The sequence below is a fragment of the Zootermopsis nevadensis genome, unplaced genomic scaffold, assembly GCF_977971745.1.
Source record: "Zootermopsis nevadensis isolate Lab colony 2312 unplaced genomic scaffold, Znev_1.0 Znev_ptg000001l, whole genome shotgun sequence".
In the NCBI taxonomy this organism is placed as follows: domain Eukaryota; kingdom Metazoa; phylum Arthropoda; class Insecta; order Blattodea; family Termopsidae; genus Zootermopsis; species Zootermopsis nevadensis.
Window position 1 is genome coordinate 16,249,682 of NW_028259133.1, and position 65,181 is coordinate 16,314,862.

The 65,181-nt window shown below is 39.0% G+C and overlaps 3 protein-coding genes and 1 long non-coding RNA gene across 7 annotated transcripts in view; 2 read left to right on the forward strand and 2 right to left on the reverse strand.

Moving 5' to 3' along the window:
• Positions 1-2,833: 2,833 nt before the first annotated feature.
• Positions 2,834-4,934, reverse strand: croc (forkhead box protein crocodile). The gene has a single exon (XM_087344428.1). It carries the CDS (start codon positions 4,472-4,474, stop codon positions 3,203-3,205), a length of 1,272 nt encoding a protein of 423 aa, XP_087200554.1. The 5' UTR covers positions 4,475-4,934; the 3' UTR covers positions 2,834-3,202.
• Positions 4,935-5,528: 594 nt separating this feature from the next.
• Spg7 (SPG7 matrix AAA peptidase subunit, paraplegin) lies at positions 5,529-60,390 on the forward strand. Of its 3 annotated transcripts, none has more exons than XM_022070817.2 (12): positions 5,529-5,639; positions 21,323-21,414; positions 45,933-46,035; positions 50,498-50,797; positions 53,095-53,232; positions 53,668-53,901; positions 54,775-54,939; positions 56,461-56,835; positions 56,966-57,128; positions 58,358-58,668; positions 59,208-59,519; positions 60,138-60,390. In XM_022070817.2, the coding sequence occupies exons 2-12, from the start codon at positions 21,404-21,406 to the stop codon at positions 60,303-60,305; spliced, it is 2,280 nt and encodes a 759-aa protein (XP_021926509.1). In that variant the 5' UTR covers positions 5,529-5,639; positions 21,323-21,403; the 3' UTR covers positions 60,306-60,390. The 3 variants fall into 3 exon arrangements, with proteins under 3 accessions (XP_021926509.1, XP_021926510.1, XP_021926508.1); XM_022070818.2 differs by having other exon boundaries at positions 45,936-46,035; XM_022070816.2 differs by lacking the exons at positions 5,529-5,639; positions 21,323-21,414; positions 45,933-46,035 and adding an exon at positions 49,161-49,589.
• On the reverse strand, positions 45,581-48,856 carry LOC110833137 (uncharacterized). The gene is made up of 2 exons (XR_002544138.2): positions 47,578-48,856; positions 45,581-46,033 (listed from the first exon to the last, which is right to left on the reverse strand). It is a non-coding gene; the product is annotated as an uncharacterized LOC110833137 (long non-coding RNA).
• A 4,194-nt stretch (positions 60,391-64,584) lies between the features above and the next one.
• LOC110833148 (protein twisted gastrulation) overlaps positions 64,585-65,181 on the forward strand; it is a 6,109-nt gene continuing 5,512 nt past the window's right edge. Inside the window, exon 1 of one of the 2 annotated variants that reach the window (XM_022070849.2) lies at positions 64,585-64,698. The gene's annotated coding sequence lies outside the window, so the exon portion shown is untranslated. Of the gene's footprint in view, positions 64,947-65,181 lie in introns of both variants that reach the window. The other variant, XM_022070848.2, reaches the window with a different exon arrangement.

Sequence of the window (65,181 nt, forward strand, 5' to 3'; positions counted from 1 at the left end):
GCTACTTCTCAGTCCAAAATATTTTGTCTTCCCGTCTGATTTCTAAGAACCTGAAAATTAAAGTATACAAAACAATAATATTGCCTGTTGTTTTGTATGGGTGCGAAACATGGTCTCTCACTCAGAGGGAGGAACACAGATTGCAGGTGTTTGAGAATCGGGTGTTGAGGAGGATATTTGGGCCTAAGAGGGAAGACGATGGGGCGTGGAGAAAACTGCACAATGACGAGCTTAAAAATCTGTACTGCTCCCCCAGTATTGTGAGGGTGATTAAGTCGAGAAGAGTGAGATGGGCGGGACATGTAGCGCGCATGGATGGGACAAGAGGTGTGCACCGGGTACTGGTTGGGAAACCTGAAGGGAAGAGACCGCTGGGGAGACCTAGACGTAGATGGGAGGATAATCTCAGGCGGGATCTATGGGAGATAGGAGTTGAAGGAAACTGGATTTTGTTGGCCCAGGACAGGGTCCGGTGGAGGGCTTTGGTTAATTCGGTGATGAACCTTCGGGTTCGGTAAGCCATCTAGTTAGTTAGTTAGTTATATATATATATATATATATATATATATATATATATATACACACACACACACACAGAATATTCCAAAAATATGATTTATACACGTAATATGGACTATTAACATTGTTATCAGTTGTTCACCGCTGTCAACTGTGCCACGAAGCTAGCTGTGTGCATTTTGAATATACCTACATTAGAATCGCTAATTCACTACGTGCCAGTGCTGATGTATGTGATGATTTAGTTTATTAAAATGTCTATTTCATCCACTGAATGTGTGTATATATCTTTTTGGAACTTCCTGTACATATATGAGCCTATGGACTCTTCATCGAGTTCCATCTAATCCTTTTTAATTGTAACACTAATCACTCATCGTGTGATATGGAGAGTAACTGTATGTTCTGTTCTTAATTTGAATTCTATATTTATGGCTGATGATAGGACCTACCAAAGTAATTCTGCTTCATATAAATGGCCTATGCTTATCGGTAAAATCGTTTTCAATCATGGCCATAAATCAAGGCGCTTTGTCATTTGTAGAAAATAGCAAATAATTCTGAAAAGTTAGTAGCACACTGCAATCACTGGTCTGAATTTTTTGACGAAAGAGAAAATCCACATGCAAATAATGGTTCCTGCTTTCAGTTTGCATTGGCGTAATTATAAATAAATTTTCCTCCCAAACCGAGCGTTTCCGCGGTGATGAAATGTTACTAAACAACTTGGAAACAGGTTCTCGTGGTTTCCCTCCAGACAAATACCGGTATGACATCTTCAATTAGGTCCTATCAATCAATGCTACAGATGTAAGCTTATTGTCTGAATTACTGACAGCTCGTTAAATACACTAAAAATAATTAAATAGACTATTACTTATTTATAATAGCTTATCATAATCATCAGTGGCAGTGTAGGGTTGGATACTCGAAGATAGGCCTATAGCCAGCCTCTTTCCACAGAGAGAAACCCGATTATGTTGCAAATAGAAATCGCTGGAAAATATTTACACTGAAGCAAGTTTAAAAACCGTAATTTATCTGCGTTTGTTACGCATATTTATTTCCAGTATTCTTGTCAGCCTAGTTTCAAAAGCATTTTGGCATCCATCGACTTCATTAAGCCTAGATGAAATGAAGAATAAATAAAAATGGATATTTTCAAATAGGCTGCTTTGGAATAAATATAATTTTTCGCCAGCATTCTGAATAAACGCGTGTCTTTTAACGCAGATTTTATTCGTGTGTCAAGCCACGTGGTTTTAAAATAAACACTTCCGAGCCATTCAGTGACTCTGTGAGAATGCAGACCTAATAGCAAAAATTTCTAAAATTAATTAGGCCTAATTAATTTAGTTGCTTATTTTAGTTTATAAACTATAGCTTATTATTTGCATTGAATAATTGATAAACATTAATTTATGCATTACGTATAAAAGGAGTTAAATGGAACACTATTATACAATATTTTAGGCAAAATGAAATTATGCTTTGAAAAGTAAATGGGTTGGCCACACCACCTCGTTAGTAAGTCAGTTTGAATTGTAAATCATTTTACTTTTCTGACATTTAAATACCACAGACAAGACCACATAATCCACATAATTAATCTTGGGTATTATCTAGGGGAAGAGAAAATGCATGTATCTGCCCTGCATATACAAACGCCTTGAGGCGTAAGAAATTGAAATGTGGGATACTAAAAAAAATAATAGACTACTTCCGTACAAAAATAATTTAATTGAAATTCTTAGTTGTTTCAATCTTCTAATGAAAAGGATAGGCATGTATTAGAACACTGATTTGCGAAGCAAGAGAACTTGAAAGGTTCTGGGATGGGCTGCAAGGGGTGTAGTTAGTCTGTCAGTCCACAGCCGCTGTCAGGTACGAACAACGAGTGAACTGGACCGTTTACACAAGGATTGTCGGGCCTATAAGACGCTACTGAAATAAAAGAACAAATAAATTACAATGCACCAGTACTCAGAGTAAGTGTAGAATTAATGTGCTGTGTACAGGTCAGGAATTTCACCTCACTGAATGCTATTTCTCGGAGCTCTACAGTTAAGTTTATGACAGGAAATTGAGGTTTTTCGCAAGAAACGACCAAGGCTAATAATAATAGGCTATTACATTCAGGCTAAGTAGTGTTGTTAATGTGGACAATTAAACTTTAAAGTGAACACTATATTATCGTTTCTGTGCAGACCTGTGTCGTGCTGCAGAGAATCGCCATACTTTAGACATTTTCAGTGTTACTGACACTGGATTATCAACATTGGTCGCTCTTCTGTTTCAGTATTATACAAAGGAGTAAAGTGTCTGTAATTTAGTGTTTATTTTTTATTAATAGTAAGCCTAAGTTGGCCGCAAAGCATAAGAACTGAAATTGGAGCTTTTGTTGCAAGACGAAACGTTACTTCTAGTGACATATAAAATTACCACGGCAGTGCCAGAGTCAAGACGAATAATGCAGATGCACTTTCTTTATATATAAAATCTCTTGTCAGTATTTACATACAATATTTCCACAGATTTACTATACAATTATGCACATAGCTGAAGTTCGACACAGTCCCTAGAAATCCGCATGACACCTAAACACCTACAAGGAACAGCACATAGTGGTTCAGTGTCTCGGCTCACTGTTTTGGAATAAGTTAGAGGAACATGCTGGACTCACTCAGTACTTGGGAGGGCCGCTGCAGTCTTGCTGCTGGTAGTACGAAGAAGCGGACCGGTAGACCGCGGCGCTCGCAGGCGGGGAAGCCGTCACAGCGGAACTCCGGAACCCGAGCTGACAGCTGGGGTTGGGTACTGCTTCGAACAAGTCCCTGAAGCCGGAAGTGGGCTCACTAACCTCTGCGTTGCCGTACCAGGCAGCACTCGCGGCCCCCGGGTGCCGCCCCCCGCTGAACTGCTGTGTCGCCCCTAGCTGGTGATGAGTCGTCGTCCCAGGGGTGGATGCAGTGGACGTGGTCGGGACGAGCAACTCGTCCTGGTGCATGATCCCCTGGTGGTACTGCCCCGTGCAGTGATACGAATACAAGGCCCCCCGCGACCCCGTGTAGCTGAGATGATGCTGCTGCGGCGGCGGCGGCGGCGGAGGCGGGCTGCTGCCCCTGCTGCCCCCCGTCATCAGACTGTCCACACTGAACGTACCCACAACCCCCGACGTGTCCATGCTTACGTCCGTCATGTGATGGTCCACGACAACTCCCGGCTTCACGTCCTGCTGCTGGTACTTGCTGTTCATGCAGTTGCTCAGTTCTACAACTGGCTCGCGTTTCGGCTTGCACTCCGCGGGACTCGACTTAATGACTTTCGTGTCCGCGGTGCTGCTGCTCAGCAGGACTTTCTCCTCGGCTCGTTTGTGCCCCTCCTGCTGCTGCTGCTGTCTCTTGAGCGCCTCTTCCTTCTCCTTGATGGCGTCCTTCTTCTTGAAGCGTCGTCGACGTCGCAGGTACGAGCCGTTGTCGAACATGTTGTATGAGTCCGGGTCCAGGGTCCAGTAACTGCCTTTGCCAGGCTTCTTGTCATCACGCGGGACCTTGACGAAGCACTCGTTCAGGCTGAGGTTGTGCCTGATGGAGTTCTGCCAGCCTTGCTTGTTCTCTCGATAGTACGGGAACCTCTCCATTATGAACTGGTAGATGCCGTTTAGTGTTATCCTCTTGTCTGGTGCGTTCTGGATTGCCATGGCGATGAGTGCGATATACGAGTACGGCGGTTTTACCATGTCCTTGGCTGGACCATGATGCAGCTGTTGCTGGTGAGGGTTTAGTGGATATGGGGTCGCGGCGTAGGGGTAACGGGAATACTGGTCATAAGTGTAGGCGGCTGTGCTGGCGCTCATATGATGAGCCGCCCCCGACATGGCGCCCGGGTAACCGGCGGCGGCAGCGGCGGCGGGGTGTCGATAGTAGGCATTCTGGTCCCCGAACAGCGTGTGCATGCTGATCGTGGTATTCCCGGAGTATGTGCCGTGCTCCAGGGTGACGACCAACGGCACCGCGGTGCCGCCTCACACGGCCTCCATAGCACCTATCGGGCGTCGCAAATTACTTGTTGCTTTGTTGGCCGATCAGCAAACATCAACACGATTAACAACACATGTGAGAGAGGAGTGTGGTGGGGGCAGGATCTCTAGCAATGACTCCCCCTGACCAAGTTCCTCAGCATAAACATTTTGACTGCCCTGCTGTACCGATAAAAGTTCTGGTAGAATGCAATCACTCGCAAAGCAACTTCTTATTATGACACACAACACAGCCCGGTTTACACAGAGATTAAGTGAAAACAGTCTGCTTGTTTCCTTTCACCACAAGGCTCACAATGTAGAGAAAACAGTGGCTTGCGCCCGGTCGAATTAGCGAGCTAACGCAAGATCAACAAGCAGCGCCGGACTGAGGAGAGAGCTGGGGGCTCGCTCGCCGAGGCTGACAGGAGCGCGGGATGGGACGCGCGCATTGGGTAGACGGCGCGACGCTGCCCGCCCATCTCTCCCCTCCGCCACCAACGGCATCGCTCGAACCGCCGCAACCACGCCCCACTCCTGCACCCGTAATTGAATTCCAAACGCAAAGGAGGCGTTTATTCAATTTGGATCGTTCGCACCCTGGCGTACTCCCCCCACCCCAACCCCCAGATATCCCCCCCCGGGTGGTTTCTTTTAATGAAACCCCATCGCAACAATTCAATACCAAGAACACGTTCTCACTCCCCGATACTTGCGTGAGAAAGAGATGAAACCAGAGGGAAAAAATCCGCCCGGGGGAGGGGGGGGGGCTTTAAATTGAATTGTCCCCGTCGGTTCTTCTAAACAGATTACTATCACCCTAATAGAAACACCGGAGGTAACTAACACTATATCTTATGATGCACCTTCTCATATGTGGACCTTGGTTTGGCGGTTGGCGGGAGGTGGGGGGGGGGGGGCAGCTCAGGAAAAGGCTTCGGAGCCAGAGAAAACAATGTAGCATTACACATATAAACTGGGACGGTCGCTAGAACCGTAAAGCCACAGTGGTGGAGGAGTCGTTAACATCGGGCTGACGTCCTTATCAGCGGTCGTGTTTACTGTGCAGTGTCTCGGTGTCGACCAGCGATATTAGCCACAGGTACCGCCATCATGTTTATTGACTTCATTACAATGTTTAATTGATATTCGGTGAGCTTTGATCATTCACTTCGCTAGTGTGGTGCCCAAAGGAGGTGTTTGAAAAAAATCGGTAAACGAACGTTGCATTTATTACATACATTTACACACGAACTACCGTGTTTTATTTATTTATTTATTTTTACGAAGATATAGCCTGTTTAACGGCATTTATTTTTTTGTTTTTAACTACATTTTGTGAGGAATAATTCCTTTACGTCTTCCCAGAAATGTGAGGATAATGGAAAGGCACTGAGCACGAAATTCGCTCTTAATGTAGCTCTGCATCATTTATACCAAGTTTAAATTTACGGAAGTATAAAACAGTACAATTACATTCTGCACACACCAGTTCTTACATTACTTTACTCTCGTTTATGTGGTTTCAATATAAGCATGAGGGGTAGGCTTTAATCCTACTGGTTTAAGTCCAGGAATATTTAAATCCAGCAAATAAAAAAGTCAAATCGTGATGTCGCATTGGAGATTTGAATTTATGACAAACAGTATTGATATAATCAGGAATTGTTAAGCCTAAAACACGTCGTTTTATTTGGCTCTAATCAAAAACCAGAAGCCAGTTTTTCATTCGTAAGAATTACGGGTTCAAACTACAATCGCATCGTGTTGCTGGGTTCTGCATTGTAACCTAAATCTATTTTCCAACGTAGTCTTGTAATCCTGTTCAGTTAATCTTTACTATGTCAGGAAGGACTTATCGTAAATATTGATAACCACTTACCAGACCACACGTCGTCACAAACTAGAAGACCGACATCGCTTCTTCACCGCGACGGTAACCTCAGATCTCACATATTTTTCCAGTTTGTTAGTGTATATGCCTGGACCTAAATTGCTATTGAAGTAGTCAATTTCTGCTTAGCAGCTCTCCGAAAAATTTCATATTTCGAACATTTTTTTATGTCTTTGATACGGTTACTGTAGATGTAAGTAATTGCTGTTTGACAGTAATCATGACGGAGTAAAAAATGCCGGGTCCTTTTATGTTGTATTTTGAGAGAGAACCACTAACACGCCCTGTCTCCATTGACACCAGGAATTTCAAAGACAAATCTGACTCCTTCAGTGTTGAGCTGCCTCATCCGGCAGTCGGACAGGGACATAAACAACTAATTAATCTATCCGTCCAACCCTCGAACAGTCGTGTTCCGTTTCAGCGATAAGAAAATAAGCAATACGAAAATATTCAGCATCCACGTATTGAAAGTCAAACTGATGGAACTCAGCACCATTGTTTCGTTACGAGAGTGTCGCAAACCTATGCGAAGCCGCTTCTACACAGCGCCAATGGAACACTTTAGCCTAATTCTACTCGTATTTTAGACTGTGGAACGGCTGCATCATTTTCAGTCTTAACACCTAACATCATGATTCAGTGAGTAGCATTCCGTTGTCTTCGGGAGACCTAGGTTCTATTTCGGCCTGGTGAATAACATTCATGATAGTTGTAACAAAATATTTTTAGGAAAAATGACAAATCCGCAACTCTACACTTTGCCCATCAAATGTAGTTAGGCCAATGAATTATTTGTATGATCCGCAGAATAAACAAAAGATTGTCTCCTAAACAGCATCAGTAATTTGATCTTTGGAAGAGTGTTGAGTTTTCTTTGAAGTAGGAAGTGAATCATTAAATATTCGGCTTTAAAGAGTAAAATATGTTTAGCTGAATAAACGTAGGCCTGTGGTGTTGTGGATCTCAGAGACAGGAAACAACAGGAGGTAGAAAGATTGCGTGATGAAGAGATAAGGAGTTTCACAAGCTACGCCCTCCGCTTCAATAAATAGGCTATTATTACGATAATTGAACCAATGAAGGTAAAATGTGCAGGCGCCCTGATAACGGAGACTGTAAGCACCTCTGAAACGTCTGTCAACGTCTACGAGACTACATGGCGAAATATTCCAAAAGGCTGCCGGATTCAATTCCAAGTTATCTTCTACCACCTTAAATTAATTATTCGGTTATTCGATGTGGAACATAAAATGATATTTTAATTATCTTATATGTAAATTTTAAATATAATTGTGATTAGACGGACAAAACCGAATAATTAATTTAATATTTGATTCACAATATGACGCAATTATACTATCTTCTACCATCTTTCTTTATCTGATCTACGCTTACATTATTTGTGGGATTGCGCTAATAGGACCAAGTGTCTTTTCATCTCACCATATAGGTTCTACGCCAACTATCTTCCTTAAGTTCCTCTATCTTATCAGTAGACCTAGTCCAGTTTCGTTTCCATCTAGCCTCGCTTTTCCAGTTATGGGTCCTGTTTGTTATCTTTGTCACCCGTTTATTTATTCATGTGTTACTACTGTAATTTACCGCTGGTTTAGCCAGTATTATGTAATTAAAAAGCTTTTACGGCGATTTCAATACGATGACTTTCGGGCTGTCAGTCGTGTTGGTTGAGTTGGTGAAGAAAAAGCCAACATTTCGAGAACTACGCTGTTCTCATCCTCAGGGCACTCACTAATCCAGTGCCCCGAGGACAACCCGAAAGTAGTCACACAGTATTCTGTAACTTTATGACCTACCTTTAAGTAAGATTCTTCTGCGTTCCTTTTACTGAAGTATCTGTAAATAATACAGCTTATACTGCCATTCGTAGAGTTTCTCAGCAACTCCTGGAATTATTATAGAATGTTTAAATTCTATTGGTTTCTACACTCAGTAATCATATTTCCTACGCCTTGCTATTGTTCCTCTTTCAACGGCTACAGTCTCCTTTTTTTTCAGAAACAAAATATGACATAAGCAGGAATAATCTAGTTAGCATCTCGGTAGTGGAGTGAAATAACCCTAGTGTTGGTTGAGATCTTGCATCAGTTTAACCGACCGTACCCTCCGCCATGTTCCCGAGGGGCAAAAGCAGCCAACATAAGCGACACGTGACCCATTAAGCTTCTAAATACACATATATCGTCTCTTTCTGTGTAGTTTCAATTTCTCATCATCGAGCCAGCAGCCTCTTAATAGGACAGTCGTATGTAAACAGCGAAGTTCAGCCAGAACCACCACGACGCCCTCTACTTTTGGTACAACCTCAGTACAGGAGAGATGCAGCCTAGGAACAAACGGATCTGAGTAAGATATCTGCAATGTTACAGCACTTAGTCTCCATCCCTCGCCTTAGCACAACTTCAGATGTCCTCAGAATTGGATCAAGAGAATTTCTAAGGCCTTAACCCCCTCTGTTTGGGCTTAGCGTTATGTTGGATTTTAAAGTCTGAATGCTGTTTATGAATTCAGTTCGAACCTCGACATTCCAAAGATCAGTTCCATGCATCTGTTTAAAGAAATGATCCTTGCTTATACTGAGAATTATACGAATCTTGTAAATACAAAATGCAGCGTTACTTATTGTTGACCGAAGCTTAATGCCATATATGACCTTGGCGGCGTAGCGATTGTTGGCATCGCGACGCTGCTCTTCTGTTCCCAGAGTAGTTTCCGACGGCATTCCACGATTATTTGTGCCAATAGACGGCTTTAACTGCAGCGTAGCGACGAACGGCGTCGATCTTCCAACATCATGCTCGGAGGCTTCCCGAAGGCAACAAATAATAAATATGATCTCCTTGGTGGCGGCTCGTCGATTGGCATCGCGACATTCGGCGTCTTTCCCAGAGTCGTTTCCGACTATTCCAGGTTTCATTTTTGCCAATTAAAATGTTTCTTGGAGTCGCGACTAATGGCGTCGGTTCTGAGGTTGTAAGGAGTGACCCTGAACATATTCTGGAATGGTAAACGGGGCCTGAAAATGTGCTGAAATGGTCCAGGAAAAATGTTGGAATTGTCTTCCAAATGTCCTGGATTAGCCATAAATTCCTCGAGTAGTCTCGGAGAAGTATTGAAATGGCCTGGAGAGGTCCTGGAGTGGTGATCGAGTGGTTCAGGATAGGTCCTAGAAATGTCCTGGAATGAACCTGTAGAAGTCCTGGAGAGATAATGGTGATGTCCTGGAGAAGCCATAGAGTCCTGTTATGACCCATCCTTCATTCGACAATATCGTGTCCGGAGGCTTCTATATTCCTTTTCCTAGACCACTCTTCCGGCCTAATTACCACAAGGGATTAGGTATACTACTTTGTTTGGACGTAGTGGATGCTGTTGATTCTGTTGTCTATAAAAGTCCTATAGTCTGATGAATCTGTTTAAATAGCTTTCAATTGTTTCGAAAGACGAGTGTGAAATGAGCAGAATCGTTTGTAGAACACCCTAGAGGATTATTCCAGAAACCGAAAGCTAGAATTTACATAAGAAACAAATATGTCGACAGTGTGAAACATAGGCGGAAGACATCAAAGGAAGTGCTACTTTGTAATGGAGTAGAGTAGAAAGCGAGACTCCTCGTGTTCAAGGAATAGTAAAAGAGAAAATGTGGATCCCATGTTCCAGTTTATTACACGTGTTTACCGAGTCTTCTATGCGATATTGCGTGTTTTATTGGTTTAATGATCATTTGCAGTAAACACTAACCTGGAAATGGGAGTATTGTCTCTGTCGTTTTATGACTTTTAATATACGTTTAAGTACAGAACGGCGCTCCTGTGATTCTAGTTTCCTTAGCAGTACAGAAGACTGGAAGGTGTCAACACGAAGACGCAGGAACAGGACCTCGCTAACAAGCAGCTGTTGACGGCGGTAGTAGATTTCGACCGTTTCGCATAGTAGATATCGCAGCGAAATCACGGATCAAGTAACGTGTGTAAAATTTTGTTTAGTCTGATCTTATGGATACTTCGTGACAAGAAGAAGAAAAAATACGGACATTTGTTTCACATAGCCTAAATAATGTAGCCTTAAAATACGGTCAATTTAATTTCATTCGAAAAATTGATACTAGTCTTGTCAGTCATTCTAAATGTCGGTGGTTACGTTTAATGACGAGTTCTTATGGACTTTCTTTTAAAATTGAATCCTCCTGGGCCCATACAGGCTCTGCCGGGTGTTCTGTACCAGCCAACTTCTCTTGGTTTATTTGGACTCTGTCATCCCGTTGACGGAGCAGAGAACGTAAAAAGCAACATCACGAGTTCTGAGAAGTTTTTCCCTTCCCAGTTTGTTTAGAGCTTCGAAGCATTTTTACAATGTTACACATACAGCGGTCTGGTTCTCACAAAATTTGGTCAGTTAACAAATGCTTCTCTTTTATTATAAGCAACTATGCTTCTACACAAACGAAGGAATATAGCTATCACAGGGGTCTTAGGCATAGATGGGAAGATAATATTAAAATGGTTCATAATGAAGGTGTGACATGGAGCAGACTGCCTTGTATTCTGTACCGGAATGCACGTAATACCCTCATACGTCCTTTGCAAATTACATTTGGAAGTATTAAATAGGCCGTGTTCGACAGTTCGATCGTAACATCACAATGTCTACGTCACGATTTTCCTCATCCGTCATTTTGTTATCGCCCCCAGCAGGATATTCAAAGGTACGACTCTGAGGCCGTGTGGAATAGCGCAACCTCCACATTAAATTTCATCCAAATCTGTCCAGTGGTTCTCAAGTTGAAGTGACTGGACTGAAGGACGGAAGTACGGACAGATATGACCAGCCCAAAATGCGTTTCCGCTAAGCAATTATTGCAAAGAACGCATTAAATATGGGCAAAATTCATGAAACACAAATTGCTACCGAACCCGATCGTTAAAATTCAACCCCCAATTGCCTATTCTGTACTCAATATTACTACAAGTAATTATTATTGTCATTATGTGGAGGTTAGTAACTACAGATGTAAGTGATTTACAACACAACTTGTTACAAAAACTTTTAGCAGGTTAGTGACGTAAGTGTGAATAGCAATGTAACAGATGATCAATGATAACACAGGATTCCAGGAGTGCCGCTCAGTTCCAGAGTCTACGTCAGTGGACTTTCACCGTATACACTATCGGGCCTGACAGAACCCACATGTTCTCTGACTGAACCACTTATTTGCCAATTAACAAAAAATAAAAGCAATTTGTGGCTAACCACTACAAAAAGTTTCAAACCGTGTTTTAAGTAGTCCAAGGGCCATAAGTGTACTTTGTGTCTTTTTGCGAGTCATTCTAAGGATTTTAGTTTAGTCTGAGATAAAGATGAGTCGTGAAAAGGGGTGAAAAATCCGGACGCAATTTAATATAAAATCGAAAAGCATTGGATGTCAATAAACTCGTTCATTTCCATCAACTCACCCTATAACCTGCTGAGTAATGAAGACTAGCATAACAACGGCCCTATACTAACTAATGTGACAAAACCACTACCGATGCATGAACAAATTACTGAAAAAAATATTATTTTTCGCGAATACAGCCACGTGAAACAGCCCATACAGTCATGGCCAATAGACCAGATTCTTTGTTAGTTTACACGCTTTTGTTGTGGTATTTGTGTTATTTGGAGTGATAGCGATTAGCATTATGTTCAGTATGGGGTTTACGAAAATTGAAATTTTACAAAATATATTAATGCACGCACGCACAAGGACATGACGTCATGGTCTACTTTTCCTTTTTTTCCAAAACAGTTTTAAAATATTTATAGTACAGGACCACATACCAACTTACAATAGCGTGATGGTAATATGCCCCTGTATGGGTTCATCCGCTTGTGCAGTCGCCCCTAGCCACAATGACGATGGGAATTTCCGTTGCTTTGAAGCTAATTAATCATCCACTTTGACACATGTTCAGTGGCTTAAGCAGGTAGTCCCATAATTGTGGACATATAATGATATTAACTTTCATTTGTAGGTGCATTGTCCAGATCTCGAGTGTAGTACAAGTTATTCTGGATTACGTATTTCACTGTTTCTCTGGTGTTTCGACAGGAATAGAAGATCTTAAAGTACAGTCCTGATTACTAGACCTTCGGTTATCCTACATTTCGTTTTAACATACACGCCGTGTTGGAACGTTCCATTTTGTTAGCAGTTAACTCAGCATGTAGCGAAATAAATCAGACTCTCCACATCTTCTCCATTTCTTGGAAATTTAACGGTATCGTGATTTGAATTACAAATTGAGTTGTTATTTACCTTTCAGTATTATTCGACATTTCAATATTCGATTATCCTTCGTTCCTGTTACATTTGGATAATCGGGATTCTGTATAATGTACTTACTTCACTTGACAGTGAAACGGCTTCATATAAAAATATCTGTTAATAAAACTACACAAACAATATTTAACATTTAATGAAAAAATCAGTAATGCTTTTAAGGCTGTATTAGATAATAAACCAACCGAATGAGTATATGTGAAGTGAAATATTTAAGAAACCCATTAAGCCCAGACGGTTGGAAGGATTTGGAAAATAAAAGGCAAACATTTATACAGATACGTGACATAATTTGTATGTGCTTGACAAACTATGGTTTGAACCGTCGATAAAATACGATACTGCGAAATAGATACTGAGTGAAATAAAATTAATACGACAGAAATTATAACTTGAGTCCCTTACCTGGATATACACTGTTTTAGGCAACGAAAGGATACTGGAATAATTGAGAATTTTTATCAAATGGCCGGGGAGATTGCAACAAATGTATAGAAAAAGATATGTAAATGTAGTGTTCAGAATGGGAGGAGGCAAGTGGCAGAACTTGACGTAGAGTTTTAAAATTACAGAGAAAAAGTTAAGAGCAGGCCTATAAGGCGCCAGAAGAAGGATTTTGTAACCGGTACAGGCGTTAAGTTGCCTAATCCGTGAAAAGGAGAAGAAACAGTATTTCGGGAAGTGTGGTGGATGTTTAAAGAAATAAAATTACAAGAATTCTGTCACAAAGAAATGGGCGAAGAGCCGAAGCCCCCACGTCAACGCGGCGCTGCGTGTGTACGTTACTTCGAGGGGCATAGCTCCAGGCAAAGGGGAGGCGATTCCCAGAAAACTTCACTGTGAACTTTGTGGCACAGGACGTTTCAAAATACGAATTAAGGTCGTTGAACCGTGTTACAGATTCATAAACTTGCTTATTTCATCTTGTGGGAATCGTGAGGTTTCATAATACTTCCTTAAATGAAAAATAAAATGCTTAAATGGGTGAGAATTTGACATTCATAACTCTGAAATTCGATTTCACCTGAAGATTAAATATGTACGAATACAGCGTGCCCAAAAGTTGAAATAACGTTTTGTGTCATTATTTTATTATTTATTTTTTACTGGGTAGAACTGAGTGGTTACAAATTATGTACACATTTCGGCCGAAATTTATTTGAATATTTAATAAACTAATTTCAGAATCAAATAAAAGATATCAACACTTGGGTCTACATTTATTCGGTCTCTAGACCAATACGTTGTATAGTTTCTGTTTGATACATATGTTAGCAGGAGTCTGGCTTACGGATTGTAAAAAAGAGACTTAAAATGTTTAATCAGTAACCGACAATTCTGTTAAATGTTCAAGTAAACTGGATCTTGACTCCTGATATCGCCATTTCTGTTTCTCTTTTATCGTTTCACATAATTCATCTGGCAGATAGTATTTGCTGTACCTCTATCAGATGATAGAAATATCATGCATATTTAGAGTTAACTAACTACAACTATAATTTGTAATTTTTGCCAAATATTATTCGGTTGATAAAATGGAGGAATATAAGAGGCATACAGTAGTCGTGAAAGATGTAAGACGTGTCTACAAAATTTTAGTTAAAAACGTGAAGAAAAGAGATCACTTTGGAGGCCTGGGCATTGATGAGAAAACAATATTTAAATAAATCTTAAAGGCATGCTGTTAAATTCATTTGGCTCAGGAAAATTGCCACTGTTTGATTCCTGTAAATACGATAATGAAACTTTTTGTAACATTATAAGCTGGAAATCTCTTATGATTAGCTGAGCGACTATATTAGCTTCTAGAGGACACTGCTCCCTGTCAGTTCATCAGTACAATTTATTTTAAGAAAAACCCCGGCCAAGAACTGGCGATTTTGTTAGATAACAACAGTGTGTTTTCTCCAACAACAAAGAAAATAAGTGAATGTCAGCAGTCCATTTCACTAGGTTACAAATGCATGATTGTAGTTGTAAAGCTATCCAAACTGCATGCAGCCAGAGAATGGTCGTGCCTCCATTGCATTTCATTACACCTTGTATTCACTACTGAAAGGTGTTTCAAATAAAAGTTACACCAAAAATCTATCGCTATCTGTACTTAGTCATGTGAAAATTTTTAGTAGAACTGAGTTTTAACTGTTAATTATCATTTTAGCGTCTTATAAATTAAGAGGTTTCAAGGATTAGTTTAAGAACCAAAATTAAAATTTTCCATGTTAAAATGTAGATCTGAAAAACATTATCTTGTGAAACCACGATCGATATTTCGAGAGATGAAACCTGACAACAGACAAAAAAACCTCTGCATTATGCGTTTGTTTTATTCACTTTGTGTAAAAAGAAAGTCATTGTGGATCTATTTAATTTAATTGTTACATAACATAGCAAATAAGTTTCCATCGTCTGCTGAGTTGACGTGTCGTTTTACATTATCTGTATTACAATTATCTCTACTGATCGTGACCAATTTCACCACATTTACTGAAGAGCGTTGTAGTCTCTTCTTCCTCAGATGTTCGCGTATTATTTATGATACGAAATGGAAAATAAAACGGTGGGTGTACTCCCTAGATATTATGTAAGTATCAGATTTTTAAAAATTTGTATTTTTCAATTAATTTCAGGGACACTATACCTGCATTTCCCTGTAAAATAATTAAAGTAGGCTACAAAGATTCGAACACAGATGTCCTCCGTGAACATATGTAGCCTTACTGTCCATAATCGGCAAATACGAAGTTTAGCGTAATAATTATCACATCGTGCTCATAAGGGTATGCAATGCCAGTAGACTAAGCCCATGTACAACGTGTGTTTGTCCAGCACGGCCGTGCTCATACACTCAAAAACAAATGCTAACAATTATTTACCGAACCGGACAATGCAGTATGTCGACCATGCTGTAGTGCTTTTCACGTCAACAACAGCGTTAGTATTTCCTTGTAATCTCTCTAACTGACATTTTTTCTCAGTCATTCTTGTGCTGCTACCGCGTTAAATTTAATAAAGTTTGTCCACCGCGGATTTTACTCGGACGCAATTGTCGAGGAACCAACCCCCGCGGTGGACGAGGGTTTACTGTAATTAAAGTTGCATCAACCCGCTGGGCTACATCACAAATGAGACGTTGGCACTGTTTGTTGCTCCAGGTCACGACTGTATATTTGGGTTCCTCTTGGAACGCTCTTCGCCACTATTTGTTATGAGATGTCGAGACTGTGAGGCCTTCAGGAGTCGTCGTTATTGAAAGAATTGAGGATATAACCTCACATACTGACAGTCCGTCACAGACGCACGTGCAGAGAAGCCTGATTCGATTTGTTGTTCTTTGTTTGTGTCGTGCGTCGCGTGGAACCAACAAACATTTGGCCTGGATACTTTAAGGTTATGCTAAGCATTATGACGTACTACTAAAAGTAAAGTAAAGTTTGTCCCACTATACGCCATGTAGGCGTTTGGGGTGAGAGGAGGTATAGCTCCTCACGTCCTTGACCTCGGCACTAGATGGGGGTGAGTGGTCAGCATCACGCCCCGGCCGGCTTTACCCCCGGGAAAGGACCCCGGTACCCATTGTAGAGGAGGCTGGGTGGGCCCCAGAGCCGGTCTGGACGCAGAGGCTAGAGGAAAAATCCTCTGCCCCCGTCGGGGATCGAACCCCGGCCGTCCAGCCCGTAGCTAGTCACTATACTGACTGAGCTATCCCGGCTCATATGACGTACTACTATGACAGCATTTTCACCCTACGTCAGGGCCTATCGCCCTGATGACGGAGGCAGTATGACCTCTGAAACGTTGGTAAACATCGATCAGACTACACAGCGCAACAACCCAGAAGACAGAAATCTTCATACTCATCGCCCTGATGACGGAGGCAGTATGACCTCTGAAACGTTGGTTAACATCGACCAGACTACACAGCGCATCAACCCAGAAGACAGAAATCTTCATACTCACCGCCCTGATGACGGAGGCAGTATGACCTCTGAAACGTTGGTAAACATCGACCATACTACACAGCGCAACAACCCAGAAGACAGAAATCTTCATACTCATCGCCCTGATGATGGAGGCAGTATGACCTCCGAAACGTTGGTTAACATCGACCAGACTGCACAGCGCAACAACCCAGAAGACAGAAATCTTCATACTCATCGCCCTGATGACGGAGGCAGTATGACCTCTGAAACGTTGGTTAACATCGACCAGACTACACAGCGCATCAACCCAGAAGACAGAAATCTTCATACTCACCGCCCTGATGACGGAGGCAGTATGACCTCTGAAACGTTGGTTAACATCGACCATACTACACAGCGCAACAACCCAGAAGACAGAAATCTTCATACTCATCGCCCTGATGATGGAGGCAGTATGACCTCCGAAACGTTGGTTAACATCGACCAGACTGCACAGCGCAACAACCCAGAAGACAGAAACCTTCATACTCACCGCTGTGAAAACCTCAAATCGTACAGATCAGATGTCGACTTGCCCGTTCGGGAGTTCGAGCCTCGGCTATGGATATTATATGCATTTCTCGTGGTCATGTTCATGGCAATAACGTCCTCAGTTTGTGGGTTCCATAATGAGCTACACTCACAAATATAATTACTCCTCGGACGTGATTACCAGATTTACCACTGACACCCAGATGACAGCCATATTTGTATTCTCCGCCTTGAGAACTTCAGTTTCTACAAAATACATTAGGTTTATACTTGCTAGCATTTATTTCAGATAGGCGCATTCCACAGTCAGTGATGAATTATACGAGCAACGCATTCCACAGAATTCAAAACATTTCAGAAAGAAGAAATCACCACTAAAAGCAGAGAGTAATTTATTCGTTGTTGTAGAATTCTGTAATATACAACCCTCGTGTATGATATGGCTGAATAAACACTAAGCGAATGGGGATGGAGGATAAAATACGAGACGAAGAAGGCAGTGAATGCTGGCCGGGGCAAGGGTTAGTTTATGGGGTGTGTAGGATAAGATACGGTGCTTATGCAATAAAGTAAGTGTCTTGTCTGATGGCCACCCGCGAGATAAACGAAACAGAAATGTTATATAAACAAACGATAGGACCACCATTTAAATCTCGAACCACAATTCTGATGAAATCCTAAAACTGTCCTCATTACAAAACTGCATCATTCTTCAGAGACTGAACGGCCCACTGTTCAGATGTTATAGGGATGACGTCAGTGAATCGCATGAGTTACAACATGTAATGGCTGTATCGCAGTGAGTAGAGTGATCTCGACTTTGCTTCGTTTGCATTAGTAAATATATGTAGCTTAAATGAACTATAAGCATGGTAACTAAGAAATAGGTACAATTCCGATAACCTGCTAGAAACATGCCAGTTTGGATATATAGACGTAGATGGGAGGATAATATTAAAATGGATCTTAAATAGAATATTATGGTGCAAAGTGGATTAATTTGGCATGAAGTAGGAAGTAGCGGTGGACTCTTGTTAACACAGTAATGAACCTTTCTATCCCATAAAAGACCATAAATTTCCTGACTGGCTGAATGACAATTAATTTCTTACGAAGGAATTTTATCAATGGAGTTGGTTGGATTTGATAGTTACAGGGTTAAAAGCCAAGATAAAATAGCGTTAATAATGTCGAAATAAATCCCTTAATATAGGTCTACTTATGGTGAGGTCGACACAATCGATATTTGAAGATTTCTGTCTTCTGGGTTGTTGCGCTGTGTAGTATGTTAGATGTTTACCAACGTTTCAGAGGTCATACTGTCTCCATATTCAGTGATGAAAGCCTGTATACATGTATAACTTTTATATAGCGAACAGTTGAAGCACTGTTCTAATTAGGATTGTCCCGACGAACCGCGTTGTTGTTAGCATTTTTCAAATTTCTAATTGTAGGCCAACAACTTAGATTCTGTCACTATCCGGCCAGGAAGTAGACTAACGCGCTATCACATAAGTTATCTGTAAACCTATAAAGGATAGATTTAAATTGCCTTTCCTATTTCCAATTGCTAATTTTATAGTCAAAACAGAAAGCTAAATGACCATTACTTAGAATTTCATGTATAATTTTGGCCTTATCAGAATGATACTTGTTCACGACCAAGAGAAGCCAGCAGCGCACGTTACATCATCCCATGTGATGCAAAGTTAACATGTGTGTGGAGGAGAATTCCAAGAAAACACGTGTTCCATCAGGACGTCAATCGCAATATCTAACCTAACTAACCACACTTCCGTTAATTTGTATGTCATAAACACCTAAAACCTGGGACCAGATTCCATCTTGAGAAGCTAATAGTCGCTCAGATGGTCAAGAAATTCTCTCAGTCCTGAACCAGATTACACGTCCTCTGATTTAATTTCTTTAAAACCCGTTTAAATGTAAACAAATTATACTTAATACAAGTTAAAACTTAAGAGGTCGCTTAGTCTTTTAAAAACGGCGCAGAAAGTTATGCTTTAGTTATAATTTAAACAAGACGTAACAGGAGAAAAGTTCTAATTAATATTTAGACCTGTTGTTTATATTGTAACGGCTGGATAATTGCTGTAATCAAACTGAATAAACGTAGCAGACAATAACAACGAGAACTTTGTTGTATGCTCGTTAGGTGTAAATGAAGTTTGAAGTTTGTTGCTTTGAAGTCGGCCAAGTTTAATTGTTTTGTTAACAAAATTAGTATTATACAAACTGATTTTCTTAAAAATTGGATCTCCTCTAGGTTCTCGCTGTGAAAGTTCCAAAATATCTGTGTCATTCTTCCCTACAGTCGTGACTTTTCAAACTCTGTGAACTCAGCATTAGCGGCTTGAAATCATAGATCGTTTTTAACTATTCAATCCTACATCTGTCTCACTGTAACCCTTTAAGGAATTGTTGTAGTCCTTTTTATATGCCTTTGAGCAGTCCCATCGACACGCAGACGCAAACTTCCTTTTGTGTCACAATTAACTCCATCGAGAAAGTCCTTCTTGAGGGTCTAATAGTAGCTCAGATGGTCAAGGAATTCACCGCCTTTCATGGAACCTGAACTTTGATGTTTACCTGTAATGGTTCTGATGGACAATGGGCCTTTTAGCGGCACCCCATTCTAATACAAAACAAAGCAAAACTTAAAGATTTTCAGGAATTAATCTGCATAAACAATTAGGCCTGTATCATGAAGCCTTTCGTGTATTTCCTACAAATTTGTGAATAAGATTAATTCTACTTTAAATACTTTTTTAGGATTTAAACGTCAGAATGAAAAGTGAATCATAGAAGAAACGTTGAAAACATTTAGAAACCATTCGGTGTCTGTGAAATTATTTTAAATTTCTCACGGGAATAAATTAATATGGCGTTTCTTGTTAACCAAGATTCATCTGATTCGACCTCAAATGACGCATGACATTCAATAAAATGTTTATTGGAGGTTTTGATACCCTATCAAATTAATTAATTTTGTGTCAAAAAAGAAGGGAAATAAAATACATTATCATTATTAGCCTGAGGCTAACGGAATGTCACTTCCCTGAACCGCGGATTGTTCAACAGTTACTGAGCATGCATGATGCTGGTCTCAGCCCGGTCAGAGTATAAATAACCCTGTCATATCCAGATAATTTCGATGCCGAAACTCTTAGAAATACAGCTCTTGAGAATAAAATCCAAATTACGTATGTATTACTTTTTGTGTCATAACTAGAAATATATCAATGAACTAATTTCAGGAAATTGGTAAAAATAGTGAGACTTCGGGTTCTCACGGCGGCGAGTGTGGAGATGACAGAAATTGATCGACGTTTCAGAGGTGTATACTGACTCTACCATCGGACAGTACGCACTTCTAAAACGTTGGTCAACTTTAACGAAACTACACTGTAGTCATCTTCCTGGGTAAAAATCATTTTTAAGTTTTATGAAATAGAATTACAAGTAAATGTATTGTTAACTGAACTATCCATCTGGAATATGCAACCGCAGTGTCGTTAGCACTCCTGTTTTATATTCGGGAGGTAATGAGTTCAATTCTCGTTCCGGAGACCGACTATCCTCATTGAGATTTTCCCTCGTTCTCCCTGGTAAATTTCGAGATAACAATTGAATTATGCCACGTCCGCTTCCACGCATATCTTTTAAAATTCATTATTTATTTATCATCTTATAGTTTTGACACTACGGTCTCTTGATTTACTAACCTAAATGAATCACTAATAAGTAGGCTTAATATGAAGTAGGTTAGCTTACTATGCGCGGCTTGTAAACTTTGTAATACTCACTGGACACGCTTATAACTGACAATGAGATGCGTAAAAACAGTGTCATGTAAGTAGTTCCGTTGTGACTTCTAGATCGGTGAAAAGATCCATGTTGTTATTTAGTTTTATGCGACTGACTTACCGTCTTTGTTTGTTAAGGCACTTCCACTAAACAGATCCATTTCTTATCCAAATGATCCGAAATGCCATTCCCTCTCTCAAGCAACCATCTGTTTAGAAAAGCAGTGACGTGCTGTATCAAGTGTTTTTTTTCTCTCTCTCTCCACACAGTGGACGCATTTTGAGCAGACATCTGCCTTTGTACCCCGGGTAACACCGAACTCTAACGCCCTGGGTCAACACAGGTGCACCATGTTACAGAGGTATGTCTTTCATTAGCTGATTCCATCGCGGCTTGCCGATTGTCGCGTCCTGCCCTAGGTATTGCGTTCGTTAAGGATACAGTAGACTGGACCTACTCCCTGTAGAAGCCGAAATTGATGATAAAAGTGTCGACTGATCTATTACCGCCACTAAAGTGGCGAAAGGCCTGTCCAGCCAGCATGTCAGCACATTCACAGTCGTCGGCTTCATCTCTGCCTGGGTAATTGAATGGACTGAACTTGTACATGAATAGCAACCCTCAAATAAACCCAGTACTGTCCCACACAGCTTCGTCCCTTCGACTTTAACGAGAGGAAATATCATTTCGTCCGAAATAGCAGAAAGATTTAATTGATAATAAACTCACGATCGAATGCAAATTGTTTAAGAATGGAAACATCATCTTATTTTCACTTAAAATTGTACCAGAGCTTCTGAAAACAATATTGAAGTCGGATTTGAAGTTCTCAGGGCGGTGAGTACTGTGACGGCCACCTTGATACGGAAGACGGATTCAGAGTTTGTGTTGTTTATTATAACGTTGGAGCAAATTCTTTCTTCCCACTGACAGGTACGTCTATATGAGATTCGTCGTAGATCTTAGGATCTGTGACTTTGTTAGTCAGATTAAAACAAAATCAATATAACTTGAACAATAAATTTCAGTGTTGTTCCAGTGTGATTTACATAGGATTAACGCCATCCTAATACATGAGGGGCTTGTTTACCGAGGCGAACCGATCTCAAGACAGGGCAATCACGTGCAGAGTGGAGGCTTATGAGTTAGTTGGCAAACAAGTTAGGAAGCCGTGACACGCCTGACAACGGGTCTTGTGTATGACAAGAATTTGAAGTGCACGGGTAAATACGTCGATTTTATACGTTCTTTGTCCACAAGACAGGCCCCGTATTTGTCCATCTGATCGCATGTGTCATCTGACTATCTATTACGCTCATTTATATTCTGTTTGTTATGCTAGTCTACACTAGAAATTGCTGGACAGTTTTAATATTTGCCAATATTTAGTTAATTTTCACTACTTAACGATCTGTCTGCATTATATTGTTTAATATTGAATCTCCTGTCACATAAAATCAGCTATGTAAAATTTGAGGTTCTGACAGCGGTGAAGATTCTAATGTTTGTCTTCTGAGTTGTGACGTCGTGTGGAATTGTAGGTAGATTCCAACGTTTCGGAGAAATATACTGGCTCCATCTTCAGCTCTTGCGTAGGCCTCAGCTCTCAGGCTAATAATGCCTGGCTGGCTGTGTTATTTGGCTAACGAAGCATTTTATCTGATGTTTTCTGCTGTGTTCAAGTGTATGGAATAACACTGAACCACGAAACTATACAGAAGAGTTTTTTTTTTTCAAAGTGTTAGCCGGGCTAACACGGTTAATATGAACGCTTCGGCTTGCTTGACAAAAGGACATATATTCTTTTGGAGCGAAGGATATAAAAGACCTAAGAATAGTCACTATAGTCATCACAACAATTGTTGTTTTGTTTTATTCCTGGAACATGCATACTGCTTGTAGCTCGTTAGCGAGGTTATTAAGAAGTCTGCTTTATAACCTACCGCAAAAATTATATATGGTACTGGAACGTATGGCAGCGGAAGATTACGCCATAAGATATGAGTAAACGTAAATTAAATAAAGTCACATCTTTAGGTGACATTAGCTAAAATTTAATTGAAAAATACATTTAATATAAAGCTCATAATCCTTTATAGATACGAATGACATTTAAGCCACTCATTCAATAGTCTGTTTCCAGCGTCAGCTTTTGGCCCCTAAAATTAATAGAATTTCATTGCATTGTTTTCGTTTGCGCTAGACGCAGTCGCTTCGTCGAGTGTTGTGATTCCCCCCCACCGCCCCCCATCTATTTCCGGCACTCGATTTGAATCCATGGGGATCATCTCGGATCAGTAGAATTGCAGGAAGCGCGCTAAGAGCTTTGTCAACTTTTCACTGTTTGTCAAAATACAGTCCCCACTATCATCCATAATAGAGCATTAGCAAAACCTCCGTCTCACCAAGGCAACTGAGAAAACTTGACATGTCATGGGATTCTATTAATTTTAAAGCAGGGGTATGCAATTTTTGTACATGCAAAATATTTCATCAGGTCTGTGTGAATGAAAGTAGCTTACTTATTTAAACTTGCGAAGTAACACGCATCTAACTGTTAATATCCTTTGATATCTTAGTAAAGCATCTTATACTCAATGGCAAATGCCTGCTTTTTGCTAGGGGTGAAGACTACTCGATTATGTATGTGGCCATTTGCCTATGTAACTCTCTCACGGAGCAAATTTCTTCTTGCGAAGTTAATAGTACACACAGATAGTGAAGGAATTCACCACTTTTTATGGGATCCGAAAGCGCATCGCTAAGTTCAGAAAAAACTTGGCAATGTACCCTATATTAAGCCAGATTAATCAAACCCACACCCTCATATCCTTTTTCTTTAAGAGTCGAATTATTATTATTATAATCTCTCCATATACGTCCTTTTTACATAATTTCTTATTTAATGTCAGTGCGAATATACATTGTAAGGAAACACACTTATATTTATATCTTTCATTGTATGTTCAACTCAAATATAATGTTAATCATAAAATTGAGGATTGAACTTGTTTAAATACATTGATATTTTAAGAAAACCTTTCAAAATATAATACTTTTATTTTCTGGGGACTAAGGGGCATGGACGTTTTTGGATCAGAAGGAAGAATGAGACAAAAAAGAACAGATAAAACTGCCCTTAGAACATTTACCTAAGTTGGTGTCCCATTTTATACATATTTCGGTATTGCCAAATGCCGGGTGACTGTAATATTAGCGGCTTAGTATGTGTAGGATTATTGATGAGGGCAATATTTTAGAGTGGCTGTGCTTTCTGAATGGATTAGCTTGAATTTACGAAGTGCCACCTCAAGTATGTCGAGTACAGCACCCACATCCCACTTATACTGTGAATTATCTTACGTACAATACACATTGACATGTTGCGAGATTCAGAGCCTGAGAACCACTTGAAACCGCAACTGGTCTATAACCTCAACAGCTGTGTCTCGTTAGCACCACAGGCTACAGGCTATGGGGCTAACTGTGGCAACAATAGTAGGCCAAACGCAAAACACTTGAAATTGGGCATGAAATGGTGAAGGGAAGTAGCGCTCTTTCATGAGAGCTTAAGAGAAGTGGATGCAGAATTGAAAGAATTGTGGAAGGGCTGGCGATGGCTGTCCATGTCTATGCGTGACATTTTCGACCACACAACGAGGACACTGCAAGCAACGATCACGGTGGTCCTGGGGACTAGGTGTCGAAAACACGCATGTGTTTAATTCCGAACGTGAAGCTCGTGATATTTGGTCTCTTGAGTTATGTCGTAATGCCGATGTTGGTTTTCTGGGTTGAAACGCAGTTTGGAATCGCATGTACATAAAGCCTACTAACGTTTCAGAAGGACGCAGTATATTACTTCGAAATGTCAGTATTTACCAATGAGTCCAGAAAATTAACATCGATATCTTCACCGCCATAAGGACGCAAAATCTCATATAGCGTATTACATGGGTTTGTAGTAATATAAATATGATTTTTTTGTCAGTTTTGGTTTTGCATCATGTTCGTAGACGTAGGTTAGTCTAATTTTATTTATATTTGTTTATTGTTATGCGATCTATCAATGAATCAGTCGTGTTAAAATATGAAACTATTACAGTTACTCGAAATATAATAAAAACTAATCACGTTCGCATTGTATATAACTACCATATTTTTCAATATTGCCAACATTTCTTTTATGGTCAACTAAAATGACCTTTATTTTCCATCGTGACGCTACTACGTCATAGCAGTACGATTATGTGACCGTATGAAAATTAATGCAGGCGTATTAGAATTTAAGCTTGTGAATTCCTTATCTTAATCCGAAGACAAGAAACAATAATATTATAACAAAGGAAGCCTAATGTAACTTTATTGTGTATGCTTCGACGATTGGTTGTTTTTTGTTTTCCTCAGTAGACCACAATGACAATAAATACTTGCTTGCGGGGAATTTATTTTTCCCCACAAGCGAACATATTCATCTCTGATATTTCAGAGTAGAAAAATGAAACGCAAACAGTTCCCTGGGGCTCGTACATAAAAATGCACTCGGCTTGTGTATGCAGACAGAAAGACTCGAGGGGTATTCTGTAAAGGCGATGGATGAATCGATTCACCATTGTCGAGTGATCCATACACTTTTGAAACTGCCTTCTCGTAATCTTGTTCTTATTGTTGAGGAAATATAACAGACCTGATTGAAAAGTAGGGATTAAAAAAATATTGTCTTCAGACCAATTCTTAGAGAAAGGCTGAATAAGGTATCAACAAATGCCTCCTCTTCGTGTTAAAAGATACATAAAAAGGTCATGTATTTGGAATGGTACACTTTACGATTTCGCAGGAGTTTAATTTATAGGCTTTAATACTGAAATTGCATATACGCGATTTGTTTTCATCAACAGTCTGGAATTAATTAGGAGATTTACAGCAAATTTAATACACATTCGTAAAACAAATATGAACCTGGTAAAAATCAGCATCATATCCGACGTATCAAGAAAGTAAATAATGCAATTTATAATATTTTACCATGTCTTATATTATTGTACCATAGAAACGTTAGGCCTACGTGGGTACAAGATATTTTAGAGAAAACATTAAAGTATGGACAAAATCGGAACAATTATATTAGACGAACATAAAATTCCCATGCAGTTTCAAACAAACAAGTTAGAAAATATACAAATGACGTAAACGTTCTGCTGCTTTCGCCAGAGTTTAACTTTTAACATTTGACTAGCGTCTTAAAATATGCTTCGATCTCTTACAACCTCTTTTTTTATAGTTTATTATTCACAATCGGCGATATATGAATCAATAAACACGAACTGGAACGCCATGACGGAAAACTACGTAATCGTACGAACCGCCAAATTGGAGCCATGTAAAATCCACCAAATGTAAACATACATTTGGTAATAGAATTACCGAATATTTTAATTTCATCTCTGCGATGTATGCGAATGTGTTCTAAATAAGAACTGTATAAGATGTCCTGCTGAATATTGTGACCATTGAAAAAAGATTAAGCAGTCTATCTGAGCGTAGCAGCGCAGCTTTTACAGAGAAACCTATGAATATTAACACTGCCATCTGCATATCAATGGTCTTGAGCTCTCTCAGCCCGCGGATATTGCGAGGGGGTTTCTTCACCTATCAAAACAAGTCTTCCCTTGTGGTGAAGTAGAATTTCGCTGTCTGTTACAGCGTTCTCGTACTGTTACTTCTAACCAAGGATGTATGTAACTCTTTGACTGCAAAGCTTCCGTTTATGCTCAAAGTGCATAACGCATATGCCTAATGAGGAAGGCGAACCTGTGAAACTTAGCAGGGATTTTGCATTCGAGTGTGTAGCATTGAACCGAATGGTAGCTGCTTTATCTAGAGTTTGTCATTGTGAACATAAAAGGCATTGGTTACTGTAAAATTGAAGAAAATGGAAGAGATCGAAACGTATACAAAAAAAATATGAAGGAAAGAGACAACTTGGAAAACGTAGGCGTGAATGGAAGGATGATATTATTCACTGTCATATGAGTGGAACGGTCGATTTTAATCCATACATGGAGCACCATCAAGAAAATTGTGTAATTGTTAGAATTAAGTTAGCATAGTTGTTATGCTTTTTGGCCGAAATAAATAGAACATTTCTAAAAATCCAATACACTCTATCTATATTTCTTGCTTATTTCTGGATAGTTCTAAATTATCAAGTCTTTGGCATTTCACCGCAACACGTCTTTCTACATCTTATCTATCTAACAGCTAACCGAAAATGTATCAGTGGTTAAAATCTGGCAGGTTAAATAACAGTTGGTTTTCCGAAGGCCGTCCGTCTCAAAGTACACCCTACAAATAAGTCTACAAATTAAATTGACGGAATGACTAAAGACATGTTTTCCAAAAAATATGAAAGTACACAGCCGTTACTTACGTCAGTATTATGTATATATCTTCATGGGACAATCTGTTTATTTATTTACAATGTACAAGCCTATAATTAAATACCTTACTTTTTTGGATTAAACATATGTCCGACGGTGTGTGAAGTTATCGGCCATCTTATTTTTGCAGAGACCTGAGCATCCTTTCCTATTTTCGAGGAATGACATGTCCCCACCCAAAACATTTGTTCTTTCATTATCCACTCGAGCGGTTGCGTCATAAGGCACCATGGAGACAAGGCAAACCAGAAGACAGCCGACTACTGACTCACCGCCGTGAAAACTTCAAATCCTAAGAAGGCAATGCTTTTAACGTTGATTTATTTCTTTGCCTCAGTGCTACTATACGCAGTATTTTTCGTGTATCTACCCTTATTTTTCCTCCAATGGCCAACTTCCATCTCGCCTCGAGCACTTTCATCTCCACTCAGCAGAGGCGCTGGGGAGAAATCTCATTAAAGGTTTACGTATATCCATCCGAATGGAATGATTGAGGTTTGTGGGGTTTTGTTTCGTTAATTGAGTGTTTAACCCGCCCGCTGGCGAGCGAATTGCGTACGAAAAGAAGCAGCTTATTATTATTTTAACGTACAGCTTTCCTGCACACTCCATTTGCAGTATCCTCTCAAAACAGAACACTGACATCTGCCTTCCGCCCAGCAAAATGCATAAGAGTTTTCTCCTCTAGCTTCTTCCGATCTCTGTCCGTCCGTGACAGCTTATGATTTAATAAATAAAAAGCCGTATTCGCCAGGTTCCCGATTAAAATATTGTGATGGAACAACAGCTACAACTAACATGCTGAGGTTTCTTCTGGCTTTCCTCAGTCTATCCAACCAACCTCCAGAAGAGCAGACTGCCATATAAAGAGCACCATCAATGTCTCTTCCACACTCCTCTTTTAATTCGCTGTGTTCAGCAATCTCCCGTTTGTAAAATGAGTGTTCCTTCTCTGACAGATTTCAGGAAACAAAGATTTGGAAACGAAACTGTATGACTAGAAGACTGAATATTTAAGCAGACTATTTTCTTTAAAATTGTTGTTCCCTTCTGTTTTCGTTTGCTATAAATAATGCATGTTGATCTTAACTCTAGATTTCCGGAAACACAGAGTGCCTTTTGCAGGTTCTATCGTATTACGACCCACTGATCAATGTTCACGCACTCGGTTCTATTTCAGCTTTTGTTGATACGATAATGAACCTTCAGTCTCCGTATAGCGCGGGATTTCTTGGCCAGCTGAGAAACATAAGATGATGGAAAACACTTTGTACCATGAATATGTGTAACTAACCGTCCAACTCCATACAGCTGTTGTCCTTCATTTACCGAAATTTACTCAGTTGGTCAAGAAATTTTACGTATTCTGGGTAACTTGAAATTTCATTACCGTAATCACAACAGCTCGTAATTTTTCTTGTCCTAAACCACTTGAATCCAGTCCATAAACTTAGACCCTTCTTTAATGTAAATCTCCCATCTATATCTAGGTCTCTTAAGTACGAGTCCTTTTTCTTTCAGAATTTCCTACCAAAATGTTGTAAGCCTTTCTCATCTCCCTTATACGTACAATTATATGTGTGAATGTGTCTGTCTGTCTGTCTTTGGTGCATTGTAAAGCCTATTTTGTGCGCTTAAAATCACTCTAAGGGTATAAATGATACTCTATTAGTTTTCCAAGTGATATATAGCCTAATTTTCGAAAAGGATTTCGTTTTGTATGTGTATATGATTTTTGCATACTTAGACCTACATTAGTGACGATAATGACTGGTTGATAACGTATATAAAAATAAAATCTTGTTTAAAGATTTCTGTATTCTGGGATGTAGCAACATGTAGTCATGTAGATATCAACCGACGCTTCAGAGGAACCTACTGCATCCATCCTCGATGGAAGTGCGTATGTAGCCTAAGTATACAAAGCAAAATGGCTGATTGCTGGTTATATTCTTTACATATCCCATGATAAAGTTAAGTTGTGCAAATATAACAAGAATTGACTGGAACGTAGTTTCCAAATTGCAGGCTATGACACAGAGTTTAACTGCCTGAGACGTGTGCAAACTGAAGCAGGCATTCGACCAGGAGCCCACTGCTGTTTTCCACACCGTTCACGATAGGTAACCTCACAGCCTTCCACCACCACCCCCCCACCCCCGACAGATGTAAGCCATCACCAGAAGGCTAAAATTAAATTAGTCAAACTCCATCAGCCACGGCGACTCGATCCGAGAAACGCGGGGCCGCTGTCTGTCTGTCTGTCAGCGCTAATTTTAAACCGACAACAAAGAGATGATGTTGGAAATATGATGGGTGCCTAACAGTGCCAGTCACTCTCGTAGTCATTCTGTTTTATAGTCGCGTTATTCAGTGCTTTAACAACAACTGTAAAATATGAGTCTTTTATATAGCGAGTCGTCCAGTTGTAACTGAGAACAAAGGAACTTAATTTCAGTACTCAGAGCTGTATTTTTAATGTCGTTTCGATTTCTTTACTTTTATTAAGGAGACTTAAGACCGTTATGTTCTTGTTGCCATATTTATAACGATCAGTGTTATAAGCATAAAGCAGCGAGAGGACTTATGAAATTGTAGTGGCTCATAAAATGGACTGTCGCAACATTCGTCTGAAATTACTGAAAAACCGCGCAAAAATTCATAAACATTAAACGTTGAAAGCTTCCAAATAAATTACCGTTTTACATAAAACTCAAATGAAGTTAATAAATTCTAAGGAATGAATGTTGAACATACGACAGTGTATATGAGAATGGCTGTCTTCTGGGATGTCATCACCTTGAAAAGTCGGCGCTGTATTCTATCAGATTCCCATCTTTATTCTCGTCATCAGGGCGATGAATCGCCCTGATGACGGAGGCAGTATGACCTCTGAAACGTCGGTAAACATCGACCAGACTACACAGCGCAACAACCCAGAAGACAGAAATCTTCATACTCACCGCTGTAAAAACCTCAAATCTTACAGTGTATATATTGAAGTCTGGTGATTTATGGTGATGGTGCATCGTTATAAATCGTAAAATTATTCTTTTTGGCTTAGTTCACCATCTAGATCATAAAATTTAATTTTACTTCTATCTAATCGATGGAAAAAGTCCGAAACAATTTTACACATCATCTAAGTCGACTTCAAGCGACAATCGAAAAGGTTACAACTGTACGCTATGGTCATTAGCTAGAATGACTGTGAAGAAGTGTTACAGTGACATTCATAAGATGCGTCGAAACTTTGAAGATTTCAGAATGCGAGTCCTGGTATCCGATTCGTTTTGTCACTTCGATGTGTATGTCATGCTTAAGGATATTAATATTTTCGACCGTTGGTCGCACAGAGAAACGCCTAAGAGGCAATCCTGAACGGTTGAAACAGAAGACGTTTTTACTCCCATGCTTACACTGCCACCATTTAGGAACACTTCGTATGTCGCTCTCTGCAGCAGGTGTACAACCCTTACAGCATTACAGACAACCCTTGGGAAATACAGATAGTCCTATGATAACAATTTATTGTTTTCATTGGTGTCAAAGGGTAAACGTTTCCATGACTTTTATGAGCACTGCTTCGCGTTTTAAGGTGGAGTTTCCAAGTTGTAATGGTTCTGTCATGTCATGAGGTAAGCAGACAGACATTCTGACATGGCTATTATGGAACGAAGTTCAGATCAGGTTACTGTTAGCTTCCCGAGCACACAAAGTCTTGTCGCTTTTATGTCGAATGAAAACAAATTTGAGAGTTCAGATGGCGAGGTTTCGTCAAACATTTTGCTATCGGTATGTGAAGTATTAGACTCATAAGTTGCATGAAATTCGTTATGCTGTTACGAACAACAATTCCTACATTTATGAAACGCTCTCTAAAATCAGTTGTAAAATAAATACCTGTACAATTATCCTTAAAATAAATAATATATACACTCCTCAAGAGTGTGATATATTTTACAATACAGAAAAATTAGAATTTTCAGTCGTCTTGGCTGACGATGGAGGCAGTACGTTCCTCTGAAGCGTCTATGTGTAACTGCAACCTGTAAGACTGATACCGACATGTCCACTGCCGTGAGAATCTCAGCTCTCGTGCAGAATTTGCAGGTTTAATATCACTCGTAAAAACTGCAGCTATTTTTAGAGCTGACTTTGTCACAATAAAGATGTCATGTACTTATATAGGCTAAATAGTCGCCGTTCTATTACCAGGGTAGGAATTTTTGTCCTTTCCACCACATCTAGGCAGGCTTGAGGTCCACCAAGCCTCGTACCCAAATTACGTCTGCGGCGTCTTCCCTGGAAACAAAGCCGCCTGAACGTGTAGCTGGCAGTTCATTCCTATCCAGTGCTGATGATAAAAATTAATGAACGTTTGCGTCCACTCCCCTATACAGCTTAATGCCGCAGTGCTTAAACACGTGGCACCTTTATCTTTATTTTGACATTATTTGTATGATTTTCAGACCGTGTTAATGGTGATAGTAATGTTCTCACCTCTTAAGAATCCACGGATGGCAAGTAAATGGCTTGAACTTAGTATGAATTGATGGGAAGGCCTGGAATAACACACTGAAAGCAAAGAAGGAATTTCAATAAAATATCTCCGTTCATATCTGGAATGTCGTTGTTCTTGCCATCAGGTCTCCCTAATGATGGAGTCAATAATCGCCATGAAATTCCAGTAAATTTTTATGGGATTACGCTACTCAACAACCCAGAAAACAGCCATCTTCATATTCGCCGCCGTGAGAACCAGAAATCTCACTGAATATTTGTTACAGGAAATGTTTAGTGACTTAGTGTTTACGGATTAAATGTTTTTAGAAACCTGGCTATAATCGTTAAGTTCAAACATGTTCGAATTTCATGTTGCTGTTTTTTTCTGGATTTAATCCGTCTTTTCATAGTCCCAATTGCTGGACCAGGGATTGTGATTAACTCCTACTGTCTCCTTTGGACCCAACAGAATAGGTATTTCACCTGAAGACGGGAGAAGGGGCAGCTCCCGAAACGCAGTGTTCTCGTTTCAAAACACTGAATGACGGATCAAGTCCAGATAAACAGTAATGTTTAATGCAGTTCACCATCGCTAGAACACTTAAGATTTACGTGTCTTAGTCTGACTATAGTGTCGCGAAAGTGTGTTGATAGAGTCAGAATCAATATGTAGGACTTGATATTGGAAATATTGTTAAATTAGGCCCATACAAATGTGATTCTGTAGTTCACCATTTTTATTAATACATTTGAAGAATAGTCTGATATTTAAGTTCTTCTTAGAACGTCTTTTCCTTTTGTGGAATTTTAGGCTGTAGTCCAGCTGGGCTTCTGAATTTCCTTGTGCAAAGTTGTGCCCATTTGTACTACATGACACATGATAATTGTAAGATTTCTGATGTGATTTGTCAAGACGATCCATCTTGGTCCGTCGACATTCTATGTTCCTGTTCACGCCCGCTGCTATAAATACGTCGCCGAATCATTTTTCGTTCACCGGCACGTCCGACGGCTCGCTACTGTCGAGCGCTGAAGAACGCAAATTTTTCATCTGTTGCTGACAACAGTGCCGTGGTGTTCAGTCATTTTGTGTTTGTCCTCAGTGTCGTTCTGATTTATGTTGTTATTGTTGTCGTCCTAAAGCCTATTATCGACAGTCACTTTTGATTGGTTAGCAGCTCTGTGCTGTGACCCAACTACGAAGGCCTCATTACATTTTACAACAATTTGGTGTATGGTCAGGATTATGTGAATTCTACGAATCTGCCTTTTCATAAAATTTCAAGACGAAACACGTACAATGTTTTTTTATATCCGCGATATAGAAATACAAGTAACACGAATATTTCAACTGTTCTTAACCGCGTTCCACTTGACTCAGAGCGTTTAGTGGCTCTATTCCTGGTTGAGATGTGGGACGTAAGAAAACATCGTAATTTAGAAATATAGAGACAGAATATAACTGGAGACATTTGCCAAAGACAACAATGCCTTGAACTCTCATGTCGGAAGGTCATGTTTTAATGCGTGAAAGATAGTGGGATTCCTCTAAGATCTTATTATATCGTTGTAATTCATGCCATACACATTTTATATTTTTGGCTAATGAAACATAATTTGTCAATTAGTATTCCTTCGATTGCACAAATATTAAAATAATCTAAATTAATCAGGCAGCAGGAAGTAACGCTGACATCGAGCTTCGTCGCAATATAAAAGACAATCCAATCATCGCCCCGAAAATGGAGGCAGCAGGCACCTCTGAAATGTCGAAAAAAGTATAAGAAACTACACGTAATTTTTAAAATGTATAAGAAAACAATATAGTCTACTGTTTTAAATATTCTGATTTAAAATAATTAATTAATCATTTGACCTTCAAGTTGGCATACGAAATTTGTTTTGTATGGTAGAAGAACGTGTACTAGGCAACGGGAAATTTGGCTACGTGTATAATTATGCACCAAGCCATGAAGATTTAGGCAATGTTTTTAACACGAGAGGTAGGTTATATCAAAACTTTTACAGATCGTAATGTCGTAGAAATTATAATGTCAAGAACTGGGACACAGGCCTAAAAACGTTGAATTCAGTTTCTTTGTCAGTTTCATCGAGTTAAATTCTTTATTTAAGATAGCACGATATATAAAAATTTAGCTAAATAAAATTAACTGGAATCTGGTAGCCTGCAGGCAAACACCCTCGGGCGAAAATTTCTGTCTCGCGGCTGTTTTTCAGCCAGCCAGTACATTATTTATTGTAACAGAACAGAATGTTTTTAGAGGCTGTTATTTCAGATGACACATGCTATTTCCTCGACGTACCAACTCCATACGAGAAATGCCACGTGGTTCCCATTGCACACTCCGTATGAATGCTAGGCGAAATTCCGTTGGTTGTTTCTTACTTAGGAATCTCATCTCGAAGTCTAACATCACACTTTTATTACTCATTACTCTGGATTTTATGTATCATCAGTTGAATACATTTATCAAATTACATTTCGAAGGAAGATTCTTCCTTCGTGTCTAGGTGTCAAAAAGGGTTTAGGGAGGTGAAGGGGGCTTCGATATATTTTGCAGATGCTGCCACAAAGTTTCGTTCTGTTATTGTTCACGCAAAACTTTTAGGTGTGCCAGTGATTTACCTCTCCACAAAATTTATGCATGTCTGTGTCTAGTCATTCGTTATTGCGACTATCAGATTGAAAGTCAAATAAGCTATGGAGGAACTAGTTTTGCTTCGTTTTAAGACTCACGTCATGAGACAAGGAGCATCATGAAATTTGTAACATTAAGCCTAGCACAGCATTGCAGTGTTGGGGCTTTATTCTTAAAGCTTTGTTGTAAATTACTAGCGATCACAAATCAGTCTATGGAAAGTAAAAATTAGTTCCCGTCATACCACGACATCTTTCTTGAAGAAAATATTATCACGTCTACTGAGCTGGTAAAATACTTTAGTACGGAAATGTTTATCGCAGTTTGCTTAAAATTTTACCATTTCACATTGTTAGTATCAGGTTCTGAAATAGTAAGACCCATCCATTTACTTCTCTTCCTAGCGAGTTGTCTCTTTCCTCGAAGTTTTAGTTTCGTGTGCATTTCTCATGTCCCCTACGCATACCCATCTCATTCTTTTGTCTTAATGGACGTGATGATATTAGATGAAGTGTACAATTATTAAGCTACACGTTTCGCATTTTTCTTCTGTCTTTTGTTGATCTTTTATAAATTCGAGTTTATGTGTAGGCTCAAAATTCCTTCCTCCATCTTTACTGGCATAATTTCATTATTGTAGTTTCAGTTCAGCTAAAATTTGAATTTGTTCTCACGTATAGATCAAACCGTGTAAACTAATCTGCCGTAAACAGAGTTCTGTCTTTTCGAGAGAAACAGCGAACCAACTGCTGTAGTTCCCCCTATTTGTGACGAAGACTGTTAAAATCAATGACGCCTACGATTGGCCCACGATATTTAGCTAACACTTTAGTGGCGATGAATTCTGTTGGTGCAGCACCGCGGCCGGCTTGAGACCAATGTAGCCGAACCCTGTCCAAACATCAGACGCCTCCAAGGTAAACAAGAAATACGTGTGAGCACGTGAATTATAGTCCCGTTAATTTGCCGACGTGTGGCGTCGTATAAAATGAGCGCTGTCAGAACAACTTTACCTCCGTCTATGAGATACTCACCCCCCCCCCCCCCAATTCTCTTCTAATGGTTTTAACAAAATAATTTATTAACGCATAACTCAGTTGGCGTCTTTTCTATTTTAAGCGGCAGAATGGCACTTACATTACCGGGCACTGAAAGGAAATTGTTAAGAAAGGCAGGCGTGGCTTCCTTTACGTCATTACCGTAATAGATGTAGCCTGCCTTACCGTTTTGTTCTGTTCTTTCTTGCTACATGGATAAAACATGACATTGGTTTTTAATAGTGAGAGAGAGAGAGCAAAAGTGGAAGATGTGGTGAAGAAACATCAATAAAACGTAACTGAAGTAATACAATGTATTATAATGGCATAATATTCCAAGAATCTTAAATTTGTTACACGTGCACATATAAGGGTAGATAATATTAAAAGACATTAAGTAAATAGGTTATGAGTATATGAACTGGAGGTATCTAAAAATGACTGGCTTCTGGGAAGTAATGCCGTGTAGTGTGGTAGACGTTTACCGACGTTTCAGATGGACTTGCCGGTACTTCCATTATCAGGGCGAAGAGTCCTGATCATGGTCTTGAGGGACTGAGAAAAACAACGAAAAATCTAAGTCAGCATAAGCACCCGAAGGACAATAATCTAACCGGGACCTCCTGAGTATGAAGATGATGTTTTAACGTAGGTCCTGTCTGCACTGTGAGGAAAGGCAATTGTATAGAACAATTTAAAAAAATCCTTATGTGGACATTATGAATACGTCTCGTTATCAGACTTGTGTTTTTGAATATTACTGTCTTCTGGGACATTAACTAAAAGACATTGAATGAAGCTTCGAAGGAGTTTAATGCCACCATCATCAGGAAAATGAAAACGACACAGCTGTTGGTGAAAGCAGTGAGCATCTCTGAAACGCCCAAATTTTTACAAGACTGCGCGGCCAAACATTCCAGAAGACACGTCACCTTCAGACCCGTCGTCCGTGAGAACCTGATATCTTGCGAGGAACACGTTTGGAAAAGTATGCGGCGCTGGAGTACGCATTTCGACTGTCATTGTTTGAAGATCCTAAACTCTAGTCAGTATGTTCTCGCCTGCCAGACTTTCATGAAGACTCTTTTCTGTATTATATAGATCATGATGGGCAGCCATATAAATAGAAATTCGTAGCACACAATGCTTGTCGTCCTCAGTAGTGAGAACAGTCACAAATACGATGATAATAATGGCTCCCGCTCCAGTTCGTACACAAAGCCTTGTGATAATATTTACCTTAGCTTTATTGTGCAGCGGACGTGTGAAGTACTGTGGATACAGTCACATGGCAGGCTTTGTCTGCCCCCCCCCCCCCCTAAATGCCCTACCAACTCCCCCAAGCTAGTAGTCCTTTGTGTCCATTATTTCGGCTCAGAGGATTCGATTGGACGCCGCCTCGTTCTATATAAGCGCCATTGCTCTCATAATTGACCCAGCATGGCTGCCACGGCGTGTCCACCAATCAAAACATCAAGAAGTTGGCTAGCAAATGCAAGAATATAAAAAGACGTGTAGGCCGGATTCCAAGTTGAAATCACATGAATTATACAGTCTAGTCTGCTTCTGGGTCGAGTGGCAGAGAATGATGTGGGAATTTGTATTCAAATGGAATGATAATACGAGAGGTGGGGGGGGGGGGGGGGTAAATTGAAGTGCAATGTGTTGAACTTAAGTATAGCAGAACTGACGTGTTAGCAGCCAACGCTGGCTGACTTGTCATGGGAAGCTACTGTTTTCGTGATCATCGTCACGAACGCCATTTTACATTTTAAAGCTTCCTTCTCAGTTATAATATATCAGTAACGTTTATTAATAATTTTTATAAGAAATGATCATGAAGACAGAAATCTTCATACTCACCGCTGTGAAAACCTCAAATCTTACAAGAAATGATCAGCCAACAAACGCGCTGTAATCCGCATTTAGGACAATATTCAGGGTGAAAGAGGGGCTTTCGAAAGAAGCTCAAAACTCATTGATAGGTTCCTTTCCTTCTGTTACGAAGAAAGACAGGTTTCTATGTGTGCGTGCTTGCACAAATGTCTGGCTGTCCCATTCAGACACAACAAATTATTAACCGCTTGACGTGGTTATTATCAAATTTTAAAGAACTTAATATCAATAGAAGCCACTCCTGTTCACATTCTTTAATTTTCTACCATCGTCAAAAGCAAGTTAGTGATTGACTGATCAACAGTTCAGTTTGCAAAAGAGAAATATTACAATTTACTATTTCGCTAATTTCTCTTTGGATCACCATGTTCTGTCGAACTTATCTGCCAGTCTAAACAAATCGCCTCCATCGAAGCGAGAACGCGCGACACTTTCTAGACGGCGCGGCCTTTCCTCCAGTAATCTCCCCATCAAAACACACACCTTAGTTCCGCTCTCGTGGCCAGCTTCCAATCTAACTAAATCATCTTCACCGAGATTCAAATTCAGGACAGATTTTCGGACTTGTCTTTGTTTCTGGAATCTACCTGGCGAAGGAATTGCTTAGGTCTTGGCGCTATTCTTTTACGTGCTGTATAAAACATCTTGATCGATACTCGAACACATGACCGTGTTTCGGAGTTGTGGGTTTGGTCCTATAATATCCTAGACTAATCGAACAACATTGGTCGTAGAGCCGTTTTTCTAAATTTCTTTGTTTCGAATCTACAGAAATCGTCTTTACCGACATTCGATCCCAGTAGTGTTTTTTTTTGGGGGGGGGGTGTCATTTTCTGTAATCTACTCCCCGAGATTAACAACTCCGTTCCCCGGGATGTCGTTCTGTTGTGTTTAGTTTCCGATCTAAATAAACCATCATTTCGTGTTCTGATCTTCATTTCTGTGACACGCTCTTCGAAGCAAACACCTTTGGTCTTTATGCCGTTCTTCTACCCTGCTGAGCGCAATTCGAGCTTGGGACACTTTTTCGGAGTTTTGCCATTTATAAAATCTATTTCTGCCCTCAGAAATTATGCCAAGTTTGGTGCAGATCGGTGCAACCGTTCTCGCGCTATAAGCTCAAACACATACTTACGTACACACACGATTTAAATTTTCATATTTCATTGATTAGTTATTTGCTAGTTTCAGTGGTTGGTTAGTTCAGAAATCGCACGTGCTGGCGATACAAAGCAAGGTGATAACATTATTATACCCATTATCTAATTTATTTATTGGTTGATTGATTCGCAAGATGCCTAACGCTACTCCGTTATCAACTTCATCTGCGTACCAATAAAAGTTAAATACTACGATGAATATAATCGGTGATTAACTGATTCACGAGGTATACTCACCTGTACGTTAACGCACTGTCATCATTTGTTGTAGGTCTTCTTGTGTTGTGCTCACAATTGAGCGGTGCGATGATTGTAAATGATGAATAGGCGGTAATGAAGAGAAATCTGTCTTTGCATGGTTTAGAGCATAAATTTCTTATTTGTTCAGAAGACATAAACAGTTAGGTAGCCAGTCAGTCGTCAAATGCAAATCGGTGTGGCCCTTTTAAAAGTTAATGTAGTTTCCCTACGTATTAATTATCCTGCTGTTGGCCGAACAGAACACAACTGTCACTTTCATTCTTCAAACCGGCTCGTAGACCTGTCTCTCTCCCTCCTTCCCACCCTCTCGCTCTGAAATATCTAAATTAAAATGTCTACAACATTTAATAAGAAAATAAAGATTTTGTCATGAAATTATGTAGTTACACAAAACTGTATACTTATGAAAACTGTGTTCAGTATTTTAGTTTAACATGATCTACACAATTAAAATTTTGTTAAAACGTATTCTTAATAACACTTTTAGAATACTGTGATATAGTACATTTCTCATTCCCAAGTCGGCCTGATGTTATTTTTATGTCGAAACATTTCGTCATTAATAAAGTGAATGTTTTGTGATTTTACTATTAGTTGTGTGCGATTGTGATGCATAATACAGGCCTATTCTTTATGCAGATTTTTTACTTTTTTTCTTCAATAATAGATGTTTATAACAAATCACAATAAATACTTGTATAACCGGGGTTCGATTATCGATATGGCAAGAGATTTCTTCCAAAGCTATTGCATTCAGATCGGCTGTGGGTCCCGCCCTACCTCATATATAATGGTTACCGAAACTCTTTCTCTGGGACATAACTGGCCGGGGTGTAAAGCTGACTAAAAGATTGCTATTAAATGCGTTTTAACTATTCCAGCTCATAAAGTCACCGCACACTTACACGTACTTTGCGAGTCACTGGTTGAGAAACACTTCTGCGTTAACCGCGTAGGAATCGAACTCATTTCTATGTCACTATGGGATCTAGTCCCGCAACCGCACACTAATCCTCTATTGGTGGTATCGGTGTTTTGTCACTTGGTAGCACTACATGCACTGTTTCCTGTGACTCTTCGCCCCGATGTTTGGACTGCAAACAGGATTTGCTAGTCCGTGTTGTTTTCTCTGCACACAGCAGCTGGACCCCTGACGGATTAGTACGTTCGAATCCCTTGGTGCATCGTCCAGCAAATGAGACTGACCAACAAGCTAAAGTGGTGTATCTCCATAGTAGAAGCTCTTTGTATCGACAACAAAAACTTGACAGATAAAAGCAATGAAGACCAGCGTATCAGTTTAAAACTCCACAATTGTTTTATTGTTAAAATTTATATTTTTTGTTTCTTCATATTTAGGCCTTCAATATGACATCAAAACATGGAGTCCTCTGTGAATCATTTCAGTTGGAGATCAAATAAAAAGTGAGGTTATACTAAAGACATGAAAATGAATGGGTTGGAAACTATCGTAGGCCAATCCAGTTCAGCCCACTTTCTACAAATCTTACTCATTTCAATACTAACCTCTTATCTAGTGCTTAGATGTGCCAAGTTGTCTCTTCCGTTGTCTTCTGTTGAAGTCTGCACTAAAAGTTATTGAATATTTTAAAGTTTTGTTCGAATCGGTCAGCTGTGGACCGTAGTCTACATTAAATTTATACATCTAACTTTATAATTTTCCAAAGAAAGACAGCATCATAAAAATGTTTGTAAATGGTAAAAAATATAGAGCTCAATACCAGTCTGAAATACAAAAGAGAATTTTTAGGATAGACAGTAGAAAATAAAATCATAGATATAAGTGTGGGATCTTTATTTGGGGGGGGGGGGGGGGGGAGAAACAACATTGTTTTGTTTAAAAGTTCCGAGGCTTCTCCTGCTAGTCTTTCTAACAAATTGTAAGGAGTAGAATCTCGAGACAGACGGACATTTTTATTTTATGATTTTGATGTATTAAATCGGGAGATCACGCTTTAGCAACTTGGAACTTGAAACGTTTTTCATCAATTGCTTACATACGAGGTGCGATCGGAAAGTTTCAAGACTGTGTCAATAGAGGGCGAACCGGATGTAGTACGAGCTTCTGCCGCTAGGGGGTGCGGCCTACATTCATAGTGAATCAGTGTGCCAGCCGGCATCATCGAATTAGTATTTGTTTCTTAGTTACGGGCGTTTTTGTAGTGCATTACACCGACCCTCCTGCGATTTCGGAATGGCGTGTGCATCAAATTTTGCCAGAGACTCGCCAAAACGGCTACGGTAACCTATGAAATGCTAAAGCAAGCATTTGGGGAGTCCGCAATGGGTCGTGCACAAACTTACATCGTACATCAGGAAACCGAAAAAGAAATCTGTACTGAGATGGAATTTCGCAGTATCTTCAGAATACATACTGATTCCTAGCCAGTAGCTGACCTACATTTCAGACGTGCATGTTGCCTCCTTCATCAGAGTGGTCTTTGTATTTATAGACCGACTGGTGAACGAGACTGATCCAGAAACGAAGACCAGATCTTTGGACCCGAGACCTTTATCCAATCGGCCACACAACAGATTCGTCCGTCCTGGACCGTGGCCTCACTAATGCAGTCGATCAGTGACTGCGAGGGGGCAATGTGAGCGTACGGACGGACATTCTGCGTGCCAGCGGGCGATGCGAACAAAACCAAACATGAAACAAAAACAGTCCCGGCAGCAAGCCTACAGCCAACGTAGCATTGACCACTCTTGTGATGGTATTTTTTTTAAATTCCCGTCCACAAAAGAGCAAGCACTATACATTTTCAATCAGAAACTGGCTCGATGCTGCGACAGTTCGCCCCTACAACAACACAGCGCCCATGGGGAGATTCGCTCACTTAATTGCTTCCCCATTCGGCCCATGTTCGTAAACATGGGAGGAGGGGCTGTTGAAAAAAACAATCTCGCATCTGATGTCTGTACCGAGCGGTTATTTATATTACCTATAGGTATTTTAATGAAGCCAGCCCGTAGTCGTTCCCGGATAAATTACTGTACTGCCTCTATCCACGTATTTTTGTTTTCCCAACTTCATATGAAACTAGTAAGGTTTTCTGTAGTTCTAATGTCTGTTTGGTACTTCGACCTCGTGTAACGGATGCCTGTATATAAACCGTACAGGTTCAACTCCGTGATGCAAGATATTTTTGAAAATTTTATAATTGCTTAGCTGGTCAAAATATTTCCCGATTTTATGGAATATGGATGTCCATTAATGTACTCACAAAAGCGTAAAATTTGTCCTTTACACTTATAAATTATATACTATCAATAACTATAACGTACAATTTTCTACACTGATAGTTTTACTTTTAATATCTTCTATTGATCCGTGGGTTATTTAAAGTTCTTGTTATATGCTACATAAGTTGTAGGATCTATCATAACTGAGGTTTTGTGGTTTCCTCAGTCCTTCCAGTTAAATTCTCAGATATTACATAAAATCAGGCTATCACATCTTTCTTCTACGTCCTTCCCAGTTCATAATTCATTAATCGTACTATCATTCAATGTTATGTAGTTATAGTTACTGACAACTGTGTCGGATAATCCATAAATAAACAAATGAATGCTACATACTTGCATTGTAAACTATCCTGGCATCTTTTGACGTTTAAGCTGAAAACTTCCAGTTTTTTTTAAATGTAGGCAAGTTACCATGCTAGTTTAAAACAAAATAATGCTTTCTTACCGAAAACTCGCTATGGCAAGAGTCCACGACGAGTTAACTGGAATGGTTGGATGGTTATGGATGATGGTTTTGAATGTTTCTGGAAGGAAATGGTCGTATTTTTTAGGTACTGTCTCAGCATTAGAGTGAAGAGACCACAAAACATCATCATACGGTTTCATGTAATCTCTTATTTGGTGTAAAGAAAATGCTTTTATCTGTAGGATTTTAGGCTGAAAATAAACGAGAGACAAAAACAAGAAATGCCTTAGGCACGACTCATTTTATCTACTTAGAATTTTCAATAATTAGTCTTATCAGATCTACAAAAATATACCGGCTCCGTTTAAACATTCACAGTTTTCTTAAACAGAATTATCCAGTTGATCTCTGTAATGGTAGCGCGTTGTGTTTTCTTTGTTGTGCGCTCTGAATTCTTATACATTATTTATACCAGCTTCGGCTTAAAAGGGTTAAGGATATTTCAGATGTTCTTTTATAACCACAAGATGTTTGGAAAACAACAGGAAATAATAACAGTAAACATGTTCAAATGCATTTCTGAGATTAGTAGCTGATGTTTCGCTTCTAGATCAAAAGAGGGTTTAAAATAACTTAGATTAATTACAGTCTTATAATAGGCATACGAATGTAAATGGAAAGAAATATTGGGAATTTTTTTGAAAGGATGGAAAGAAGCCGTATCTTAAATCAGATTTTTCATCAATGGAAAATGGTATGTTGAAGAGCAGCTAAGAGATGATATGACCAAGGAGAATTTGAATGGTGATTAATTCAGGTTATTGGGTGTAATTAGTGAAGTTTATAGTGTGGATGAAACAAATTGGGCTGGAACACCAAGATGTAAACGAAATTATTTCATTTTTATTTATTAAAATTCGTAAAATTCGATGGGACACTATTCTTCAATTAAAGTAGACACAGTCACATTTTCCAAATGTATACTTCATTGGCGTTGATATTCGTTTCTTACTGGCAAATTACAAATTTTGTAGCAAAAATAGACTGAATTGCTTTTCTTCAACAATCTGTTTTTCTAGTGCTAAGTCCTGCATCCATTCTCCCAATGTGAATTCATACTTAAATCTTGAATGAATTTTACACTTGTGTTGAATCGTTTTAATATTCATGATATTTTCAGTAATTTGTACTTCATTAATCAGATTCATTTACCTATTCAAAAACATAATTATTTGCTTCTTACACTAAACATGAATGTAGCTATAAGCACAAATATACATAGACATTTCGTTGTATTGCAGATATGTGTACTGGCATAAAAATTTTCATATTATTTGGAATTAATTTTCCTTGGATTCTGTTAAATCTTGTGCAAACTACAATAATAATGACTTTCCTTTAGTATACATTCCGTGCACTATTATACGGACGTTCTTATGAAATTAATGTAGGCGTTCATTTTCTAATTGAATTGTGGGAACGTTTAGTGTGAAGAAGGGACGTGCGGTGGCAGCTGAATAGAGAAAGCTGTTAAAATGATAATTATTAATTAGTGTTGGGACGCAGCTGGCGCAAGCTTGAAAATCCGCACGGGTGATGGCGGCCTCCATCCCTGCTTGCTAATTACGACCCCGGGCTCTGCCACTAGTTGCAAAGCGATGACTGTGTACGTAGCTGTTGGCGTCATTTACAATGCAATTCCAATGTGCGATCTGCGTGAAACTTGATCTATTACATTATACCTTTAAATTCCAGCAGAAATTAAATGTATCACCTGCTTTACCAATCTAACTGTACACTTCATATTTGTGGGTCTTGTATGTTTCTCGGTCTGAGGAGTGATTGTTTTCTTAAACAGCATTAGGAAATTGATGTTTGTAATGGTGAATCTGTGTGCTTCGTTTGAGGTAAGGAATGAATTCTTAAATGCCACAGTAACTCCATTTTAAGCCGTCGTCGATTGTAAGACATGCCCTTGATTTAGTAATAGGTTTTCAGGAATAAATACGCTATATCGATAGAAAGCATCAAATTTAAGAAGCATCCCGATTTTAAAATTTTAAAATGTGAAAAAGTGAGTCTTAAAGTCGAGGAAATACTGTACTATTTACACGAAACTTAGCTTCAAAAGGGTAAAGAACGAATAGGCCCAAAATCGAGTGCTTAAGGATGAAGTAGTGAGGAAAATATCTGGCTCGAAGACTGGAAAAGTGGCAGGAGATAGGAGAAAATTGTGTAATGAGGGGCATAAGAATTTGACTGTCCATCGGATATTATTAGGTTGATCGAAACGAGGAAGATGAAATGGACGGGCACGCAAGGAGAGATGAGAAGTTCATACAGAAATTTGGATGAAAATATGAAATGAACATCTGGGTGCACATGGAAGGGTAATATTAAAGGAAAACTGAATAGATTTAACGACTCTGTGGTAACTGTAAGAATTAGCATCAAATAAAAGAATTATTAAATGGAAGCTCACGAAGGGCTTTATTTCTTGATTTTTTCCTTTCTTTCCTTCTTCCCCTCTTTTGTTTTTACATATTGAGAATTTCCAATACCTTGTAGGTTGTGCCTCCCATCATAAAACAAGATTAAAAAACTGTACTCTTTTGAATACACTAAAATTCAGGGCGATGAAGGGACTGTCAAAACACAACAGTGGTATCGAAGGTAATATTGTTATCCAAGGTCATAGTTTCAAAAGTGTTATCGTAGGTAATTGTGCGACAGACAGACACACAGAAAAGGACGGGCCCATTAGATGGTCTTCGGTTTACGCTAGAGCGTAAAGAGAACCTACAATCAACGAGTATGAACTGTAGCTTACAATGCAATATAACTCAGCTCAAGTGGGAAATAAAAGTGACAGTCCTACAATTAAAGATTCATTGTGTAAATTTAAAAATGGTTTTATTTAAAAGTCGATCTGTATCATAAGAGAATATCTTTAACGCATAATTTCTTACTTCGTTTTAGCAAGTACCAGGCTTGATTTCCAACGCAACTATTTTATAGTTTAAGTAAGCGTCTCCAAGTGCATGCTGTAACATATGTCTTGACCATTTCCTTCTTTATCCCTTCCGATCCGCCAGTAATCGCTGCCGATATTCCGTTGCATGTTGACGGTAGAAGACAGAGCGCAGTTACATAGCAGAGGAATGAAAAATGTGCCCAGAGAATGTACTTGGCACAGAGCGTCTTGGTCCCAAATGACTAATCAGTTACTCCCATACCTTGCAGCAGAAACGTATGGAGACTCCGGGACTGGAAATGCCGACAAAGGAGCTGCATCCTGGCTTTTGGAGGAACGTCAGAGCGGCATCTTCAGCAAAGGAAATATGCTGTAAGTCACACGAAACAGGGATTAGACCAGTTGTCCACAACGCGGCTAACCATAGGAAACATTGCGTTACTAGGCCGACAGCCCTGTAACAAACTGCGTAACAGCTGATAGATAATCGGAACATTAATCATCGTACAATTACAAAGTCACGAAATTTAAAGTAACAGGAGAAAATGTGGTAATAAGGATTTTTACAATCTGTAGACTATTCGTCACCTAGTGCGTTCGTGGCGATAGAATTTAGGACGATTATGATAGCATTAGATTTGTCACTTAATTACAAATACTGCTTTGTAAAACCAGTATCCCTGAGTTAATCAAATCATTCATTGACCAAAAAGCACCACATGACACACAGATGAGACGTGTAAAGCCTATAACATTTTAATGGAAATACTGATGGGAAGAGGCCGCTTGGGAGGCCTAGGCGCAGATGTTAATACAATATTAAAATGGGCCTTGAAGAAATACTTTGTAAAGCATGGACTGAATTCAGTTGATTCAGGATGCGGTCCTGTGGAAGGCTTGAGGCTTCTTTCATCACGAGTTCCGTAAAAGACGAGGAATTCCTTGAACAGTTGAGTGTCTGTCAACTACTCAAGACGGATTCTACTCCATGTAGTTATTATTATTATTATCCCATCTATTCACCACTTTATGGGGTATGTACTTCCATGTACCCGAGACAGACCTTGTCCCTAAGGTACATAGGGCAGCAGCTATTTCCGGGATACATGTTGTTTTTAGCAAGTGCTACATCTATTATATAATTTTATTTTACGACAGTCTTTCGAATGCTGTATGAAGATCCCAAAATGGCGGTCTTCTGCAGTTCCCTGATGTCGTGTTCGCCCTGGATGTTGGCCAAATATTTTCTGAGTGACCTGGAGACAGTTCCTGTTGCTCCTATTACTATTGGGATTACTTTTGCTTGCATTTTTCACATTCTCTGTATTTCTATGAGAAGGTCTTTGTATTTCAAGATCTTCTCAGCTTCCTTCTTAATCACATTCCTGTCAGTCGGTACTGCTATGTCAATTAAGAGGCAAGTTCCGTTTTTGTTTCGGATTATAATATTTGGTTTATTATATTATTATTATTCGTGGTGGTGGTGGTGGTGGTAGTAGTAGGCCTAGAATTAGTATTATTACCGCCGTTTTCTTTATTGGAAATTTTCATTCATTACTTATTTTCATAATTTGGTTAAATAAAATAAAAGGGTGTCTTTAGGAAGGCGGTGTGCTTAAAATTAGTTAATTCTCTAAACGAAAATCACTGATGTTATTTAATAATTTATTTTGTAATTATTCAAATCTGAAATGCAATATGAGAACTGAATTAGCCTACGTAAAAATATGGGCTGGTGTCCTCTGCAGAAATCTAGCAGCTTTTCTAACATAAAGCAAGTATTGCTGAATGTTTATATTCTTACTCAGCGTAGGAGAGACGCGTGTGAGAGAGATGCGTTACTATTTCGCGTCTGTGTTTCCAAACCCGTAATTCTATTTGAGACCCTTTGATGTGTGAATAAATGTCACTTACCAGGTAGCCCATACTTTTTCACTGAAGTTGTTTAGATCATTAAATTCTTGTATAAGCTGTGCTCACATTTCCAGCTGCGTCACTTATTTCATGTATCGGCTTACTTCTCATATGTACAAAGAACTTAATTTCCACTAAAATAACTTGTCAGTATGCTACGACACCTCACTAAATAAACTCTTTTTTTCGAGAAAATTTAGCTGCCTGAGAGTGTGCCTAAAATACGCTGAAGTTTCCATATTCAGGGCAACATACAGCTTTAGAAAGCTATCCTAGCCAGTCCTTGCGGTATCGTTGGGGGTCCTGGAGAAATCCTGGAAAAGTCCTAGTGTAGTGTCCGAGAAGTCTTGGAGACGTTAAGCGCAAATTTTTTTATCATGGAGAATTGCTGGAGAAGTCCAGGAAGGTTATTTGGAAGTCCTTAAGCGGTGGTTGATTTGATCCTATGCGGGTCGATTATGTTGGATTCGTTCAAGTTTGATTGGGATAAGTTAAATTTGATTAAGTTGCTTTTGGATTAGGTTAGGTTTGGTTACTTTAGGTCAGGTAAGGATTGGTTAGGTTAGGTTAGGTTTAGTTAAGTCGGGTGATTTAAGGGTACGTTATATATGGTTGTTGTTTTACGATGGGTTGGGTTGTCCTGGAGAATTTCTATTGTGTTCATAGGGTGGTCGTAGTGATGTCCTGGAGAATTGCTGGAGAAGTCTTGGAAAATTCCTGGAGATATCCTGGATAAGTTCTAGAATATTGCTGGAGAAGTCCTGGAGAAGTTCTAGAGTAGTGCTGGAGAAATCCTAGAAAATCCCTGGAAAAGTCCTGGATAAGTTCTAGAGTAGTGCTGGAGAAGTCGTAGAGATTTTATGCGGAAGTACTTTGGTCATGGTGAAGTGCTGGAGGAATTCCGGAGAAGTGCTGGTTAAGTCCTGGAAGGTTATGTTTAAACATCGTCGAGCACGTTTGGGTTTTCTCCTAATATAAATTTACTTTTCATTTATTTATATTGTTATGTGTTGAAAAACTATTCTGATTTTTCCCCTTTCACAGCACTACCATTGCTCAGACTCACGAGCCGCCACTGGTTAGGTTTAAGATGCAGAAATTTACGTAGTGTCAATTTTTGTTGTCCAGTTGTAACCAAAATTATAATATTCCGACAAATTATAGAAAAACTCTCCAATATCAAATTTGTGTGTTAATTCAGATACCGAAACATGGCGAATACGCGCATATTTAGTACTATTATTTAGGAACGTCTCAAAACTGTACAGGCATGGCTGTTTATCTTTGATTTCAAGGCAAACAGTATTATTTATATCTTTGACTATGATGATAACAGATTCATAAATGGAAACAAATTGTTATCAGTACTTTGGTGGCCATTATTCTAAATGGTTGGTTGGTTTGTTTGATACATTAATGCTACACCCGTTCGTGACCTACGTCAGAACCCCACTCGACACTGTAAAATGTCTGCAATTGATATAAAGTCATTAAATTCCCTACTAATTGTCCAGAAATTAACAAGATTGTGTCAAGTATCTTAATTATATTTTATCTGGTATATTCGTGATGTTGGCTATACTGTTGGTAACAAATATGGCGACTGTCTATAAATTGTAAATTTTCACCAAGTGATATAAATATACTGATTATTAGTTAAAATGTGACTGTTTTTAATTTCTATACAACATAATGAATGCTCGTCTATTATAATTTTTTTTCTTTGCTATGTTACGGTGATAGAAACCGCACAACTTTACAACGCATTATCTTACGTAGTTTATATAGTTGCATAAGATTTGAAGACATCTCCCAAAATGTTTGTAATGAAGACAAAACGCATAGTAGATAACATAATTAGGCGGTTTGTATGTTATAATGAAATGTCTAATGTATACGGCGGGTGTAACTTTAATAGATGCAAAAGTGAATTGAATAATGAGAAGTGTATTATCAAGCACTGCAGTAAAAACTTATACCAGACCACTGGGAGTAGAAAATTGAATCCACAAGTAAGTAATTTCAGATTTCTGCGCTATGTGAAACTTTCAGGATTGCAGAAATTTCATTGCATTTCACAGATTGAAAGTACCACAAATCAATTTACCAGAAATATGAAAATGGGTTATTTTTCTTTTCATTAGCTTTGATTTTTTAGTCATTACATGCAGGGAAATCAGTGTATTCAAGAGCCTGTCTTTAGTTTTGTTGATTTCCAATAGAAAAATTATGGATGTTAATGAGATTATATTGGGACTGATAATCATACAGTGTTTTCCATTACATTCTTGGAAGATTATTTTTATAGCACCAAAAATGATTGTGGGTGTTTTTAGGTTAGGGCTCACAGAAATATCATTTTTTTTTGTGTTGAACATAGAATAATTATCCAAATGTTAATTTAAAAATGGTCTTACCAGGACTGAAACCTTGTGTTATACTTGGCTAGAAAGTATCTTATATGAGCCATAGGAAGAGTTCTTTTCTGTGGTAATTTCCCACTTCTTGATATTTTGGCCTTGTATACGATATGGGATATTTTAGGATGCTTGAGACAAGGCTAATTATTTTATCCTTCTTGCTTGCAATGGAACCACTACTCTAGCCTATGAATTAGCCAAACATTATGGCATCATAGATCAAAGGTCTTTCTGAATTCCAATCCAAGACTAACTGTCCTGATTGAGGTTTCTGTGATTTTCCATGTAAGTGACAGGATATAATCATAAGCTATGGTGTGGTAATGTCTGTGGCCTGTGAAAGTCAGCATTCATATCATCTTGAAAGTATTTAGGATGTTCTCTTCGAATTGTTTGGTTACATATTATTGTTAAAGTGTTTGTCTTGCTTTTTTATTCAAGTGATTTGTTGAAAGTCAATGTACATAGGCTGTTTTTTTATTTTATTTTTTTCTTTGAAGGTTTACAAGCACATAAAAAGGGAATACCAAGCAGTCTTCAGCCTCCTACATCGCTCTGGTCTTAGGACTACACATCAGCTTTCAAATTACCTTCAAGTAAGAAGTATACATTCTACAGGTTCAGCCCCTCAGCAACAGCAGAAGCCACCCCAAAATGGTGATGACAAGAAACCAAACAAGGATGATGAAGATGATAGTAAAATTTCATCATTGCTTGCTAAAGCCTTTTTGTGGATGCTGACTGCATATATGCTTATAGCAATTGTCTCCCTTCTGTTTCCAAGTAGCAATCAACCAGAGGTTAGTTGCATGTACATGCAAATAAATTATGTTTAGTTATTTCTTCTGCTGTGTAACAATTATGCAGAACATAAAATGCTATGTTCTTCGCAAAAGTTTAGAAACATTAGTAATACAGGTGTGAAACTTTAAACCTACCCTAAGGGAAGTACATAGTTGAGCATAATTGTTAATTGGGTGCTGAAAATACAATTTGGACCAAAGAGAGAAAGTAACTGGAGGATGAAGTAAGTTACTTTGTAATTTGTACTCTTAAACCAAATAATATTAGGGTATTAGTTGATAGACGTGTAACCCACATAGGGAGGATAAGAGGTGTTCATATTTTTACTCTGTAAAGTGATGAGGTTAGTATGAAAAATCCAGGCTTACATGGTAGGATTATAGTAAAATTTATCTTTACCCTTTTCCATATTTTTCCTTTCCATGCTCATTGCTACTAGGAACAAATTTATGTTTATGAATGTAACCTCCTGCCATCTGTGATTCCATTCTTAGAACTACTAGAAGAAAGGTCAAACCATATAAGTAGCAAAGATATGACACTTGGCACATGATAATAGCATGGGAGATAATTTGTAAATTTGGTTGTGCAAGGTGTCTGACAATTAACCTATGCAAGAAATATCAGAAATCTTCTGACAGAGGATAGATAAATAATAAAGAAATAGGATGTGAAGTTGTGGAGTAACTGGATCCAATGGTAGTCTCTACTGAACATTGTAATGAACCATCAGGTTTTATGAAAGGTAAGAAATTTGTTAGCTAGGTAAGTAACTTGTTCATTTCACAAGAAGGACTGTTATATGAAGTCTGAATTTCAGATGCTTTTGATGTTGAGCCCTGATTTCATAATTGTTATACAGGAGGGGTTTCCAAGCATTTCAGCCGTGAATCCAAAATTATTGATTTGGATGTCATTTCTGCCCACACATAGTTATTTAGCTTATGTAAGTGCTTGAAATACAGTTTCCACTACTGATGCCCACATGCACACCACTAAATGAAGTTTCTTGTTTGCTTGTCACAAGATATCACCAAGCTTAGTTGACCATTACAAACATGCCCATTGGTGACCAGTCAGCCAAGGTACAGGGAATGAGTGGAAGCCGTAGCATGCAAGACATTATGCTCCCCCTTGCCATTTCCATCTTCCTCTTACTGTTTGTTATGTAGCCGAAGTTTGCAGATACTTTGTTTTAACTGAAGCATCACCAGAACTGTTATGTACTTCTCAACCACTTGGTCCAGTATTGCTATCAAAATCACCATGCAGTCTGTGTGTCACCTTTGTATAGTGTCATGAAAATTATCCAACTTTGTTAATGTTATATTTTATGCAATGTAAAACAACAACATGACAGCTGTGTGAAAATATTAATTTCATTTTGAGTCTGACTACAATAACTAGTAAATCATTGAATATGAAATAGTGTATGAAGATGGGTTACAAACATGCCTACAGATTGTTTTTGAATTATTGTGAAGACAGCAGTTATAAATATGGTGATTGCATCAGTCTTTGAAGTTATATCTGGCAAAGAAGAAAATAATGGTATTATAGTAATAAAACTAAAGCAATAATGTCTGTAACATGAAGTTGGCTGTCTTCTGGGATGTAGCACTGTGTAGTCTGGTAGATATCAATTTGTAACATGAAGATTTCTGTCTTCTGGGTTATTGCGCTGTGTAGTCTGGTCGATGTTAACCAACGTTTCAGAGGTCATACTGCCTCCGTCATCAGGGCGATGACGGAGGCAGTATGACCTCTGAAACATTGGTTAACATCGACCAGACTACACAGCGCAATAACCCAGAAGACAGAAATCTTCATATTCACCGCTGTGAGAACCTCAAGTCTTACAATTTGTAACATGTTTCAAATTGCAAGGCTAGAGTTACACTGACTGCAATCAGATTCAGTACTGTGACCATCTTTACATGAGCTCTGCATGCTAACTTCTGAAATGAACTACATTTTATTGTTGGATGTAAATGTACATACTTAAATGTAATATTGACAGAAGATTTGTAAGGCTTGAAGTACTCGCAATAGGAAACAAGGTTCTGTGAGTTGTACCCAAAACTCCTTGTTTATTGTCATAAATATACCATAGAAAATCAGTTATATAATTTAGAATCTTTAACACCTGTGCTGTTTTGTATTATATTTTTGGTAAACTGCAGATCTTTGTTCTTGTGTGGGATTCTGCCAGACATTTTTGTGACTATAAAGGTTCCCCAGAAAAAGTGGTAGGAAAACACTGTTCTGGATAAGTTCCATTGTCTTCTTTCAGGTGATTCGTTATGTGTCATGGAATGAATTTGTCCATCATATGTTGGCCAAAGGAGAAGTGGAAGAAGTTATAGTTAGACCTGATGTTGACATTGTGACCATCATTTTGCATGATGGTGCAATTATAAAAGGAAAAAGAGTAAGGAATAAACAGATTTATTAAATTTTACTAGAGATTTGTTGTAGAATTGAAGCTTTTACTCTGATAGAATTCTATAAAGTAATCTCAGTCAGTCAGTCATGTGAGAACATTAATGGGAAATAGTGTTAATTTTGTGACTCTGTGAGAAATAGAATCACTAGACAGTGTTAAGGCAACCATTCAATATATATATATATATATATATATATATATATATATATATATATATATATATATATATATATATATAATTAAAAATAACCAAATATCACTGTTAAAGCATGTGTATAAATGCAGTCCTGAAGCTGACAATAATGAAATTCATCTCATTTCCTAAATAATAACCAAGATGCCTGCCATACGAGCAAAAGTATAATTGGTAATTAAAGGCAGAAATTGTTATAATATGTGTGTTCTGATTTTGTTATTCAGATTGATCATAAAACATTTCACATGAACATTGTTGATATGAAGAGATTTGAGGAGAAATTGCGAGAAGCTGAAAGAAATTTGGGCCTCACAGTTGATAATGGAGTCCCCATCATCTATGAAAGAAGTTCGGACACAGCTGGAAAGTTACTGGCCTCACTCATTGTCGTTGGTTTGTTGTTATCCGTGCTGTCACGCAGTAAAAGTATCAGGCCTCCAATCAGCATGGATACTTTTGTATGTTCAGTTGAATTTTTTAAATACAATGTTGGTACATTTGAATAAAGTGTTGAAGGATGTTTTATGCTGTATTAACAATACTAAATCTTGTCTGAGTGCATTCATTCAAATCCACATAATTGTTTGGATAGGAAATTCATGCTTACTCAAAGGACAGGCTTCTAGATATGTCCCTTATTGAGCTGTAATTTGATATAGAATTAGAAAGTATCTATTACGATAGATTAAAATATTAACATTTAGAAGTGTAGTACCAAAGAAGTGATAATTTTGTAACATATTATTGTAGTTTAATGTAATGTTTACATCTTTCAATATGGTTTATGTTCTGTTCTTCAAAATCATGCCAATTAAAGCACTTTATTGTTTGTATATGTGATTATAATGTGGAACACTATTTTTTAAAGATTCTTGTTCTCCATAAGTTGTAATTCTCAGAAACATGAAACAGCTTTTATTACTTTTAAAATTTTCTTTTTATTTATTTGTTTTTTAACTTAGTGAGATTATTTTATGGTCATCATAATGTCCAACATACTGGCTTTCTGTAGGGCCATCAGATATTAATATCTCCCAAGAAATAAATGAACTGCAATCTCTCAAACTTGCGTGGCCTGGAAGTCAATGTCCTGTGTTGCTGCTGATTAGTGTGAGAACCAGGAAATGTCTTCACATGGTTAATGTGTTATGATGCTAAATGTTTATGTACGGAGATACAGGTCTGTAGGTTGAGCTAACTTCTCATAACTACTTTTAGCTAATTTTTTTTAGGTTTTAACTGAATAAAATTAAAAATGTCATTAGTTTGTTACAAAATATTGAGTTGTATCAGAATTATACTTGTGGAAATAACAGTGGTTCATTTTTCAGACACAACTTGGTCGGGCAAAGTTTACATTGGTTGATCCACTTACTGGGCCAGGTAAAGGAGTTCATTTTTCTGATGTAGCTGGTTTAAAAGAGGCTAAACAAGAGGTTATGGAATTTGTTGACTACCTCAAACGCCCAGAACATTATAAACGTTTGGGTGCTAAGGTAATGGGTTATAGTACTGATGTTACTCTTTTGTGGAATGCAGTCTGTTTTTGAGTATTAAATTCAGAAAATCTGTTTGATATTAGATATCTATGCACCGAACTGTGCGCATTTCGCTTCTGTATATACATCCATTGGTTTTGTCATTTACTTTGTTGTATACAGGGGGTGTAGAGTGTGTGGTTTCGTTTAGGATGGATCATATGGGCCTGTAATTTAGGGAAACATAATCTGTTTCTAAATTTACCACTACTCCAGTTAGCACATCATTGCTCAGTACAAGGGAAAGGAGCTTGTTTTGTAGATAATAAAGTTATAGTCTTGCGTGCATTTTCAATTTCCTTGTTATGATGCTATCAGCACTTCCTACATTTTGTTTTATTTGTGTTCCAATCAGTACAAATCTATACTGCATCACACGTTGTTGTGCCTTCACGTCTGCATATCTGCATCTTATGAGCTTGTGCAACTTATGAATTAAGTTCTCATAAAACTGCAGGCAGATGCACAATGCATGTTGAAATTTATCCCATTGTTTATATCAGGGTGGTCCAACTTTTTTCCTCACTCAGACCAGAACAGTTTTCCTGTTGTAAGAAATTATTACCACCTTATGAACACAGTGATGAAGCTTTTGGTTCTGTAAAAGGCACAGAAGTTTTTGACTAGCTAAATGTCTTTAATTTTCTCAATGATTCTGCCCTATTGAGTTAATTTCTACATTCAGTAAAATATCATACATACTGCTCATCCAGTCAATAAACTGTCAAAAGTAAATGTGGATACATTTTGGGCATACTGTTGTCTTTTTCCGCAGCGGCCGCGTGGTCTGAGGTGTGGGCCTTGTGCCGCTTGGTCACTGGGACGAGGGTTCGAATCCCACTCAAGCCATGGATGTTTGTCTGCGTTTTTCTGTGTTGTGCTGTCCTGTGTACATGTAGAGGCCTTGCGATGGGTCGATCCCTCGTCCAAGGAGTCCTACCAAATGTCCATAGATCAAGCCAACGAAAAGTTGGGACCCGCAGTGCTCAAGCACTTGTAAAATGGGTCGTTCCCAGTATCCCAGTTGTCTTTTAATTAATATTGTCTTGTGATCAATATAATGTAGTATTGTAAGATTTGAGGTTTTCACATCAGTGAAGATTTCTGTCTTCTGGGTTGTTGCGCTGTGTAGTCTGGTCGATGGTTACCAACGTTTCAGAGGTCATACTGCCTCTGTCATCAGGGTGATGAATCGAATGAATCGAGTATGATCTCTGAAACGTTGGTAAACATCTACCAGACTACACAGCGCAACAACCCAGAAGACAGAAAGCTTCCTAAGGTAGTATTGATGGTGGGGGAAGTTTAGTTAAATTGATTTTCTTCATCTCAGCCAAAATTTGGCCCCAGTTCTTTGTTTGATGTTGCAGTATTTTTCATATAATCAAAAATAATCTGCCATGGATCCTTACCCAATTGATATGGTAGCAGCGTTGATATTTGTAGTCTTCTAAATTACATATTTTATTGTGTGTGTAGGTGCCTAAAGGAGCACTGTTACTTGGACCACCTGGATGTGGGAAGACACTGCTTGCCAAAGCTGTTGCAACTGAGGCTAATGTTCCTTTCTTATCCATGAATGGCTCAGAGTTCATCGAGATGATAGGTGGTCTTGGAGCCGCAAGAGTTCGGGATTTATTCAAAGAGGGACGAAAACGATCCCCATGTATTATTTACATTGATGAGATTGATGCTATTGGTCGCAAACGCAGTGCAGGTATCGGTCAGTTTGATGAGGCCTCTGGAGAAGGGGAACAGACCCTCAATCAGCTGCTTGTTGAGATGGATGGTATGGCTTCCAAGGAAGGAGTTATTATGCTGGCTTCAACCAACAGAGATGATGTTTTGGACAAAGTGAGTGCAATGAAGTTAATAATAGAAATGGAGGATTTAAATGCATCAACACTTTAATGCTTTTGTTGTTAACTGTGGGTTAAAAGAGGAAATACATGTAATATGCTTAGTTACTCATTTTCTTCCTTAGGCACTTCTAAGGCCTGGAAGATTTGATCGGCATATTCTGATAGATCTGCCAACTTTAGAAGAGAGGAAGCAAATATTTGAACAACATTTGAAGTGCATCTCTCTTGAAAACTCTCCTGAAAATTATTCAAAACGCTTGGCACACCTGACACCTGGTTTCAGCGGTATGTTATATCATTGTAAGCGATTCTGAGCGGGCCATCCAAATTAAATAGCAGTATGCAGGGCCTGAAAATTACAGTTGCCTTGTTACCAGTTTTTCCTAGAAAATTTAAGATGGTGGTTGTTTTCCTACTTGATGTTTAGGAGATGGATTTTGGAGACACAAATGCAGTTTCATTAAATGAAATTTACCTGCTACTGTATGCTGTTGTCCAGAATAGTATTATCCAAAGTTTTTCCAGTTTGTTGGACTAGCTCAGGATTCCAAATTTCCATAAATGCCATAATACCTTATAATTTTTATATGTTTTTTCTAATGAACAAATTGTTTGGCTGCCATATTTCAAAACATTGTTTGCACTTTGGCTGTATGAATATCTGGTATTTGCTGTATATTGTGGCACTAAATTTCTGCTTGTAAAAAACCATAAAAAATACCAACCATAAGTATAGAATATTATAATCTATACCAAATTAGAACCTTCAGAGGCCAGATTTGACTAACTAAGAGTAATAAAGTAACTTCATGAGGCAGAGTCCTTGTGAAACTGATGGCCACCCAGATAGTCAAGAAGTTCTTCGTATTTTATGGGCCCTAAAGGTTCGTTACCACGTCCAAAAGAGTCTAACCTGAACCAATTGAATTTAGTGCATAACCTCACACTCTCTTAGGTATCCATTATAATATTATTATTTCATCCGAAATTATCTCCTTGTGTGTCTATGAATGTTGTCTATCCCGCCAATCTCATCTTCCTTGATTTGATTGCATGGTATTTGGTAAATATAATAAATGATAGTCTGGAACTCTTACACTTTGTGAAAATTTTAGGGAATGGCCGTTGGCAGATGGGTATGTGCTGTATGACCTCATCTTATCCTCTAATTTGTTTACCGTAACAAATAATGAGAAAAATGGGAAGTATGAACCTCCTCATTATGTAGTTTTTACAACTTCCTCTCATTAACTCTGTCTTTGGACAAAATCTTCTTCTCCATGCCTTGTTTAAAATGTCTGTTCGTGTGACAGCCGACACCTGAGTACATCCAGCTTATGAAATGTAAGGTACATCACAACTGTGATGTGGTGCTGTTTCTACCACATTTATTATTTGCACAGTAATCCTTGTAAACATAAAAAACATTTGTGTGCTTTCCCTGGAATGTTGATGTTTTGCTGCAACTTAAAATAAAGTGCACCAAGACCACATCATCCTCACGTCCTTCACAGGTGCTGATATAGCTAATGTCTGCAATGAAGCTGCTTTACATGCTGCCCGTTATAAACAGACTATAGTGCGTGGAGAGAACCTAGAATATGCAGTGGAGCGTGTAGTTGGTGGTACAGAGAAGCGAAGCCATGTTATGTCACCGGCAGAGAAGAAGGTGGTGGCTTACCACGAGTCTGGTCATGCTATTGTTGGCTGGATGCTCCGCTACACCGACGCTCTCCTCAAAGTAACCATTGTTCCTCGCACCACTCTGGCTTTGGGATTTGCACAGTACATGCCAACTGATCAGAAGTTGTATTCTAGAGAAGAGGTGAGAAGAAAAATCTTCTTTTAAAATCAGTTGGGTATCGCATCATGGCGATCTACATTTGTCATTACTAAGATAGGGAGTGGGGCTTGAGGAGGGATTAGACCATTACAAGGCCTCTACCATCACAGAAAAATATTAACACTATGCCCTGAGCAGATTCAAACTTGCTGTGGGTGTACCTGAATATCCAGAGGTTATATGTGCCTGGCTATTCTGATAAATATTTTATATTATTTTAGTTTATCACCGGCTCATGAATATATAGGTATTTAAGTGGCATTTTATATACTGAAATTTTGCATATTTCTTTAATCAGGATATTGCAGCCATATAATATCAGTTCTTGAAGTTTGCGGGATTCCTAATTTGTTTCTAAATTGTTGAAGTTATTTTTAACGAATCATTGCCACTAAATGTGTTGATCAGTTCAAGCTTTGTTCATTCATGTTTGAGCTATGATTTGTTTGTAAACTTGTGTAAGAAAAAAAGATTCAACGTACAGTAAATGGATTTATAGTAGGGGATGTTTTTTGTTGCAGTTGTTTGAACGAATGTGCATGGCACTGGGAGGGCGTGTCGCTGAATCACTCACGTTCAACAGCATAACAACTGGTGCACAGAATGACTTGCAGAAGGTGACTAAGATGGCGTATGCACAGGTGCGTGTCTATGGCATGAGCAAGTTGGTGGGTCTGGTTTCTTTTCCTGAAGAAGAGACAAGAGAAATTGGGAAACGTCCGTACAGCAAGCGAATGACTGCTCTGATTGATGAAGAGGCTTACAGACTGGTGACTGCTGCTTACGTGAAAACAGAGCAGGTTCTCAAAGAGAATAAGGAGAAGCTTGAACTGGCAAGTATTAGACACAGATCGTCTCTCTACATGTAATTAAGTTTGTACAGAACAACTCATGAAGTCTGTCAGTAGATGCATGGTATGGGAGATGGATTGGTTTCTGCACCTGTACATCATATTCCAAACAAAACTCAGAAATTTTATTTGTAAAATACATGTTCTTGTTGAGAATGTCATAATCAGTTTCACGTAATAAAATTATGTATATGCAGTAAGCGTGAGGGCGGCTGTCTTCTGGATTGTTGCTCCATATAGTCTGGTAGAAATTAACTGATGTTCCAGAGGTTCTTGCTGCCTCCATCATCAACGCTTATTGCCTAACGATGGAGGCAGCAAGCACCTCAGAAAAATTAGTAAATTTCTACCAGACTATATGGAGCAACAATCCAGAAGACAGCCGCATTTATACTCACTGCTGAGAGAACCTCAAACTCACTTTTGAAAACGTGGAAAGTAGTCAAATTTGAGTCTGTTGACTGCGAGAGTGAGAGGAGTAAGTAGTGGCCACAGCCGTGGAAGATATTGTTAGAAGTTTACAAAATAAGTGCATATAACTGGCGCTATATGAAGTTCCATTACATATCCAAACACACTGATCAGGTTGTTTTATTTCAGTTGGCTGAAACTCTTTTGAAAAAGGAAACATTAAACTATGACGATGTGGAGAAATTGATAGGTCCACCGCCTTTTGGGAAAAAGAGGCTTGTTGGTCCAGAAGAGTTTGAACAGTCCGTGAACAAGGAAGCCGGGGAAGAAAAATCACAACAGCAGCAACAGATTTGAAACTAGCTTGCAAGATAGTTGTCTTTGTGATAATTATAATTATTACATCTCTCTCAATAAAGATAAATCTTCATTAAGAACTTAAGATACCACTTTTCCTTAACCTTTAGTGGGTGGACTTGACCAAAGTGGGTCAGGCAGCTGGACGTTTTCTGCAGTAAGTAAAGTCTTTTCTCAGTTGGACTTTGCATTCACAATTGGTACTGGAAAGATTTGTGTATTTTGAAAGTGTTTGATACAATATTGTAATATAAACTTAGCGAAACAAAATACATTTGCAAGTCGTGTAATTTAATCATCTGCAATATATATAAAGAAATCTTATGTTCCAAACATAATAGTGTAGTAATGTAATGATGTAAACAGAGAAGTTCTGTGGTGGATGAATACAACGAAATATTTTCAGGTTATCAGCCACATCAACATTTTGGAGATCTTTTTTTCTCCAGCAAACTGATGTGATATATATGGTAGCACAAAATGTAGGTATGAAATTATTCTTTCTCTCTTTCCCCCCCCCCCCCCCCCCCTTCCAATGAGCTATTACAATTTGAAGAAATTTTGCTGATGCGCTGTGATACTCAAGCTATTTATCGTTTATTTTTGTTTGGTTACCAGGGCAACTGAGAGACTTTGGAGGAGCTCAGATCACCTACTGAATATGAAATTGTTGCTATTCACAAGTGATATCCTCCAAATTATGGTGTCGAACTTTGGGATGAGATCCTGAAAGATCATTGGAATTGAGGGCAAACACAATGAAGACATTGTAATATAAACGGTTTGAGATGTCAATTTGAATTGTAATTGAATGACATTTTTATATGGAACCTGTTATGATGGCTGAGATTCGAATTCGGGACCTCCCAAATACTAGGCAGACGTGCTAACCACTTCCGCGACGTTCGTTATGTAGTTCTTAAGTGACAACAGAAGAAATTTCGCGGGCAACACGAGTCCCGCGTGCCTTCCACCTCTTGACCTCCCGCAAGGTGCAGCATATAATAGTTGTTTGGTGCCTGCAAGGTGATGAGCGTTAAACGATGATTTACTTCGCTGTTGACATTTCCAATTAAGGTGCGCTGCAGCGCACCTGGTGTGTCCTGAGGCGAAACATCTGGCGACCGTTAGGTAGGAATGTGGGCCGGGCAAGAATCTTACACGGGATTTCACTTTCAGCGGTAATCCGGCTAGTTGACTTGCATCGTGTTTGGAGGGGATTTATCTTTCGTAATATGTATAATCATAAATAATAATCACAGGAGCAAATAAATATACACCTTTTAAACTCGATGTTACAATTATGGATCATCGTCAGAAATCACAGCGAAAAAACTCATGGCGAGTTTGGAAACATTGTTAGTACTACGCCGGTATTGATCTGTAAAACAAATAAGAACAGCCTTTGTGTAACCAGTTGGTTTTACTAGTGGGAAGGACTAACCAGGAATTTGTTAGTTATGTTACTGCAGGTCTAAGTGGTCTTTCGTTGGAGTTGAGTCTTTTCTGAGAAGCTAATAGTCGCTCAGCTAGTCAAATTATCAACCCTCGTTTTTGAAAACCTCCAACTTCATTACCGTCTTCAGAAGAACCATCCTTGGGGCCGGAGCGAGTGGCAACGGCTGTCACTGGCCCCGCGATGCTCGTGGGGCGGGACTGCAAATTATGAAGCTGCTTATGTGTTTTCTCGACCCTTCTGCCACTCTCTCTTTCTTAGACCCTCTTATTCTTGTCAGCACCCTGCCCTTTATCCTTCAGGCTGAGAAATCGAGTTTTACACCTTTGTAGAACATCGGGAAAATTGCAGTTTTATACGCTTTAATCTTTACATTTTTAGATAGGAGACTGCAAGACAAAATATTACGAACTGGTAGTAAGCATCCCCACCCCCGATTCTAGTCGCTTCGTAATTTATTCATAAATGCATTTTTGATTTGCTAGCTCAGTCACTTTTATGTCTGACAACGGACTGGATGACTAATATTCAATTACCTGCAAAGGCAAAAGTTTTTAAGTCACGTCTCAGGGTCAAACCCAGCCTCCTGTCCAGTGGGTACCAGGGGTCCTTTCCATAGGGCTGGGGCGTGACATTGACCACTCACCAGCATCTAGTATCGAGGTCAAAAACGAGTAGGTGTCTCCATTTCGTATAGCGAGACAACTGTCTTTTCTAAAGGTTAAGGTAATGTACCTGTACTTAAATGAGTACCATGTCATGAAGTAATATTGGGTAATGGTTAAAGTTATATTTAAACAATGGGTATATACTTTGAATATAACGCAGTCTGAGTATTGAACCAAATTACTGAGCATGCCTGTCAATTACTGGAAGTACGATTCCTGGAGGTAATTTCAACTATTGCACCCAAATACCGAACTTAAACATTTAATAAGCTGCAGATATATGGAGCATAGAATGTACTTTTGATATGCTTGGAAAAATTAGTCTGGGATATTTAATCACGCCAAAGGAAGTCGCGAGCCAGAAAAGTCTGAAGTTATTCTGTATTACGGAATGCAATTTAGTTGCAGAGGAAATTTCCAGACTTGCAGGCTGCCACCTGTGTGCACATGCAAACAAGTCCGCGGCCTTCCCGAAGACAGAAGGCCTCTTCCCGGCCTACGTTTCTGCGCAGATAATATGCAGCAGCGGTTCGTGCATACTTCGTGTAGAGTACACGATTAAGAATAAAAAAATGCCTAGTTACCATGTCCGTTGTTTGTCTCAAGCGCTATTTTGATGCATACACAGGAGTTAGGTCACTTGTTGACTGGTTCCGGCCTCAATCATCTGAAAGTTTCCCAAGTCGTTGTCTTAATGAGGGTGTTGATTGTGTAAACTAACGGCATCTGTCACCTTCCAGTTTACCTGAAGGTTTATAAAACCTTGGAATTCGTATAAATTCACAAGATTCCTCAGATAATCCTCTGTCCTCACGTCCCGAAATACTGGTCGGTGGTACCTCTGCCTGTTGCTACCACAGGCTAATATAAGCATGCTTACTACCCTTTACCTATGAATAATTTATCTTCCCGCCACCTGTATAAAAATCTAACTATTAAAATACAGAAAACGTTGGTAACCGCTATAAGAATACGCTGAGTCACAAACAGGAGGATGACAATCCAAATTTTTACAGCTGTAAAAACCAAATCTCATAATTTTACGTTGTTTTGTGTGTAGTTTACGTATATGCAGCTTGATTTCTCGTCGCCTTAGGGGAGAACTTAGACTGTTTCTGAACATGGTATTAACTACAGAGAGAGTTCGTCGATATGGATCTAATGTAGAAATCAGGTAAGAATGAGAAGGAGTGAGTGAAGAGTCCATATCTTGCGAGACAGAGTTGTAGATGGATACGCCTATTAAATATGTAAGAGTGTAGAATGGGTTCAGTTTAACAAGTATAGTTCAGCGGTAGGTTCTGGTGAATACTGTAATTAATTTTACGTTTCCATAACGATGGGAAATTTTATTGACTAGGTAAGCGACTATCAACTTCTCAAGAAGGACCGTTACATTCAGTTAATGAGGAATTCCAAAGCGGCAACCCATTGTTTTAACTGAAAACATATTGCAGACTTGACAGTAGTAGTGTTAGGCTACAACTTGGGGACCCCAAAAACTGTTCAGCTCTTGCATCCTTAATGCCTATAGCAGGTCCTGGAAGTGCAAACTACATTTAGTGATGGGGCTGACGCTTCCATGAAGTGTTGTTAAAACATACCTACTATGAATTTTCCCCGATTCTTTTTTGTCTCTATAATAAGAATCAGTGTCACGTCAGATTTTTGAGCAAACTTATAAAAATATATACTTAAAAATCTGAAAGATTTTGGACAACAGTTCTTATATTCTAGTGAGAATAAACTTTGTATTACAAATAAATAGCTTTTGAGGAAGGGAAAAAAGTTTGAGGCCACGGACCTGTTGTGTATTCCGTCTCATATTGCACTTCTGTGGTGCACAAAGTTATCCGGCCACTAATTTATCTGTTACGTAATCCAAAGGTTCGTTACATTCGTCATAAACGCATAGAATTTGTTCCTGTGCTGAACAATTGCATTCCGCTTTGTGTCGATATTATTTGTTGCTGATTTTTACTGTTATATTTCATCCCTGACTATTCCTTACAGAAGTACGGTACTCCGGAGCAGGTATGAAACTCAATTGCACTATGTTGGTCCCAAAAAAAAGGCAAAAGAGGTGAGCCCTTACCACTGTTGTGTCGAAGGTTGGTAGCATTGCGAGAGTAATTAAGTGGACACTTCCCCCTCTCTTCCGTCGCTCTTGACTGAATGAGGGGGCGAATACCCCACGGCGGTGGAACCAGATTAGTATAGTCAGTGGAGGCAGGCTGACGAGGTCAAGCGTGGACCGACGGTGAACCAGGTATACTACAGTTGTCAGCACATTCCGCTGCAGCCTTCTTGAGAAGTTATTACACAAAGCTAGTTGTTTGATAAAACTTCACCATTTCCATGTGACAACCATTTAACAGTGAAATTATAGTTTGAAAATTGCTCACAAAAAGTGAGAAAGATAGGATGCGTCAGTGTGGTAATCATACAGACCCACGCTAAACTCCCGCAGCAAGGAGAGACATCTTCAGTCGCCGAGAGGTATCTCCGCAGTTATAGGTGAGGCTCACACAAGAAATGGGGGAAAGAGGCACATGCTGCCTCAGTCTTCATAGCTGATGATTGAGGCAGTATGTTCTTCCGAAACGCTGGCATTACGAGTCCACACACGTACAATTACACTGTCAATTCTGAACCATAATGTCTTTCACAGTTTAAAGACGAAATGGGAGGTGAAATATGTACTCATGTTTTCCAGCGTTTTTGGTATTTGTGCGTGCCTCAGACTAAACAC

Coding starts and splice junctions, on each gene's coding strand:
- croc (XM_087344428.1), bottom strand. CDS start 4,474: ATGCACACGCTGTTCGGGGACCAGAATGCCTACTATCGACACCCCGCC.
- Spg7 (XM_022070816.2), top strand. CDS start 49,395: ATGTTTGTAATGAAGACAAAACGCATAGTAGATAACATAATTAGGCGG. Junction 49,590..50,497: donor GTAGAAAATTGAATCCACAA/GTAAGTAATTTC, acceptor TTTTCTTTGAAG/GTTTACAAGCACATAAAAAG. Junction 50,798..53,094: donor CAAGTAGCAATCAACCAGAG/GTTAGTTGCATG, acceptor GTCTTCTTTCAG/GTGATTCGTTATGTGTCATG.